Below are 72,089 nucleotides of genomic sequence, written 5' to 3'. Positions count from 1 at the left end.
TTTGGCAATTACTTAGTAACAAGGAAAAGAATGGATGCATTTTGATGGCAAGACTTCATCACTGGGTGTCAGTGAAGGGGGCGATGGTTCTGGGGTAGAAGACAGTAGACCCTTAGAGCAGGAAGGAAGCGAGACAGCACCCCTTCCAAACCCTCTCCAGCAAGTGAGGAAACTTAAACCCAGCGGCCAAAGCGGTGCGTTTGGGAAAAGCCGAAAAGCCAAGAATGGCATTCACAGCTTTACTCCCATCCCAGCCTCACCCACAAGCTCACCTTGTTTTCTGTTTTGTTTTGTTTTGTTTTTTGATGGCCATGCCATGCGGCCTGCGGGATCTTAGTTCACCAACCAGGGATCGAACCCACGCCCTCTGCAGTGGAGGTGCAGAATCTTAACCACTAGTCCTCCGGGGAAGTCCCCCCCACCCCCAACTCACTTCAGGAGAGGTGTCAGAAAGCAAAACAATCAGCTTAGTAAAAATGAACAAGCAGGTATCTTTCATCTGTGATGCCCCGTTGTGAGCTGGAATTTGCAGGGAGGAGAGACGCATTTACCACCCAGAGTCTCTCAGTGATCAAGCCTGCTCAGCGTGGACCCTTGCCACAGAGGGACCGTCTCCTTGACGTTGTCAAGTGTCCTTCTCTTTGAACCAAGACCCCAGGCATCAGCACGGGGCCCTGCAGGGCTTTTATCTTGTTTCTCGCCATCGGGGTGATTTGATCCATCGCTGACAGATGCAGCCCGATTTGCCCCTTCACTCTTCCTTCTAAGGTAAAAACACAGGCGCAGGTGGCATCAGGGGAACAGCCTGTACTTTCACTGACTTGTGACATTGTCTTCACTTTCTGCTGCCTAGCAGCCGTTCTGCCTCGGTGAAAGTTAACTAATTGAAACTGCTCTCTCTGCTCTTTTCCATGCATACACCTCTGATCTTTATAACCCTTGGAGGTATCTTTTAGTATCCTTCCCTTTTACAGGTGAGGAAGCAGAAACTCAGAAATTCACTTACCCAAGGTCCTGTTGCCACTAAAAAATCTAAACTAAAATTCAAATCCAGATCAAAGTTCACCCCTTTTCAATTAAAAAAAAAACAAAAAACAAAACAAAAAAAAACACACTTCTTAACAAAAGAAGATCAGCAATTACAAGGAGGAGTTTTCTGGAGATAAACCCAGCTGATTCCACTGCTAAAATCCACAAATGCCAAAGGGAAGTTGGAAAATTGTAACTAGGAATTTCAACTGCATTTTACTTGGCTCTGTGGTGTCACCTACACTGATAAAGACCTTCCACACACATCCTCTAAAAAGCAAATCAAAAGGCCCTTTGTTATATCTGAAAATAACCCAAGATTTTGTCATCCCATCTGCACAGCTGCCCAGAAAGTATCTTTTGGTTATCTCAGTTTAGCAAGTGGCATAAATCTCAGTAAGCTACTGAAAGGGTGATTTAAACAAGCAACCCCAATGAAGTTTTTTTTTTTTTTTTTTTTTTAAAGATAGTTTAGGTAAAGCACCAGATGTTATTATAGCCGCCAATGAAAGCATGTTCCTTGAAACTGCGAGAGGAGGTGGGCTGGATGCCGTGCTACGTCTGAAGACCACGGCCAACCTCAGCCTGGACGATAACGATAAAACATCATGACCCCAACAGCTGTCTGGGGGGGTCCTGATGTTCCCCTCGACGGCTGTCACCTCTGAGCAGTGGATGGACCCAAGCCACGCTCTCCCCAAAGGAGCCAACAGTGAAGACCTCAGCCTCACTCAAGATGCCCACACATCTGAGGTGGTGAAAGAAGTCATTTCCCACATCAAAAAGAAAGGAAATAATAACAACGTGATGCTTCCACGGCTTCATGACAGGACACTCGGCAGGACGTGAATGGCGGGGCTCAACCCCACCAGCCCCAGATGTCAGTCATTCTCTCTTGAGGCCTCTTTCCCACACGTGCTAGCGACCATCCAACACACAGGCCATGTGATCCCAGAGCGGAGACCCGTCTGCGTCCTCCTGCGTAGGGAAAGCTGCCTGCCCCCCGGGCCTTATGCTCTGTGGAAATGTCTCTCAGAGCCAGGCCACCCTCTTCACACCTTCAAATGAAGCCGAATTCTGTCTGTCACCTTCCTCTTCTTGTCTGGCCCGTCAGGAAGGCCTACTGCCTATGGTAACACCGGCCACAAGCTGGCTTTTCAGCTGCATTCAGCCCCTGCCGGTCCCTTCCCTGCTTGTGGAACCCATTCACTGGGGTTAACATCTGTCCTTTCCTCTTCGCGCTCCGAAGGGCAGCTCTAGAAACTTCGTGGTGAAAAGAAGGGGCAGGTGTTTCTGGGAGAAAGGGAAGAGTAAACCTGTTCTTCAAATGCACACAATGGGAAGAATATGGGCTTTGACATCAGACTGACCTGGGTACAACTTCCGTAACGATTATTACATATTTTAAGAGCCATCAGGTCACAGAGGGGAGGCCTGTTTTGAGCAGCGCAAAATGACAATTAACATTCCCTGTGTGCTTTTCACGGGCCTGGTGTTGATCTTATTTCATTTCATTTGCTCAACAATCCTCTGGTGGAAATGTTGTCATTATCCCCGTTTTCCAGAAGAGGATGCTAAGGTCCTCCTCGGGGAAGCCGGCTGAGATATGCGCGCCCCGAGTCCAGGGGAGCCGAGGCCTCCCCTGCGGGTGGGGACAGAGGAGCTGGGATTCAGGGCCCGGCACGTCCACACTCGCGGGAGCCCCTGGGGGAAGGATGAGGTCCAGGGAGGCGCTGTGGGAGGGAAAGCGAGCGGAGATGAGGCAGCAGGGGCGGCGGGGCCCAGGAGGGGGGCTGCTCTCCCTCGATTGCCCTGTGCTGGCGCTGAGCCTCATGGGCTCTGAATTCCAAACGTGAAGCTGGTCATCGAAGGCAGGAGGGGAGAAACTATTTCAGTCAACAATTTGTAGGCTAAACGCATTATCTTAAATATGAAGATCTTTCGTACATGAGCCCTCGTTTTCACTTTTGCCCTGGGTGCCTGCAAATGTGTTCAGGGCCATGTTCTCCTTTTATTCAACCTCTTTCCAGCACCTTCCACCGCCTTCTGCTGCAGCAGACCCTCCTCTGTAGCCTCATTGATCAGTGGAGGCAGGAAAAATGGTCAGGCGGGCGGCAGAGGGTCGGCAGCTACCAAATTCTCCCAGCCCTCGGGCACTTCCTTTTCCTCCACTCCGCATCTGTCCGAAAGCATACGCCTGGCTTTACTGATGGAAAGAACGCCCTTCAGGAGGGCTGAGTTCCCAAAGAGACCCTGGTGTTCATTCACTTATTCGCCCATTCATTCATTTCTTCAACAAGAATTTGCTGAGTGTCTGCTCTGTGTTGGCACCATGCTCTGGAGATACAGCAGTGAACAGTGCACGAGGCCCTGGGCTCCTGGACCTACATTCTAGAGGCAGATGACACACAACAAAGCAGTCAACTGTGTCAGGAAGAGCGGTGGCCAAGTACCCTCGTGCCCTAGTGTACCCACTGCTCCCTTCAAATGAAGCCCATGAGGCTCGGCGAGGTCAGCCCGGTGCTCTGCCTGTGGCCACCCCCCTCCCAAGTGACCAAGCAGGGCGGATGCCAGGCCCGTGTGCCTTCCATTCCCAGATCCTCCTGTGTCAGGAATTAGCATCAGTCCTAAGAATCACATTCGTTCGCTAACCTTGGCTTGAAGATAGGATGACTACTTCCTTTGGTACAGTATTAGGAGCACACAGCAGATGAAAGAGAAAATGAATCCAGCACCACCCACAGAGATAAACTGGAGCCTTGATTGACAACAGTGGAATTTTTTTTTCTAGGCTGATAAACAGGAAAGGAGTTTGGGTTTCGAAAATCAACTGATTTCCTTGCTGTTGCCGTATCTAGGTTGCGTATCGAAGAAAACAAAAATAATTCTGGGTGCAGAAGGGAGATGGAATATTTCTGCACTCAACACTGGGCCAGGTTGGCTCGGTCCCAGACATAAAGAATTCTGGTGTCCCTTTTTAAATAAAAATAAATAAAATAAAGTGGCTCAACCCCGATGGTGAGTGCCAGCACATGTTACAGAGCGGTGGGGAGTGGGTGGCTGGGTGGTGTGAAAACGTTTCGCAATTGCTAACAGCAGCCTTGTTGTGAAGCCAACAGCTGGGAGGAAAACACAGGTGTGTGTTAACACAGCCTGGCTGTTCTCACCGCCCTTCCCACTGGCCCAGGGTGCCGGCTGGACCTCAGAGCCACAGCTGACCACAGAGAGACTCCGTGCGAGGAGGCAGGCGTCGGGGACAGCTGCGGCCAAGCAAACGTCCCTGCAAGCATCACAGCCCTGCTCCCACCTGCAAGACCCCAGGTCCCCCAGCCTGGCAACTCCTGCTCCACCCACAGGCCAGCGCCCAGACCAGAGTCGGGGTCAGAGGCTCTACTGCCTGCCTGCTTCTTGTTGCTGAAAGACTAATGATCAGGGATGAACGTGGCCTGGCTCTGTGGCTCTGTGAGTGAGTCTGCGTCTCTGAGCCCCAGCCCTTATCCTAGCTGGGAAGAATCCAGATGATGGACTTAAACCTCTTTGAAGAGCAGTTCTGTCCTGGGATCATCTCAGCAGGGGTCCCAGGCAGGTTTCCGGGAGACCTTGAGGAAATTTAGTGAGTACAGGTGGCTCTTCCATGACCCTAAAAGGGATGTGAGTGGGGACGTGGCTGCCTCCTCCCACCAGAGAGACCTTTCATGGGTTTTAGGTTCAGGGGTGTTGAATTTTTTTCCAAGTAAACTTGAGTTTGGTCAAAGAGATAAAAACAAGTTGGTAGAAAGTACTGGTATTCTCGTGATCATTTTTCCATGCTGAAGACCATAGTTTCATTAAGTGATACAAATTTTTAAAAAATGACAACCTGACAGCCTTGGCTGTGTCGCTGCTGCTCTTTCACCCGGCCTCTGGTGAAGCCCCGCCTTCTCCCCTTTAATGCAAAGTTTCTAAAGCCAGACAGGTCCAGGAGTGTAAAATGGCATGTGCTGCCTCTCCTTCTCCTGGAGGGAGAGCTGCCACGGCCTCACCAGCAGCTCAAACAGGCTAAAAGCTACCATGACGGGTCACCTCTCCCACACCCAAGGCAACGAAACACCTGTTTGTTGAAGGCGGACCAGACATCACCACCTTCTCTTTCAGGGACGGACCCGTGAGGACTGAGCACTCTCCCATATCCCCATTCCCAGCTCTCTCTCTCTCTGCCCGCCCTCTGCATCATTTCCTCAAGGGCTCCTTTTTCTGAAACTGGATTCCTGGACTGAACACAGGGCACAGGGGCAGGTGAGTGAGGTGACAGGGAACCGGAAGCAGCAGAGTGGCCCAGGTGACTGGAGGCCGTGTCCTCCCTGGCCGTCCTCCCTGCCAGGGGCCCCTCCCGGCCACCTCCATGCTGCCCAGGACTTTCCTTGGGCCCGGGAGGGAAGCTAGCAGCAGCCAGTTTCCCTCATCATTAACTCATCTGTCGAAGAGGTGTTTCCTGAGCAGCTACTACAGGCCTGGAACGAGTGGCTGGCGGTCCCTGCTCTTCCCACACCGGCAGCCAAGGATTCAGACGCAGAGGTACGAGAAAACCCCAGAACGGCCAGTTGGATAAATGAAGTTCCGCCCACATTCCAGCTCCGCTTCACTTCCGAACAGCCACTTGCACGTGTCCTGTTCTCCTATGGCTGCAGCAGCCCCCCAGGGTGCTGAGGGAAGCCAAGAGGGTGCTGGTCCTTGTCTGGCCTCCAACCACACGGGGCAGCCCCGGGAGCACCCGCAAGAGGACCCGGATGGTGCCCTGCGCCACGCCAGGTGTGGGCTCACGTGACTCCTCGCTCTGCCACTTAAGTACCAGCTGTGTGACCGGATCTTAGGGACTTAGCCTCTCGACCTTGATTTCTTCGTGTGTACAAAACAAGGGCAGTACTGTATTCCTCACAGGGTTGTTCTGAGGATTAAATGAGATAATTAGGCAAAGCGCATGACACAGGTATTCAACACCCAGCATGGTTTCAGTGGCCTCCTCGTCCTAGCAACCCAGCGTCTCGACACACAGCAGCCCGGCGTGGCCATTCTGCACCTGACCACAGATCCCTGGTCCAAAAGACGTGAGTGGAGGCACTGAAGTAAACAAAGAGGGAGTAAGGGTGACAGTGTAAAGCCGGCTTGGCTGTGGCAACACAGGTGTCCTAGGTGCCCCTGGCAGCTGGGACTCGCAGTGAGCAGACAGGCAGCCGTCGTGTGCCCTGGAAGCAGGGTGGTCCCTAGATGATGCGGCAAGGGCAGAGCGGGCCGCAAACCACGCGCCTCAGACCAGGACCCCACGTGCAGACAGAAGGACCTCACCGGAGAGGGTGGCCCCGGTTGTGCAGGTGCCCCACCACCGGAGCCCTCGACAGTGCACCCCAAACAGGTCTGCTCCAAGGCCACAGCTCTGGTTTGCACAGCAAAAGACATCCATTGCAACCTTTAAATACATAATGTTTTACAAAATTAAAAAGTCAGAATAAAAAAGCGTTCCCCAGTGGCAGTGCTCTCTTTATACTACTATTAGGGGATGTGAGAAAGGAAAGGAAAATCCCACCTCTGGTCCCTAACACTGAGCCCTTCCGCACAGTTAAGGTGGGTCCCCCGTGCCCAGCTCAGGGCCTGGCACCTGGGGTCCTCGCTGAGCTCTCCGGGGCCGGTGTTCGTCCAGAATCAGTGATCAGCAGAGTCTGTGTACTCTGCGTTCTGAGGACACCGTGTGGGGAAGGGAGACCGGAACCCAGCGTTCTTTCCCTAGGGACCTATCCTCTTCTTGTCTCCACCCAACTCGTCAAGGGGGATCCCTCATCGTTCCAGCAATTTTAGTCTCATAAATGAGGAGGGGAGGAGCCCAGTACATGTGAGGGGGGAAAGATCTTAAAAAATAAGTAAATATCCTGACCCGTATGCTGTCGGCTCCCAAGAAACATTTAACCCTCCGCCTCCAGACCCTGCCTGAGGGATGCTCTGTAGGTGCTCCGTGATCCACGAGGTGAACCCTAATCCACTAAGTGATCCATGATCTCCTAGGTGATCCACAAGGTGCTAGGTGCTCAGTGATCCACTAGGTGATCCTTCAAAGAGCTTTCTGGTTATGCTCATGGGCTTGGGGTGTAGACAGAGGAATGAAATCTTCCTCCACGGCTGTACCAGCCATGTGACCTGGGCAAGTCACTTAACCTCACATGCCTCAGTTTTCTCATCTGTAAAATGGGGGGGAATAAACTCTACTTCTCAGTGTTTCAATGAGGAGTGAATTGAATTAATATCAGCAAAGTGCTTTAAGCAAGCCTGGCATGGAGAAGGCATCATGTGATTTGCTATATTTTTGGTTCTGGTTTCGAAGTAAAATGAAACTCAAAGTTTTGAAGACCTATGTGCAAACTGCTAAACCCTTAATGCAAATTAATCTAATTCTTATTCTTGAGAATGGGAAGGGATGTGTAACTTACTATCAGAAAGTAATATATTTATCAGATAAGACTTCACCCTGAGAAAGGGCACTGTGATAGTAAAGGAGGTAAGAACTGGTTCCAAGAACATGTCTGTTTCTGTGCACAGTTATTTTGGGTAAAATGATGTCACTTAGTGAATAAGGAAGAAAATATTAAAGCCCTGGAAGTTATTTGGAAAATCCAGGGTAAACCAACAGAAGATGAAATTCCCCATGGGCTAAACCAACAGGAAGTTTCAATCAGTCTTGAATTTTCTCATAAAATGATTGAAAATACCCTTTCTTCCTATTCCCCTTTGCTACCAATTTAAAGGAAAGAAAACTGGGTCGTGCGTTCCACGTGAGAATGAAAGAGGTTACAAAACAAGCCAGTGGTAAAAAGAGAAGTTTTCCGACAGCACAAACAGCCTCTCGAACCCTAAGCGGTTTGTAAAAGGAGCACAGCTCGGTCTCGGGAGGCAATTATTCTGAAGGTCCAACATGGTTAGACTCTGTTTCAAAAAGGAGCAGAGTGTAGAAAAGCAGTTACCAAGCTAAGACCGCAGAACCCAAATGTGTTCAGAGCTCGCACTTTTAGTTCCAGGCAGGGGGGGCTGGAGATGGTTATCTGCTGGGAGTGTGGTCAGTGGTCAGTGTCGCAGGGCTGCACACCCGTGGGTGTTCTGTGCAAGGCTCTGCCCACCCAGGGCCACCGCGAAGGAGCCCCACAAGTAGAAAAGCAGAAACAGCAGTTACTCTCTTGTGTGTCGCCCGTGTCGCTGCCACCTCAACTGCCACACCCGCTCCCTGGAAAGACGGAGGGGTGGTCGACCTGCTTTGTGAGCCAGGCATCATCCTGCAAAGTCATCCCTCAGTCTCCTAACAAGCAGACGGCGTCCGCATGGACTCACATCAGCCTCCCGAAGACGTCGTTCTGTCCCCAAAATATAGCTAAATAATGTGCACAAAATAGATTTCCAGTTCGCTTTGCTAAACAACAGAATAAATAAAGGAGAGGAAAGAATCCATGGTCCAGATAACCAATGAAGCTTAAACCCAATCTAATAGAGCAACAGTTCGAACTTCGTGGTCTCAGGACCTCTTTGCACTCTTAAAAAATGGAATTCCAAAGGATTTTTGTGTACAAGCGTTATCAATACTTAACCACAGTGGAAATTAAAACTGTGTCGACAATAAGTCAGCAGGACTTGAAAATAGAAGGTTCGATGGTAAACCAAGCATCGAAGAGGTAAAGTGATCACCAAGTTTCAAACGAAGGGCACTCGCAGGGCTGCAGGGGAGAGGCTGGAACAGGACGTAGTGTACAGACATGCCTCCGAAGGTGAAAGGTGTATACGCACGCTTGGAAACATGCCCCCCGGAAAGTAACTGTGGTCACTTGTGATTGTTCGCAGCTCTAGCGAAGGGTATGGCATTCTGTGGGCCATTTGACACGTGTTACCTTCAGTAATCCTCTCGGGAGTACAAGGATGGTGTGGCCTCCGGTTTACAGAAGCCCTAAATGAGGGTCAGTGAGATTAACTTAACGAAGGTTAAATGAAAAGCTGGTAGCGGTTGGAAAGGGATTCCCACGTGGCCCTGTGTAACTCTGAGAGCCAGGCTCTTTCACCTGTCTCAGGCTCAGTTCCCCAAACCTACCATTTCTTTCCCCAGGCTCCCAGTGGGTTGGTGGCTCCTGCCCTGATATCTCGGAGACTGTCAACATTCTACTCTAACCTATGACTTTGGTGGTTTTTCTTTTCACAAAAATTTTTACAAGGTGTGGAGCAAGCACACTGTGCTTGCTCAGTGTTCTGAAGTCAGAAAGTATATTTTTAAAATTTCAGAAATGTAATGAAGTGAGTTACTTCCTGACAAATGTATGTTCTTGACCAGAGGGGACCTTCTCTGGGGCTGAGTCACCGCCATCATCTTCACATGTCCTGGCACACAGAGACAGTCAATTCGTGTGTGTCAAATTGCCTGTTTAGTACATGCATTGCATATATGATTAGATAGATGGTAGATATAGATAGGTGATAGATAGATAGATACAAGATTGTCTTTGACATAAATTTATTTTTTCTAAATTCCATTAGAGCCTTACTAAAGGAAAATGAGAATTATCAGTCAATCTTGTAGATCAATGAGAAGGTACAAAGTGCTATGAGAAGTTTTCTTTCTCCTTTAGTTGTTTTATTTATACTCACTATTACCAGATACCACAGTGAGCCTTTCAATATGTCAGGCCCATTTTTGAACACGGTGATGCCCACAGCTGAGGCTGGCTGGTTCAGACTTTCCTGATAAATTAGCAACAAATGCATGGCTTCAGGGTGCATAGGGGAGAGTCATTTAGAAAGAGAAGGGAAAAAAGGCACTCACACAATCCTAAAATATGGGGGGAAAGTGATCATTCCACCCAGACTTCTAAAACAGAAGTTTTCCTGAAAAACGTCCCTCCAGGACAACAGCAAGTTTCCACAAAACAATCAAATCCGTTACACATTGTCAGATAATTTCCTAGGTACCAGACGCGGCCAGGTCAGAAAGTGAGATGGAGCAGAGGTGATGGAGAAGGCTAGAGTGACTTAGACACCAGAGAAGAGAGAGGGGACAGGGCAGAAGAGCACAATGTGGTCACGTTGTAAAGCAGCCATTTATTCACAGTTGGGGATGAACGGGAATCCACGCTAGCTGTGAGGCGTAGGAAGAAAGGGAACATTGGAATTCCCAAATAAGCATTAGGTGAACGCTTCCACACCTAGAAAGAAAAAAAAAAAAAAAATCAAGCCTTTAAAAAAAAAAGAGAGAGAGAGAGAGACTCAGATAAAAAAATAAAATTAAAAAAAACATCAAACAAGCAGCAGCCTGCATCTCTTAACACTGATACTCAGGCCCCTCTGTGCTATCAGCCGTTTCTTTTCAATGTCATCGCTCTTTTCTCTTTCGCTTTGATTCAGAGATTAGCCAAGTGTATTAATATGCGTGTTTCCCACTTCCTGCCCACACACTTTTATCTAAATTTCTTCAAGGTCCCACCGTGAGACAAGGGCAACCTCTTTGAAACCCGATTCGATTTTCCTCGCCAGCTGTCAGGTTGTCGTTTCCTGTTGTCATTTATGGATGGCACAAATGTCCTCCTTCAGGCCACAGAGGTGGACCGAGCATCATGACGGCTGCCGGGAATCCAGATCTGAACAAGGCGGAAAGGACCCGGCTGTCATGGAGCTTGTGTAGTTGAAAGAGGCAGATGCTAAAGAAGGAAACAAAAGTAAAGTTCCCATGGAGCCTGATGTGTCTCCAAATGGATAACACAGGGTCATGGGCTAGACTAGAATCATTTCGGATAGGACCATTCAAACCAGAATGGTGAGAAGGAATGGGCTGTGAGATGATTTGGGGAAAGAACATTCTAAAAGGAATCGAAAATACAAAATCCTTGGGACAAACTTGACATGCTCAAAAAAAGAAAAAAAAACAGTTAAAATGACTGAAGTACAAACAACAACAACAAAAATGAGATGAGGGAGAAAATATGGGTAAAGGCCAGATCGCGTAGAGCTTTCTAGGTCACAGCAAGGAGACTGAAATTTACACGAGGGGTAATGGTCGATCACAGGGATATCTTAAGCAAAGTAGTGATAAAGTGTGATTTACCTTTTAGAAAGTTTTCACTCATCCTCTTAAGAAACACACAACCTTGTCCCAAACTCTGGCATAAATGGAGTTATTGCCGTGCAGGTTACCTGGAGGTGGAGAGCCTGGTAGGACATCGTTCAGAAATCCCATTGTTAATACATTTCTGATTCTGTCCCCAACAAAATAGCTCTAGGCTCATACTTGACTTGGCATACATTAAAAATCTGTTTGGAAGCAAACTGTTTTTAAAGTACCTTTGGTTTTAATTAGCATCTTAATTTTAAGAAAGGATGAGAAAACTTCATAAGGTGCACTTTCCATTTGGGGGTTTAAATCTGTACCATAATGTTACATTCAAATTGTTCCTGATGTGTTAATTAATAATTATCTTAGGAATATTGCAAATGTGAAAGGCCATTGTGACTCACCAGCCTCACATAAGCTCACTCCATTTAAAAATTCTATTAATTCTTGTTACCAATGACAAGATCGTTTCATTTCTTAAATGACATTTTATTACACATAGGGCCTTTCATCTAAGTGAATTTATTGGCTGTGACAGGCCTTAAAACTCTTTATTTTTCAAAATGCATTTTGTTGACTATTTTGCCTATCTTTAATTTGATCCATGTTTAGACTACAAATAACTCTGACTGTCCTCTCCATGTCTCCACTCGGGGATGCGAAGAACTGAGCTCCAGGCAAGGGCAGGAATGAGGAGAGTCAAGTCTGGGGTGGCTACCTGAGCTTGCAATTGGGACCAAAGCTGGAAATGCACTTCTGTGCACAGAAATGGCCTTTACTCTTTACACTTAGATGGCAGCAGTGGGATGGACAGGGTAAAATCACCTGACATGTTAAAAAGATAAATGTGTCAATATTTATAGCAATTTACAGGACTTTAAGGAACTTGAGTGAGGTTAAAGAAAACCCATGTCCTCCCAGCCTGATCTTCAAATACTAAAATCTTTACAATATAATTCTTGACGGGATGCCTTGGTGAAAAGCACTAAGAGCTGCATTCAGGTTTGCGTTGAATCCACTCAGAGACTAGGCCTTTTCTGTATTAAAAGGAACAAAACTTCATAGAAGTGAAATCTCAAGAGCAAAGCCAAGTAAGTCGTCACGCAGTTGGCCCAACTCACAGGTGTCATGACCACTAAAGTTCCACCGTCCCGTTTCGTGTCTCTTCGACTTGCTACGATAATGATAAGAGCAGGAGCAGTTCCCAGGGATGGAGAGAACACGTTCTCTTTTCTGGTGCTTTGTTTTATGTCCATCCATTACCTTGTTTAGTCCTCACTGCAACTCGTCGCATTATGATGACAGCCATGTGACCCATGGGGGAAACTGAGGCTCAGAGAGATGAAGGCCCTTGCCTCTGGCACACGGCATTCTCACCCAGGTCTATCTGATCCTTCCTCCATGTGCCCTGCTGCCTGCTGGACCAAGGGTGTTGGGATTTGAGGCAGATGGTGTCACCAAGCACCTCGGCCCATTTAGGAAGAGCACAGAGAGCATCATACAGGCAGATCCTAGGTCCCAAAGAGTGAGCAAAGCCCAGGAGGACTGCAGTGTTGGAGGTGGTGGAGGAAGGACACATCCTCACTGCCACTTTTCTCATGGACAGATGGGTCCTCTCTGCCACCTACCCTGGGTCTGGGCTGGCCCCTGACTGCTTTGACAAATAGAGGAGAGTGAAAGTGATTCCAAGCCATAGTTGTCAGAAAAAATGCAAAACCCCCAGTTCAGTGCGAATTTCAGATAAATAACAGTTGTCTTTGGATGCGTATGTTCCGTGCAACACCTGAGACCTACCTACATTAATAACCATTATTATTCACATGACATTCAAGTGGAACTGGGCATCCCATCATTTTATTTGCTAAATCTGGCAACCCCACACAAATTTTAGGGCTAGACTTTGAGAAAACTGGGAGCTTCTGCCTTGATCCCTTGTTGCCCTGAGCAGCCAGATAACAAGGCTGAACTGCTCCGCCAGAGGGACCGCGTGGAGGACATGGAGGGGGTCTGGCTGAGCCCAGCCATGCAGCCCACCCTGCCCAGGCTCCAAGGATGTGAGTGAAGCCATCTGGAATTGTCCAGACCAGACCAGCCCCCAGATGAAGACCACTGAGCCATCCCAGTCTATACCAAGGGAAGCAGAGAATCGTGACCACACCGTCATAAACCATAATAAGAGGGGTATTATCTTTCGCCACTGCATGGTGGGGTAGCTGGCCATGCAGCAACAGATAAGCAGGCAGAAATGAGAAAGAAAGAAGGGAGAAAACAGAAGACAAAGCTAAGGCCCACAGTCCCTGAAGAACAAGGAAAACCTCAAACGTCCCTGAGACAGTGGAAACTATGCAACTGTTTATTCCACATCAATTTTTAAATTAAAGTGTTTGACTTATTGTAGCTCGACCTTTGCTGGAGCTTATTAAGTGAAACTTGATGACTCACCAATATCATTTTTAGTATATGTGCTGCCGAAGCGAGCACTCACCAATATCATTTTTAAAATATGCCCTGAAACATAAAAATAATTCTAAGGTGTATTTCTCAGTTTTCACCTCTATAGGTCTTCCCTTGTACTGCATGGTGCTTGTTAAAACATAAATTAGAATAGCTTGTTTATGAGCTGTCAGCAGCTGTTGATTCATTTGCTAATTAATGATTCAGACAAAATCAGTGTGTAATACCCAGTGATAACCAGTTTATAATTATGAGTTCTTTCCTTGTCATAAACCTTACAAATTACAGACAATTGTAGAATTTTTACCCATCATTGGTTACTGAATAGACTCTTTGAATGATTCCAGCCATTATTTCATCAATTATATCCAAGCAAGAAACCTGGACGTCTCTTGTGCTCTCTTCATTTTCTCCCAGGGCCAGTCACCACCTGTACATCCTGCCCCCAAACGGCCTTCACATCCAGGCAGCCCATGGCAACTACCTTCGTTTAGGACCGAGACATCAGTCTTTCTACTGGTTGTCTTCTCATCATCCTTTGAATAATGGTCCCCCCAAGATGTCCACGTCCTAAGCCTGGGACCTGGGACTGTGTTACCTTACGTGACGAAAGGCATTTGGCAGCTGTGATGAAGTGAAGGCTTTTGAGATGGGAGGTTACCCGGGATAACCTGAGTGAAGCAGTGTGATCACAAGGGTTCATGTAAGAGGGAGGAAGGAGAATGACAGTCAGAGAGAAGGGGATGTGATGATGGAGCCAGAGGTTAAGAAGATGCACCTTGAAGATGAGGGAGCAGCCCCGAGCTGGGGAATGTAGGCGGCCTCTGAGACTGGAAAGTCTGGGAAACAGACTCTCCCTGGAAGGCCCTCCTGGAGGAAAACACAGCCGTGCTGACACTTAGATTCTGACTCCAGACTGTAGCAGAACAACGTGTGCTGGTTTAAGCCGCTAAGTTGGTGGTAACTTGTAACAACAGCAATAGGAACCCAATACACACCCTCAATTCTTTCCCTCATCAACAGGGTCTCCTTAGGTTATACATTTGCTCAAGTCCCTTCCTAGCATCAAACTCTCTACAAAGGCTTCCATTTGAGATTAAAATAAAATGCAGACTCCTAAACACAGCCCACCGGCACTGTTCCAGCGGACTCTCTGCCCTGGGGGTCTTTCCATTCTCCCCTCCCCTACACTAAACCAGCTGACGGAGCCTGGAGACTTCTTCCCCTTCCTCAAACAGTCCAAGTCCTTCCTGCCTTCAGGCCTGGGTCAGAGATCAGACTGTGTCTTCAGGTCCTGTCTTTGTTCTCCCTAGTCCCAAGGAGAGGCTCCATTTGGAAATTCCCTTGCAGTCGACTCAGAGCGTGGTGTCTGTCCCTCCAGGCCCTCCCCCCACAACCCTCACGGCTCTCACCCTGCTCGCAGCAGACAGCAGATGCGTAAGCTCCTGAGCGCCAGCCCCTACCCCCCACCACCCCCACGGAGACTGCCGGGACCTCATCCGCGTGGCCGGTGGAGCGATGCTCCCCACCTACATTGGGTTCTGAAGTGAGAAATAAACGCACTAACTGTGTTAAGCAGCTGAGATTTGGGGGTTGTTTGTCACAACCGCTGAATTTCTGCAAAACCTGCGGAGGAGCCGTCCCCCCTGCCTGGAACATTCTCACTCCAGGTACTCCCATAGCGGCCTCCCTAGGTCTCAGGTCGAAGGCCTTTACCCACAGGGGCTTCTCAAGCATCCCACATAAAGGAACCCACCCCCACCCACGTAAGCCTGTGGCACTTCTTCAGAATAGCTGTCATTAGCCCCATGTTTTTTTAGCTTTTTCTTTATGTGTTCATCATTTTATTCTCAATGCACTGGCACGGAGTAGGCACTCAATAAATATTTGTTGGACTGGCAGACGGGCGGGTGGGCCGATGGGCGGGCGGTCAGGCAGGTGGATGGGTGGGTGGGTAGGTGAGTGGATGAGTGGATGGATGGGTGGAAGGAGGGGGAGCATGAGCACACAGGTTGACAAATGCAGGACTTTTAAGGAACTGGGAATAGGCGAGCATGGCTAGAGGGAACAAGCCAGAAAGAAAAAAACAAATACTGTATATTAGTGCATATATGCAGAGTCTAGAAAAAGGATGCAGATGAACCTATCTGCAGGGCAGGAACAGAGATGTAGATGTAGAGAACGGACAAGCGGACACAGAGGGGGAAGGGGAGGGTGGGACAGACTGGGAGACTGGGATCGACGTATATGGACTGCCATGCATAGAACAGATAGCTAGCAGGAACCTGCTGTAAAGCACAGGAAGCTCCTCTCAGTGCTCTGTGAAGATCTAGATGGATGGGATGGGGGGTAGGGGGAGGTTCAAGTGGCGGGTGGGGGGGATGTATGTATACATATAGCTGATTCACTTCATTGTACAGCAGAAACTAACACAACATTGTAAAGCAATTATACTCCAAAAATAAATAGATAAATAAATAGATAAATAAATAAATAAATTTTAAAAATTAAAAACAAAGGTAAAAAAAAACAGGTAATGGATGTTTTCAATATTATTCTAAAAATCCTGATCTTTATTTCATGGGAATTAGGAAGCCTCTGAGGATTTTGCAATCAGTCTAGGTCTTCCAGAATTTTACTTTGGCAGCAGTGTAAACAGTATTCGGGACAGAAAGACTGGAGGTAAGTTGACCAATTAGGAAAACACTTTAATAATAATAATAAGGAATATGCATTATTAACATTTATTGTATCGTAAGTATACAGCAAGTGCTGCATTAATAACAGAATTGCATTAGAATTCATTTAATCTTCACAGCAACCACAGGGGTGAGGTCGTATTATTATGTCTATTTAATGGACATGAAAACTGAAGCACAGAGAGGTCAAGTAACTTGCCAACATCACACAGCCAACAAGCAGTGGGGTTATAGTTTGAACCCAGGCAGTCTGATGCCAGGCCCCAAGCTCCTAGCTACCATTTTATGCTGTGATTACTGTTACACTCGAAGACAATGGCAGCAGAGAAGGAAAGAAGGGGGTCCCAGCGTGAGGGGAAAGACATCAGATATGGCTCCAAAGTGTGTAACCACAGCAAAAACAAAGCGGGGGTAGGATCTGGCTCTTCTAAGCGTTTAACTTCATCTCACGCAGAATCTCCTGGATCTCGGATTCCTGTTGTGGTTGTTGTTGTTGTTAGAAACAGAGCCCTGTGGTATTTTTTTCTCCAAGTGACACACCCACACCGCAGTGTCCTCACACACACATGCCTTGCTGCTCCTGCCAGTTCACCCAAATTGTCTCACAGGAAACAAGGGGGCCCAAAAGAGAATTACGGAGAAATGGGCAGAGACCAGCCAACGGTAACAATGATTCTTCGGAAGCCTGAGTTAAGTACTTGGGATTGCTCTCAAGCCATGTTCATTTCCCCAGGTGTGCCTCACCTTGGCCTTTCAGCTCTGATCTTGGGATGGGTTTTCACAAACACTGCCCAAGGCTCGGTGCTGCAGACGAGGGCTGACGTCAGCAGAAGGTCCTGGGCTCATGGAGACGTGTCTGCTTTCGGCCCTCTGTGGATCGGATCGCAAGGCCCTTTTTTATTTCAAACTGCACAGCTCGGCATGTGTGCCGCCTCGCTCCAGTTCGGGGCCGGCACTGTGGCAATCGTGATGTTTTCCTTTGGCATGCATGCGCATTCCTATGGGAACATAATTTAGCTGGACATATTAAATCATGTCATCGGCAGTCACAAGCCAAATGAATTATTGATCAATGGCTGTGAAATCAAAGTGCATCTGCAGAATTACGTTTGGAAGCAGGGATTCATTTACAGTCAACTTTATTCTGGAAGGTCTCCATCCGACTGAGCACTGCCCAGAATGATCTTTTCAGGGCTCTGCTTCTCAGTCTCTTAAGTATCTGCATTATGTCTTTGAAAGGGCCTTGCAAACTCTCAAGTAAACATAAGTGCTGTGTGATGACCATTGCAGGTGACTGTCTTCTATTTAGGAGCTGAAATACACAAAAGGATTTTCCAGCCTGTATATGACCTAAGCCTACCACCTCCACTCCTTCCTAAAATGACACCACCACCACCACCACCACCACCTCCACCAGGATTCCTCTGCCTCTGTTGAGTGATGCTGTGGGTGGCACCGGCCCCAGGCACTGGCTTCTTGGCTTTTCTTCCTGGTTTGAGTTCCTCTTCCCAAATACATCCACATACTTGGTTCCCTCACTTCTTATACATCATGTGACTTAATCATCTCAATCTTCTTAGGCGGCACCGTTACCCTCCCCACTGGACAAGCAAGGGCAGGGGTCCCCAACCCCCAGGGGTCCCCAACCCCCAGGCCAAGGACCAGTACCGGTCCTTAGCCTGTTGGGAACTGGGCCGCATAACAGGAGGTGGGCGGCGGGCGGGCAGGTGAGCAAGTGAAGCTTCATCTGCCACTGCTCATCTCTCCCCATCACTCGCGTTATTGCCTGAATCATCACTCACATCACCACCTGAACCATCCCCACCCCACCCCCATCAGTGGAAAAATTGTCCTCCGTGAAACCGGTCCCTGGTGCCAAAAAGGTTGGGGACCCCTGAGCAAGGGAACAGAGAGGGGTAGAGGCTCTCCCTGAGTTGCACAGCTAGTGAGGAGGAGAAGCAAGATTGGAACCCAGGCAGCCTGAATCCAGAGCAGGTGAGCATCCCCGACTCTGCTTGTAAGAGGCAGAGGGCAGGTGTGTGGGCGATGTTTCAGGAACCTGCCTCGCTAGTTTACAAACGCACCACGGAGTGTGGGATGGGGCGTGGTCCCATGGTCACACTCCGCCTCCCCCTTCTCCAGTCGGTGATGTGCAGACCATCCAGGCCGTCTCACAGTCCAGATTCTGACCCCAGGGGGAGGCCCGATTCTGCATTTCTAACTGCATCCTGGCAGCGAGATTCCACGGCTGGCTCAGGATGAAGCACGGTGGGTGAGGAGGCCGGTGCACCAGTCACGTCCGGCAAGAAAGAGACCACAGGTTCAAGGGGCCGTGGACGAGCTTAATGAAGAGCCCGTTCACAGCGTGGTGGGCGGGGCAAGGCGGGGCAGTCGGCGGGCGAGTGAAGGCCAGGATGTGGCCCTGGCAGGAAGCCCCGCCCGGGTCTCAGGGACATCAGGAGGGAGCTCCAGCCGTGGGAGAGGGCACCTCTGGTGGGTGCTAGTGACCTCACCCACTGCCATGCACAGCCCAGCAGGGGTGGGACCGGGGAAGAGTGACCCCAGCTCTCTCTCCTCCAAGTTTCCTGCAGGTGCCTCTCCCAGTCAAACCCAGCCCTGACAGCCAAGCCCGAGGCACGGGTCAGGCCCTAGAAGGAGGGATGATGGTTCTGGGAGGGAAAAAGCTGAACGAATCCTGCTGGGGACTGTCCACGAACCCGTCTCTCTAGTTTACAAACGCACCACGGAGCGTGGGGTGCACCTGACTGCCTGACGGTGGAGGAAGGCTCAGTCTGGCTCATTCATTCACTCATCTGAGAGATGCCTGAGCACCGGGCACGTGCGGTGCCTCTTCTAGACCACGGAGAGTGTGTCGGCCGGAACAAAGCCCAGCTCCTCTGGACCTTACACGCCCCGGGTCGGGGGGAGGAGAGATACCAGGGGAAAGATGAATGTGTAGTGCAATGTCAGGCACTGGTGTCGAAAGATAAAGTAGGGCAGGAAATGCAGAGGGACAAGAGATGCTCCTGCAGATGAAGCGGCCAAGGACGGTGTCTACAACAAGGCAAAGCATCAGCAGCCTGAGTGAAGCCAGGGGGCTGGGGGGCCCTGGCACAGCACCTGGATGGGCACAGCACCTGGACGGGCACAGCAGAGAGGAGGCCGCCAACCTGCTGCCCCACCCCCTGCTAAAGGGCCTCTCCCTGTGATTGGCTGGTGTGGTTTTCTCAGGATGCTGTTCAGCTCCACCCTGGGCCCTGAGGAAAGGAAGCCAGGCTTCCTCTGAGTGCCCTGAACCACTGGTCCCGGGGTCCTGCACCTCCAATAACTTCCATGGCCCTCTGTATAGAAGAAGACTGGCATCCTCTCTTCTGTGCCTGCTAATGGCCTTGGAAAGCCGGAAAAGGTGGGGGTCAAACCCATCTTTTTCCGAGGCACATCAGACTCTGGTCCCAGCTGGCCTCCTGCCTTCAGAAATCTCTGCATCCAAAAAGGCAACAGTCTCTATGACAGAGTGCTTCTTCAAATGTCAGAGAACCTGTGTCGACCTCTCTTTAGAACTCTCCCCAATTCCACTTCGACAGTAGCACCACGGTGGACCCAGGGCTGAGATGCAGGGAGGAGATACAGCTCAGCAAGCACCTGCTGCGGGATGAGCTGCAGGCCCCTCACCCCTCTCGCCCGGTTTCTCCTCTCATAGAGTCTGGGGGTGAGGGGACTGAGCCTAGGGATGAGGGTGGCGGGTGGCATTGGTGGGGCCCGTGGAGGTATCCAACCCCAACTTTCTAGCACTCTCTTAGAATGTGGGAGCACGTAACCTGTTTTGCTTTCTCCCTGCGGGCCCTACTTGCACAAGAAAGGCCCCATGCATCATCTTACTACAAATGAAACTAACACACGTCCAAAGATGGACTTGCTAACAACTTCAGTAAAAATGTGGTTTGGGAGAGGCAGCTGCACATGCTCATAGAAATGAGCTTTGGCTCCAGGTTTTATTGTGACTCTCACCTCTACTGCAGCCATAAGCGAGTCTCATTATAAATCCTGTGTATTTTGTATTTAGTCTTCCCAAGGGCCTTAGGCTGAGGGATATGCAGATACTTTTTGATGATTGTAATGCAATCCCGTATTTGGCAGACAGGACATGAGCGTGTGATTAGGAGTTGTGGCTGAGACCCGAGGTCCTTCCTCCTCCATCTGAAGTGGCATTTACTCGGAGAGCCCGTGGAGTTTGGGAAAATGTACTTGAAGGAGCAGGAAGAACAGGATCCCCTGCAGTCAGTTACATCAAATAAACAGAGGTCGCAGAACAGGTGACAGATGTTGCTGTCAAAATACATCATGGTGATCACTGAGCTGACAGTGTGTATATCAATGAGATTGACATATGAGGTTCAAGTCATAAAATTTGGGAGATTTTGTATAAAATGATCAAAATAGACGCAGTTTCTGCCAGGGCCCCATCTCCCCATATATTGTTGGAAAGCATCTAATTCAGGTTATCCTGACAACTCTGAGTGGACTGTGCTTGCAGCAGATTTTATGACCTGCAGACTCCAAGATGCGTCAATGTCTGATTTATAAATCATCCCACAATTGGTTATAGGTGTCCCCAAGCACTGCGTCCTCCTGTTCCGGAGGCAGATGGTGCTATGGAAGGACCAGTTTGACAAAAACGTCATTCTGCTGACCCTCGCCTTGGAGGGGTAGGACCCACCCTGAGTCTGGGCTGCTGATGGAATTATGGTGATGGTTGTAATAGCCCACATCTTCGTGTGCTTACTGCATGCCAGGCGCTCTTCTAAGCACGGAGCGTGTTATTTCACCTAACCTTTCAATAGTCATACAATGTGGATGCAGACTGGGAAACTGAGGCACAGATCCGGGTAGGAGACAGGGGCAGCGTAAAGAGTTGAAAAAATAGAGATGGAGGCCTGCTGTGGCTGTTTTGACTTCTATTCCAAATTTCTGTGATTGATTGCTTATCTTTTCTGCTCTTGAGTAGGAAACAAAGGCCATTGTACTTGCAGCACGAAATTTCTCAGGTGTTCACACGCAGTTCAATTTCACTCCATAGAAATGATAAGACTTCTTTAGGGAACTCCACACCATGGCATTGGCCACATAGTGCTACAAAACAAAAAAGCCACATTTGAAATAGTCACAAGTTGCTCTGCATTGTAAAGTCTGACTTTAATAAGGTTTAAGTGTTGTGCTTGCGTGATTTACAATGGACATTTCCTAATAGTGCCACTCCTCTAGCTAACACCCTGGCAAAAATTTTCCAGCCTAATTTTTGTCAGAGAAATGATTTTCCTTTTTGGGAATGTCCTCTAAATGTAGAAGAGGCATTTGTATCAATTTTTTGACCCTGGAGACATAGTATTGATCTACAAAATGAATTTTAGAAGTAGGAGAGGCAGGAAGAGAGAGGGGGAAAATAAAAGATTTTAAGTGACTTGCAGGCAGTGAGGCCAGAAGAGCTTCTTGGCCACAGAGAGAAGAGAGCTTCCTGTCCTGCCTCCGGGGCAATCACATCTCACGCTTGTTTTCACTGCCCACTTATTCAATTTTACCGAACACCAGGTTCCGTTGTATCTTACTTACCTACTGAGGTAAAGCCTGTAACAGTGGAAATGAACACGGAGGTGTTGCACAGAAAAAGCATCATTTGAACAGCTGCAGACTGTGTGTTATTTATCAGGACATCGAACAAAGCCAAAGGAAAAAGCAGCTGCCTCGCCCAAAGAGTTAGAAGCTGCCCCTGCAGGGCTGTGGCAAGAACGGAGTGACAGAGTGAGGTGCAAAAGAGAACGGAAACGGCCCCCCAGATTCTCTTGGGCAGAAAATGAGAACTCCTCCACCCTCCAGAAGCATCGTTGTGTGCTTTCCAAGCTATCGTTCAGCCCAGTGGAATCCCTGAAATCAAATTCCAAACAGTTTGACTAAAGATACCCCCAGTTTCGAGAACACAGACGTGGTGATTTGCAGGCTGGTTTTGGCCTTTCCAGTGACTTGATTTCACCCGTTCTGCACCACACCGTGCATATTACAGAGCCTACCTGAAAAAACACAGAGATTCCAAGGTCACCCATCAATAAATCAATTCCCGCAGGCAAGACACGGACAAATGAATGTTACAGAACGCTTGAAAGGGCCTTGACCTCCCCCCCACCCACCAGCCACGTGACCTTCAACCTCCCACTGAAGCCCCCTGGGCTTTGTTTCCATATTAAGAAACTAATTCTTTTATTAAAATGTCTGCTCCCTTTGTGTCAGGCTTCTTGCTTTGTCTCCTGCAAGCTGTAAGTACCAAATAAATTCCTGATGCCAAAGCACTCATTGTGCTGTACATCCATCTAAAGAAGCGCGTCTCCCGCCAAGGCTCCTTTTCAGAGTCCCTGAAGGCTAGCTAGGGATACTTGACTATTTGGGCCGATAGAAGGGGTAGAAACGTACTTTGCATGTGAGAAGGATGTTGATATTTAGGGGCCAGAGGAGGGACTGTTTGCGTTGAATTATGTCCCACAAAAAAGTCGTCATTCATGGAAATGGAGACTGAAGGAGCAACAGAGTGAAGGCTGCGGAGATGAAGACAGGATGGAGGAGAAGAGACCAGAGGTCAAGTTCACGGATGCGGCTGAGCACTTAGTTTAAGCAAAGAGCAGGATCAGTGACCTCCGTGCGGAGTAACAGTTGTACCTGCCTGCATTACCCTGGCCTAAGCTCAGGGCTGTTGGAAGACAAACCCTTGCTCCCATGTCATAACAGCGCACTGACAAGGCGTCTTTGGTTTCCTATCAGGGAGCAGGCCCCAGAGGGATGGGGAGAAGGAGGTGGTGGGTCCCAACTGAGGAAGGGAAAGGATTTCAGGGCCTCGGAAACAGGCCCAGGCCTGACAGATAAAACCAACAGATTTAGGGTGGGTTTTTTCTTTATAATAAATAATAATTTCATGTTGTTGAAAAAGGAGGTAACCTATATATATAGAGAGAGAGAGAAAGAGAGAGACAAAGATGTATATATATATATATACTTTTTTTTAGATTCTTTTCCTATATATGTCATTAAATGATACACTTTGCTGTGCACCTGAAACTAATACATTGTAAATCCACTATACTCCAATAAAAATTATTTTTTAAAACTTTTTTTAAAAAAATCAGATAGAAAACACAAAGCAGAAAGTTAATCCCTATTTTCTCCCTAAAAGAAATTGATCATTAACAGCCTGATAATAGAAACGTCTATATTTGGGGCTAGTACAATGGGTATACTCTCAGACTCTTTCATGAGCAGCTTTTTTAAACCCAACAATATGTAATGCATGTTTCCAATGTCAAAAATATATACATCAATATCATTATTTTAAATGATTTGTATAGTATTTATTTTATACATCTACCATAATAATGGGCTTCACAAGACCTCTGTTGGTAGACACTGAAGTTTTCCCACTGTTTTGAATTTATACATGGTGTTTCAGTAAATACCCTTGTATGTTATTTCCCTAAAAAGAGTGAAACCGTTAGATCTAAGCCCATTGTGAGTTATCTGTTGCCAAAGTGAAGTCCATGTAGCAGCTCAAGAATATTTATGTGAGAGGTGCAGTCTCTCAATGGCTCTGGACCTCAGGGGCATCTATCACTTGGAAGTTCATTGGCTGAGACTGTCCATAAGGGGCCTCGGGTCCCCCACCCCCTCAGTAAAACCTCAGAAAGACAGACTTGCACATTGTCAGGGCACAGACCTCAGGAAACATAAAAATAAGATCTTGAGAAAAATGTATGTGTGTTTATTCAGAGAGTCCATTCCCTTCAGAGTCTTACTTCCACATTAAAAGCTTTTCTTGCTGTTTGTTAATACTCCATTTGCGTTGTCCCTCACAATTCACATCAAGGAACCCGCAAAATAAAATCCACTAAAGTACAAAAAGTGGCTTTACAAAAAACATCGATATAACCATCCATATTTGATCAAATCTAAGCAGAATTAAGAGTCCCAGCCTTGGGCAAACACAGGCCCTGGATCACAGTGACGAGATGAGGAGCACGGGGCTGTGTTGTGTGTAGCTGAGGCCCGCTGTGCCCATCACACGTAGGCGTATCCTGTGATCAAGGGTGGGGCCACCCAACACACAAGCACAATCATTGCGGGAGGGGTGTGCATTCTTCTGACAGCAACATCTAACTAATTAGGGTTTTAGAAAAGACAGCCCTTGAGGAAAAAGAAACCCAACACATTTATTTAGACTTTTGAAAAAGATATGTCAGCAAGTCCCAAAGACTGGGTGTTACCAGCAAGAATGTTCTTGCTAGGAATGGAACACTGAGTAAGAACTGGCAAAGACAGGGAAGGAAGAATGCAGGCTGAACAAGGGACCATGGAGTCTGTGAGCTCCCTGGGTCCTGGTGGAGCCCCATCTACAGCAAGATTTCACAAACCCACGGGGATATATCTAGCATCTAACGTTGTACTTTCAGGAGAAAGAATCTAAACCAGGATCTCTCAGGGGCCAGTGATGTCACAACAGGTTAGCATTCTAGGGGGGAGAGGGTCCTTTAGTTAAATAATTAGAGAAACATCTCATTCAATTTCTTCCTCTCGCTTGAATATTCACAATGCACATTGCCATTTTTAAAGACCAGAAGAAACCTTTTGATTTAAAAAAACCATCTTTAATTGTGTTTACCCCATAATTGTTCAAAACCCCTTTGCTGAATGAGCACCTATTATAATCTTACAGAACACTAATGTTTCATGAACCATAAGCTGATCTGAACTGTGCATATGAGCCCATGGGTACCAAATCTATCCATCATTACTAGTGATGTAAAGGTAAACTGGCTCTTCATTTAAAAAAAAAAAAAAAAAGCCATTATTTTCTCTCCCAATTTCCATGGTGTAAATGCTCCCACTGTGGCTGATTTGAAGGAATGCTGTGTTTCACAACCAAGGGAGGCTTCAAGGAGTTGGTCTAGACTATTTCTTGAAAGTTCAAGGTTCTCATGGCCTTCTAAAGAGCAAACCAAACTCTGAAACGTGATCATAAAGTAAACCAAAAAACATCTGTCAACCTTGTCACAGCTGACATAGCTCTTGGGAAAAAAACAAGATCAGATTAAATCTTAGTGAAATGGTAAATGAATTAATTTCCCCTGAAATACCCAGTACTGTTCTGATGAATATCTCTACAAAAAGAAATTAGAAAAGTAGCAGAAAGGCCACAAGAGCTTTGATGTGAATGAAATATAGAAATGCGAAGTTTAGAAATATGAAGACTGAGAAGTGAGCTGACTGAGACCTGCAAAGCCATTAAAGTGTGAATAGAAAGGGAGAACATTAAAAACTACCATGGTTGGTCTCCGCCACGTGCTGGTAGGAGACACGCACATATACACACAGGCAGCAGTAGCTGGCTCAAATCTGGCTGGGAGAATATTCTTAGAAATGAGTAAGGCTCATTCCTAAAAAGGGTGGGCACTGAGAGAAAAGCGGGCATGAGAGGAGAAGGTTAATTTACCGTTGGCCAAATCGGAAACAAGGAGGCATCCATCAGTTTCGCAGGAAGAGATGCTACAGTTCTACAGAAATCATTGCCCTATTCAGCTCTGAGGCTGAATCAGCATCGCAGGATATCGTTGCCCAGCCCCGTCCTTTCTCTCCCTTTACCGTCAAGGCCAGGTAGGGTGACGGTGAGCAGACGGAAGCCAAGCTTTCCATTGAGAAGGTGAAAGTTTGGAAGAAAACCCGCTTTGGATGTTCCCAAGAAGACCTAGTGGTGAGGATCATCTACGTCCTGTCAACTTGCTGGGCCCAAGAAACTTCTACTCCTGGTCCTGGGGAATTTAAAAGTGAACACTCCTTCTTTCATCCTTCACTGGCCAGATTCAAACTTTGGGGTCCAGGACTCAGGAAAACTGCTTCTAAAAGCACATTACATAGGGATTTTTTTCCCTAACATATGTGTACGCAATTTGGGAGCAGTTAAACAATATGGCCTGCTTCCTAAGAGGACAGGAAAATTCTGGACCCGCGCTCTGTTTAATGAGGACGGGCGATCCACGTTATGGGGACCTGCCTGACGAGAGTCTCACGTCGACAGGGTGTCGCGGGTCACACAGTGCTCAGCTTCACAGAGCCTCCAGGGACACGGCCACTTACTGCACGAGATGTTCATGCACCAGAATTAGAATTAAATGAGCATATGGCAGGAAAAATCTGCTCGCAGGAAAAAAAAAAAAATGAAAACTAATATCACAGGGAAATGGTGCAGATGAGGCAGAATCATCCGAGAGGCTGTGGACACGGCGATGCCAGCCTGAGGATGAAGGGCTGGGAGCCGCCCGCACAGTGGGCCACCCCGAGGAGGAGGCTGTGGGCCGCAAGTTCAGACCACACATGGCTTCTGCCTGCAACCCAAAATCCAGCTGTCCTGTCCCTGCTGGCTGCCCTGTCTCTTGCAAGGATTTAGCAAACAAGGCTGCTTGCTTTGAAGAATTAGTCCTTTTAACTAGGATTGGAAGATGCTTCACGGAAAGGCAATTAGCAGCCAGTTTACTTTTTACCTTGACGTGTATTTTAGTTGCTTTGGCTTCAAAGAGGATTTCCTTGGATGCCTCCCCATCACGACACGTGGGTCACAGAATCAGGGAGCGCCCAGGCACTCCCTATAATGGGCAAGAACAGCCACGGGGATAGGCCCGCATTCAGTGAAAGAGAGCTTCACGGCTTTACGAAAGATGCCCTTCACACCTCCAGTCACCTTGTAGCTATCAAACCAGCAGGAAATGTGTTTCTGATACTTGCCAACTTTGGCTCTGCCTTGAGGGTCCAACGGAGCTCCAGACTGTGACGTCTGCATGCAGCCATCCTGGCTCTAGCAAAGAGGACCTAGCTACTAAATCCGATACTCCTTCGGCCCAGTTTTCTCAAGTAAATAGAATCTATTTTGTGGTGCTGATTGCTAATTTAATTTCCTGACAAGGATCCCACAGATTCCCCTCACTAACCACAAGGTAGGTGGAACTCAACACCCACCAATCACAGGCCCGGGAAAATGCTTGTGGTAGCTACTCTCTGGTTAGCTGCACCTCTAATATGCAGGCCCCCCCTGCAACCCCTCTCACTTTGAATCTTGGCCTGGCTGGAATAGCCAGTAGAATTGTGACAGAAGCACTGCTGTATGACTTTCAAGCCTGGGGTGCAAGTTTCTGCCTTTGCCTCTTGAAAGGCTGGTTCTGGAGAAAGCCAGGCCCTAGGCAAGAAGCCTGGACACCTGGTACCGCCTTGCTGTGAGGAAGCCCTCGCTGGCACGGAAAGATGCAGGCAACCGCAGCTGTCCCAGCCATCCATCCGAGCTGGGTGCCAGGCATGAGTGAGGAAGCCGTCTGGGACCCCCACAAGGTCAAGCTTTCAGATGAGCTCCAGTTCCAGTCACGCTCTAACAGCAGCACTTGAGAGACCCCAAGAGAACTGCCCAGCTGAACTCAGCCAAGCCACAGAGCTGTGATTTACAACGTTATTACTTTAAACCACTAGCTTATGCAGCAAGAGATAACAGGGTCCATGTTCCTCTCATATTTCAACTCCAAGGTTTGAAACACTACCTTGGATTCCAAAGAATGTCTGTCAGAATGAAGGACGGTGCAGAGGCAAGAAGTGATGTCATGTCCTGAAGGAAGAGGGATGAGGGGAAAAGTACCACATGGACCAGCATCCTTACCCGAGTGACCAAACAAAACTCACCTGTGACCACAGGTCTCCTGCACCCTCCTAAGTTTACACAAGCTTTCCCGTTTGCCCAGAATACTTTCTTTCAAACATCTGCTGGAAAACTCCTTAGTCATCATTTAAGGGGCAATATTCATGCCCCCTCCTCCAAGAAGCCTTCCTGGCCTGCTCAGATGGACTTTCCTCCAAACTCTGGCTTCCTCTGTCTTTCCACCATGCTTCCTTAGAGCACCTGTCACCATCTTGCGACTGCCTTTTGCATCTTTGTCTCCCTTCCAGTGTGACCCTCGAGAGCAGAGATGGTCTCTGTATTAGTTTCCTAGGGCTGCTGTAACAAAACACCACAGGCTTGGGGCAGAACAACAGAACTGTATTGTCTCTCAGTTCTGGAGGCTGGAAGGCAGAGGGTAAGGTGTCAGCAGGACTGGTTCCTTCTGAGGGCTGAGAGGGAAGGCTCTGTCATTCCTGCCTCTCTCCTTGGCTTGTAGAGGGCCATCGTCTCCCCACATCTTCATGGGGTCACCTTCCCTCCAGGAGAGTCTTTGATAAGGACCGTAGGCAGGCTGGATCAGGGCCTCCCCAGTGACCTCACGTTAACTTGATTCCCTCATGAAATACCCCCCTCCTAGATGGTCACTTTCAGAAGTGCTGGGGGTTAGGGCTTCGGCACATGGATGGGTGGGGGACAATTCTACCCATAACAGCATCTTACTCTTCATTGTGTTTCCAGCTCTCAGCGAGTAGGTCCTCTTGGAAGGGAGAGAGGAGCCAGCAAGGCTAGAGAGGGAGAGACAGGAGAGGAAGAAAAGGGGGAGAAGAGGATGCACCCTTGTATAGACAGAGAAGGAGAAAGTTCAAGAAGAAGGGTGTGGGCACGTGACAAAAGGCTGTGGGGATAATGCTGGTGAAAACGTGAAAAAACTGCCCTGTCAGAGCTTCCCACTGCCCTGGAAACGTGACTCCTAGGATGCCCGTCACCTGGAGGAATAAGAAGGCAGTAAGATCATAAACAGTGTAGAGAAGACCAGTGGTCAGTGGTAGGGGGGCAGCGTGGAGGAAACACGTCAGCAGGATCTGAAGAGTGGTTTAAAGGCTGGAGTGTGAGGAAGAGAAGAGAAGAAGAGCAGAGGAGGGATGCTGAGAATGTGACCAAGAGATGGAGTTTCCAGGAACACTTACTACATGTAGTAAATCTACTACTTTGATTACTGGACTAGACTGTGGTTAGAAGAAGAAATAGACAATAGAAAATAGAGAGAAACTAAGTGGACAAGCATCTAATTCAACATAACAGAACTTGCAGGGGCTTCCCTGGTGGTCCAGTGGCTAAGACTCCATGCTTCCGCTGCAGGGAGCGAGGGTTCAATTCCTGGTTGGGGAACTAAGATCCCACCTGCTGCATGGTGCAGCCAAAAAAAATTTTTTTTTAAATTTAACTTAAAAAAAGAATTTTCTATGAGCACAAAATGCAATCATATCTGCACAAGCAGGCTTGATTCTAGGCACGTGGTTGCATGTAATTGCAACACAAATGCATTGGGATACAGGTTGGCCGCAATTAATTGAAAATAATATCAAGGAATAGTCTTAAATCACTTTGCCTAACACATCATAAAGAATTCAAATATTCTATAATGTGATGAACAGGAGGGGAAAACCCCACTTCACCTCTGAATGTAATTCTATGAAAGGAAAAAACATCAGTTCACATCTAACAATCACTACATAAATAGAAAGATATTTTATAAACATAGCACCAAATAAACATCTTGATGTCTAAATTTTCTTTCTAAAAATACTTAGGCTGTAAAAAAATTGTTACGAAAATATTCCTACACAAAGACACAATTTGTTACCACCTTGTAAAGGGCATTAGATCGCCATAGATGTTTCACAGTACCGAGGCAGTTTTTTCTAAGTCAGTCTGGGACGTGTCACGGTTTCTTTGTAAACAGTATGTTTTTTAATGGAACCCTACATTCCACTTAGGGAAAACAATTCTATACCCAGCAGTAGCATATGTAAAGAGCATTTGAAAGTTTTTAACACTAAAAAAATAGACTCCTCCAGGTATCCCAGTGCTGAAGTAACAGGCACTTCATAGAATGCTACGAGTGGATAGAATATTCTTCCAGCTAAGTAGGGGCCAGAAGTCACGGGGGGCAGAGAGCAGGGAGAAGACAGTCGATGTGTTTACAAATTCCTGGCTTCTCATTACTAAAGTGCTGTCTGTTCGCCTGCTACTTCCAAATCAGAGCGCCGGGCTTGGCCCTTGCGCTGTGAACAGGGATTGTCTGAGCGGTGGGCAGCTGGACGGCTCTGAGCATCTTCTCTAGGCAGGGATGAATCAATCATCTCCAAAGATGTCAGCATCTGCCCAAACCATTTTCTATTAGAATAAATGGCAGATGGTGGTGTTTTTATATTTAATCAGCTCCACCAAATGCAGTTTCATCTCTTATAAAACGAGACCATCTGCAACGTGTAGGTGTACAGATCTCACTAAATGCCCACTACTGAAACTTTTCTCTGAGAGGTAAAGCCATACATGCTAACGTTTGTTGACATGAAGTACAATAAGCCTGGAAATCCTTTAAAACAAAGCCCCATGTTTTTAATAAATACTTGCATTTAATAATGCTAAATATTTATGGTTGGCATGCCCTTCATAGGAGGTTTGCAAGGAAGGTTTACGTTTCCTGCCCAGCGTAGCTTTCAATCATGTCTGGAAGCCTCTGATTCTAAACCGTCTGAAAATACTCTCACGACAAAAGCGATCCTTTTCTTTGCCTGAGAATCAGTTTGACAAGCATTTTATCTTGACTTTGACGTGAGTTCTTTTGGGGCAGCTCAGCTATGGCCGCCAGAGTAGTCACCTTGAGACACACACACACAAATACACTTATACACACTCACGCATACCCACAACACGGATATAAAATATCCTCAACACATACTTTGGTGTATCCCCACCTGGCTGGAGTCTGACCAGATGTGAAAAATGGAATACTTTTTTCAAAATGCTGGCAGATGGAACCCTCACTTTGTTGGCCACAGAAAGCAGTGAGCAATCTTACCACCAACGGTAGGTTTTACATTTTATTCCCACTAGAATTTGAAGTGAGGGTCAGCGTAACAGGGTTCCAGGGAGCGATTTCTGTTCCCATGGTGAGTAACGCCTGGGCCCCAGGTCCCCAGGATGGAGGATTATACAGGTGCAGAAGTTTCTGGAATTTTTTGGTCTCACAGAACACAGGAGGAGAGTAGGAAATTTCTCCCCAGACACAGGGTTACCGCGGAATCAGCAGGTAAGACATCGTTCAAACTAATGGTGTCATTAGGTTATTATTTTAAACTTGGACCAGCTCCAGCCTCTCAAAGTCCAAATTCCTTAGCCTGGCACCCAGGACTCTTCCAGCCTGGCCCCCGCTATCCCCTTTCCCCTCTGCCTCATGGACTCCCCTTCTTCAAAGAGCACCTCAAAGGTACCTCCGCTGTGCAGCTTTCCGGGCCCCTCTATAGCCGCCCCCCCCCCCCCCACATGGTGCCCTCTGCTCTTTATGTTTATTTGCAACTGAATGTGCCAGTTACTTGTTTACCGTTCTGCCCCCCTCACATCACTCTGCATTCTGGGCTCTTCTTCTCTGTATTTACCCCTTTCAACTTCCCCCGCTAGCCTAGTGCAGCGCCAGGAGTAAAGGTCTGTTGAAGGAAGGCATTGCAGGCATTTGCTGTATAGAAATACCATATCTGAGGAGAACAGAGAAGGACAGGGCTTATTATTTTTCTTCCAAACCACCAGGAAGGACACAAAGTAAATAGAAAGTAAAGGATGGGAGGAACAGGAGGAGGAATGAGGTGGTATGTGAAGCAGCATTCGGTTGGTGAGAAGTCAAACAAAATGAAGACTTTCATAACAGAAGTGGAATACAGTGTCTTCCAAGATCTTCAGAAAAATGCACTTGCATTAAGCAGCTTCCCATTAGTTATAACTGGCTAGGTCACCCAACAGGCACCTCAAATGTAATGTGGTCCCAAAAACCTGTTAAGTGACCCTCCCACCCACCCCCTTCCCTGCAAGTCCATCACCATAATCAGACCTCCTCTTGCTTTTTCTCTCTCAGGAAACAGCCCCACCACCAACCAGCTGCTTATGCAGGAACTTGGGAGCAGTGGGTCCTGTGAGTGGGGACCCCAGTACCACACGGCCGTCCAGCCGCCGCTCACCCCTCTAATCATAGCCGCCTGTGGTCGGCACTCAACAAATACCATCAGCCGACTTGTGGATCCTTCCAATATAACCAGTATTTCAATTTTCTGTAGATGAGTAGCTTAAATAAAAGTATAGGGACTTCCCTGGTGGCACAGTGATTAAGAATCCGCCTGCCAATGCAGGGGACGTGGGTTCGAGCCCTGGCCCGGGAAGATCCCATGTGCCGCAGGAGCTACTAAGCCCATGCGCCACAACTACTGAGCCTGTGCTCTAGAGCACACAAGCCACAACTACTGAAGCCCATGCGCCTAGATCCCGTGCTCCACAGCAAGAGAAGCCACCGCAATGAGAAGCCCATGCACAGCAACCAAGACCCAACTCAGCCAATTAATTAATTAATTAATTAATTTTTAAAAAAGTATATTGAGGGACTTCCCTGGTGGCCCAGTGGTTAAGATTCCTAGCTTCCACTGCAGGGGGCACAGGTTCAATCCCTGGTCGGGGGTGTCAGATCCTGCATGACAGGGCCAAAAAAATAAAAAATAAAATAGCTGAAAAAAATCCAGTATATTGAGCCTTTCAGAAAGTCCCTACCTCTAATTCCTTGGCAGGTACACTTCTACCCTTCTCATCCCACAAACATTAAAATGGTACCTGATTCAAGGTCATCTGGTGGCTCCCCTGAAATTTGACTCAGTAGTGTCTCTTTTTCTATTTTCTAAAGATCATGGGCGTTAGCTTCTGTCCATCCCGTAGACAAATACTTGCAAAGAAGCTGCCAGGCCCCACTGGAGGTGTGTGCAGACGGCTGGGCCCTGGGAGGGCTGAGTGGGGGATAGCCAGCCGTGGGGAAGGAGAAGCCGCCAGCCTGGGGAGAGCTCAGAAGGCTTCCCAGAAGAGGCACTTGAAGGACATCAAGGGCATCAGGGCATTTCAGGAAGGGGGCGAGGCCCGAGGCCACAGGGGGAGATGGGAAGTCGCTGTGGGTCCACGGGCCTGAAACGTGGCAGTCACAGCCGTGAGTAATCACAGTCTAGTTTCTAAAGCAAGTGCCCCTCAAATCACCCTGTGTGAGCTCCATGTCCAGACCCATAAGGACCGGCCAGAAGTCCTCAATGTCATGACCCGTGTTTCCTTGGCAAAGGGAGTCACAGGAACCTGTCACATGCAGTCTGTTTCCACAGGTAAGGAAATAGGCTCTTGTGTCTTTCATAGATGTTTAAGTAGAAATCCAGACATGAACTCTCTTTGAGAATACAGAGCTAGAAAAGATGGGGATAATAATGCCTGGCTCAAGGAGAGGGGTGTTTATCGCCCCCTATAACCTGGGATGTTCTCCAAGGTTACGGGATGTCTCTGTCTTGTCCTGGAGGCCAAGAACCTGGGACAGACGTGATGTTAAACCCAGGGACCGTTATCACCCTTGTGTTTAGTGGTCACCCACCTGCTCTCTTCTTTCTTCCCTCAAACGTCCATTTCTACTTGATCTTTGTTAAACTTACTGAGTTGATGCTGTTGTTGTTTTGGTTGGTTGGTTGGTCGCTTTGCTGTGTGTGTGTATGTGTGTGTAAGTGAGTATTTAGGGATAAGTAGACACAAATTCTTTTGGAAATGGCATTATATAATAAAACTTAATGTTTTAAAGTTGATCTCTTTTCACCTGGGTATGTTTTAACAAGATGGAGACAGGAGTAAATTCACTGTTTTGATAGTGGCAGTGAAAGGGGTCCCTTTAGGCACTGAGAGTCTGTCTGTCCTGATTACAGATGCCCAGGACTTATGGGGGGAGGGGTCTTCTGCACCCACTTTGAAGGGAAGAGAGGCCAGTCAGTGATCAAACGAATTCTAAGCAGAAAAAGTGCTGACCGGGGAGCTAAAACGCCTACTCTAGCAACAATTTTGGTCACGCTAAAGAAGGAAGAAAATAGGAAAGCAGAAAGTTTTTTTTGGGAGAAATCAGTAAATATTTAATTGATAAAATAGGCAAATATATTTTGGCTTATTTTGGAATCCACGATGATTATTCTTTCTCTTTGGAAGACATCAGCTGCTATTGCCGGCCCAGCAGCTCTGCCCCTGACCTTCTTCTGATAAAAATCAGCCTCACAATTCCATCCTCTTGGTCACAGGTGCATGAGTAGAGCGGAGACCCAGGACAGACCATCCAGACCCTTCCTTGCAATTTTAGGTCTGGATCAGGTCCTCATCTGGGCTGGGTAAGCCTGCAGCTGCTGACCTTCTCACCACATAAAGGAAGCTCATCTGCAAGCCAAGAAAAAGAGAGACGTTTCAGCAATTATTACTTGAGTTTCTGTCACCTGCAGCTGAAAGAACCCCGACTAGCACAGTCTCATCTTACAAGGCAGGGGAAAGAGGACCAGGTGGGAGAAAGTAACGTCCTACGGTCATGGCAAGGAAATCCCAGGACTCCCAGGGCCGGGCCAGGGCCCTCCTACTGCACTAAGCCACCTCCAGCTCCCCTGCACAGACCAAGAGGTGACCAAGGGCCTGTGCTCAGAATGGACCCCTAGGAAAATGACTGACCGACATCTTTCCCGTGTCCCCTGGCAGCCCCTCAAGCCCTTCTCCTGACCACTCTTGCCCTAGAGTCGCAGGGACAGAAAGACTATGTCTCTCCTGAAAATCTCTTTCAATTTCCCCACCCAAACTGAGAATCCAGCCATTCTCTGAGCCCTGCTTCTGGTTCGTACTAGTTAACACACTTCTATTCCTTTAATAAAGAACCTAAGTGGTAAGATCCCACATTTATTTATTTATAAATTTATTTATTTATTGGCTGCATTGGGTCTTCATTGCTGCACACGGGCTTTCTCTAGTTGTGGCGCGCGGGGGCTACTCTTCATTGCGGTGCGCGGGCTTCTCATTGCGGTGGCTTCTCTTGTTGCAGAGCACGGGCTCTAGGTGCATGGGCTCAGTAGTTGTGGCGCACGGGCTTAGTTGCTCTGTAGCATGTGGAATCTTCCCAGACCAGGGCTCAAACCTGTGTCCCCTGCATTGGAAGGCGGATTCTTAACCACTGCACCAGGGAAGTCCCCGAATTTATTTAAACAGTGCTTCATGTTAGCCTCGGCCTCTCTCTTACTAAAATCTCCCCAACTGCTTTGCAAAAATCAAAGCAGAGTCCAGCCACTCCCCTCACCCAGAAGGTGAAAATGGAGTGATCTTTTTCCAGGTCGTCTTAGCCAGACACAGAAGTGGCATCTTGACCCACAGGTGCCTTGGGCTCAACCCCTGGCTTAAGCACTAACTACTGTGACGTGGAGTCAGTCCCTCCCTGCCCCGAGCTTCTGTTTCCCTCCCTCTTAAAATGGAGAGAACAGTAATGGATATTTCAGGACACGATAGTGAGGGTTCTGTGAAATTGTGTGTTCACAGCACCTAACACAGGTCTTGGTGCATCTCGGGTCCTTGGTCGATGTTAATTTCCTCCTCCTTCCTGTCTCAGCTGATTAGGGAAAGAATGTTGCACATGATCCAGGCGCCTACCTGCTCCCAGAGTAAGTTACATAGAATTATCATATCTTCTCATACATAAATACACATAAGATTAATGGTGTAACATTATTAGCATAATGAATATTCTAATTATGGCTCTAATGTTAAAGCTGGCACCAAACATTAATCCCTAGGGAATACCAATTGCCAAGGAGGTAATTACCAGCCTGTTTCGGGGAGTGCTGAGAGGATTGAACTTGTGAAATCAAGGAGCCGTCACACTTTCCAAAACACAGGAGAAAATCTGCTACAACAGAGCACTAACACACACACACACACACACACACGCTGTCCCTTTCCTACCAAGCCACTGCCATATCATTTCTCTTCTGTTATTACTACAGGGACAGATGACATCAGGGCTGTGAATTTAAGCAGCGCCACTGATAGAAGATTTACGTGGGCTGGAGGCTGGCTTGGACATTTCCCCACGTTTCTCGAACAGCCCGATGAGGGTTGTCAGTAGTCTACTCCCATTTTGTGCATGGGGATCTGAGGTGTAGAGGAGTTAAGTGATGGTAATTGTAACCAAAACAAGAGCTAACACTTCTGAGTGTCTCCTCTGGGCTACGTTTCCAGAGCCATTTGCACGGGTTATTCTCACTGTTACGACCCCGGCATGCACAAGGGCGCAAATACTCAGCAAGCCTCATACAAGAAAACAGCAGTGTCGCCAGGACCTACCTCCAGGTCACTGTTCCCGCAGGGCAGACGGAAAGGCCGAGAAACACTGTCCACTGCTCCAGGCTCACGTGAGTCTGTGTCAGGAACTGTGGCTCAAAGCCCACTCCATCAGTTACCAGCCTATGCCTTGCACATGGTGTTTCTGGAGATCAGCAGTTAATTTGACCTCATCTCTTGTGGTTTCCTTGAAAAGAAAAGAAGCATAGGAATAGTTGGCTTCAAAATTGCACCTGTGGACTTCCCTAGTGGTGCAGTGGTTAAGAATCTGCCTGCCAATGCAGGGGACATGGGTTCGAGCCCTGGTTCGGGAAGATCCCACATGCTTCAAAGCAACTAAGCCCGTGTGCCACAACTACTGAGCCCACATGCTGCAACTACTGAAGCCCTCATGCCTAGCACCCATGCTCCACAACAAGAGAAGCCACTGCAATGAGAGCGTGCACATTGCAACGAAGAGTAGCCTCCAATCTCCATAACTAGAGAAAACCCTCATGCAGCAGTGAAGACCCAACGCAGCCAATAAATAAAATAAATAAAATTAAAAAAAGAAAACTGAACCTGTGAGTGCCGATTAAAGGATTTCTGTTAAGCCAGAGAGAAGTCTTCTTTGAGGCACAAGAGGTCTGTCCCCAGGAGAACAGGCTTCCAGATCTTGGTCAATAACTCAGACGGGCATAGAAACGGTCACAGCTTAAGTTTCTGGAGGACATTAAGATGGGCAGGAGAATGTATAACAGATCGGGAAGTTGGGCTGAACGGAAACTGGCCTTGACATTGACTCCACCTCTGCCAGGGACTGTGCCACCTGTGTTGCCTTGTTTAAGTCGATGGGATAAAACCGAGGGCGCCGATGTAAGAGCCAAACGCAGAGCTCTGCCGGTGTGTGAAAGAAATCAGGGTGAGGAGAGAGGCACAAGGCCTCATCGTGGCTCCTGGGGAGAAGTCCAGGAGATAGGTTCACTGCAAATGTAGGCTGTTAGGAGCAAAGTTTCTCCTGCCCGTCCAGCCAGGAAGCCGTAGATGTCAGATAGCCTCTGGTCCTGAGGTAGCCCGAACTCGGGGTCTATCAAAGGAAGAAATCCAGGAGATCCAAAGATCAGGGTCTTCCTGGTGACCTTCTGCCAGAAAGCCACCCCTTTTCTTCTCAGCGGACCCAGTGCCAGCAGCAGGTGAGAGCTAGGGCTGCGGAGGGAGGCAGAGGCCAGTCCCGGTGGCTGCAGGTGGCCCCTAAGGTAAGGGGAGGCCAGCGAAGGAGGTAGACGGGTGGGGTTTCACGTTGCCCAAGTGTGGGAAATGCACAGGAGGTAAGCAGAATTGAAGGCAGAGAGACAATGAGGTGATCCGAATAAGAAATCCAAACAAGAAGCAACTCAAGAGGCCAGAAGGATGTGAAATTGATTAGACGTGGTGATTGGTGGGAGCATGAGGGGAAGACAGACTTCAGGGCAACTCCCGGGGATGGACTTGGGAAGCTGACTAATGATAAAAACTTGCTTCAGCTCAACCTGAAAAGCTGACAGATAATTACAGGGGTCTCCTTATAAGACATTATTCTGTGCCACTGATGATAGTGTAACGTGTGGGGTGCCCACACTTGAAACAACGTTCCTCGGAGAATTCCTGTATATCACAGAGTATTTTCATTCAGAATACTTCCGGAAGAAAGGAAAGTGAAGGCGGGAGATGGAGAAAAGGGGGTATCTATGGGATCAGCACCCCCAACTGGGGAGCTGTGCAAGTTCACTGCGTGTCAGACCAGCTGCTGGCCCAGAGCTGATCCCGGCCGCCTCAGCAGGAAGCCGCCTGCAGGACCGGGCAGGGTCACGCCGCCTGCAGAGCACGGCTTACGTTCTGAGCCCCGGATGTCAAGAGCTAGATCTTAATGTTAAGGGCCGGGTGTTACGGGTGACGCGCTATACACCAGGGACCAGAGAACCCATCAGTGAAGGGCCTACCAGCCGTTCAAAGCAACACACATGTTTGAAGTCTGCATGGACCCTCATCGTCCCAACCTCAGAGCCTGGATTCTAACACTTGGAAGGGCAAGCCCATCCCAACCACGGAGGCAGGGGCATGGACCAGGCTTCGTCTCCCCTCAGGGCTTAAACATCCTCACTTGTCCCTTCCAATGAACCGAGCTCTTGGCCTCAGGCATCCAGGGGCAAGAAAGGTCTGGTAGTTTCAGCCTTAAATGGATGCTGCACTTGCTGAGTAAAAAAAAAAAAAAAACTGGCTGTGTCTCTATCATAAGCCAACCAGACTGTGCACATGGGTACCACATGGGCAGCACGTCTCTGAGCCCATATCTGGGCCGCCTTTGGGGCCACAAGTGAGAGGGTTTCACAGCCACAGAAGCCAGAGGCACTTTCCTCTCTATGCTGTATCCTTGACCTTCCCAAATCCATAACTGATCCTGCCATGGAGGCCCTCATTCCCTCACTTATGTGTGTATTGTTATTTACCTAATGCACTTCCCTGACAGGTGGGATTTCTGATCCACTCCAGCTCCAGGAGCGAGCATGTGGTCCAGGCTCAGACACAGCGCCCTGGTGCAGAGAGGATCAAAATTAAGCCTGGACATTTGCTGGAGCCATCTGAAAAGAGGGCCCGACCTTAAGCCAGACCCGCATGGATGTAAATGTGGAGGTATGTGCTGATGGCCTGAAGCAAAGGTCCAGAGGAAACCAGAGCAGGACACAGAGCAAAGGGGTCCCTGACGACACCTTGCCAGCCCCGGGTTCACCAGGCGTGGACTCCCGGGTCATTTCCATTAATTGAGCTAATAAAGCCCTCCCCTCTCCCATCCTTTCTTTTATTCCAAGCCTGCTTTGATTAGGTGTCCTGTCATTTCCCTAGAAGAATCCTGACTAATAGACCCCACCTTCAAGGCTCAGTTCACTGTCCCCATTTCCACAGAACCTCTCCCCTTGAAAGCACAGAGAGAACCCACCAGCATCAGTTCTGTGGGTGGAGGACATGCTACTTTGAATTTTTCTTTAATACTTTCTTGAACATATCCCAAGCGCCTCAGCCAGATGAGTGTCTGATTCTGTAATACGTTCTCCTGTGACCCCCACAGCCTGACTTGATGCTGAGTAATAAATGCTCAATAAGTAGAACTCTCTGTATTTACAGTCTAGCATAACCTTAGATGCTCTGCCTTCTTTCTCACCAGAATTTTTCCCAAAACAACCCTTATCCATCCTTGCCTTTGAGAGGTAATATTCCTCAAAACAGCCCCACTCATTCTTTCAGTTGCTACATGTTTTCTTGAGCACTTATTATGTGCTGGGTATCGGTGCTGTGTGCAGGTGACCCTGGCATCGGTGTGACAGGGCTCTTGCCTAGCTGGAGAGCTGACCAGATAACAGACACGTGCCTGGTGGCGTGAGAAAGATCAGGGCAGAGGACGGGGTGGGAGCCCCAAAGAGGAAGCACCAACTCTGCAACTTTAGACCATCTGCCTCTAGGCTTCCCATGCAGCGCTCGAGGGTAAAGACGTGTGTACAGACAGGGACATGTCAGGATTGCTTGTATCAGAGAAGAGATACTGAAATCCATCTGTCGTGGCCTCCAAGGAAACACTGCAACGTGAAATAAGCCTAAAGATACAAGAAAAGGTAAGCACTCGCATCACATCATAAATGAATAGGTTTGACAAATATTCATAGAATTGACAGTTTGTTACCAGAGGCCACAAACTCATGGCTCCAACTCACATTTTCATTGGAAAACTTATAAATGCAGGAGAAAATGGCCGCATTTTATTTTCAGAAGAATATAGCCCTGACCCCAAAAGTTTATCATCTCAGCCTCCCAGTTAACCAAGTTAAAGCAATCAGTCTTGAGATGCTCTCTCCCCTTCTGGAAATCCTAGAGCGAAGTCACTCAACATGTGCTTAAGAAACACCTGCACCTGCTAAGCAGTCTGCTTGGTGATAAGGATACAGAGGTGTTTGTGGCCAGAACTCTGACCTGGTGGCAGATCAAACCAGGAAGCATTTGCTGATCACCTGCTAAGAACTGTGACCAAATTTACCATTTATGTAGAAAGCTGCAATGCCAGCAATAGAGTTCTAATACAGTTAAATGCTGCGTTGTTTTCTTGTGTGTTCACAATATTTGCCTACTTAACGCCCACAGCCTCCGCTTTGGGGAAGGAGCAGGCTTACTCTTAGGGGTCCCCCCAGCCACTCTCGGGCCAGTTGTGAGGGCTGGACTGGCAGCCAGCCCTACTCCCAGGGTGGATGGAGTGCTCAGGCCTGGGCCATCAGACCACTCTGTCAGTCTGACACGGCAACTGGGTCGAGGGACAACGTGACCCAATACAGGCCAGTTAGAACTGGGAACGTCAGCCTCCAGAATGCAGGAGGAAACTAGGACACTGAACTTTTCTCTTCTCTGACTCATCAGATCTGGGGACAGAAAGCTGAAGTTGCCTGGACCCACCATGAGAATAAGCAGCAGAGCACAAAGCCGCAGGCTGGGAGACACAAGGTCCCGGTGGTTCTGTAACGCATTTCCCAGCTCTACTCCCAGCTCTGAGCCAAGTGGCCCAGCCCTAAACTGTTCAATTGCATGAATCAATACACGCCCTTCTTTGGCTTAAACTACAGAAGAGAATTTTTGTCTTGCAATCCAAGCATCTGCGTTAACAATGTGTTGAATTTGCTTGATTCTTGGGTAATTGATTAGGGCAAGAGCCCTGTATCTTCCCCTGTATCCTCCACTGGACCCAGCATGGTGCGACCCAGAGGACCTGCTCGGTCAGTGCTCATGGAGAGGACAGACAGCACAGGTCATGACACTGAGGGGTAATTCAGACACTCTTCACCAGGCAGGATCCACACCTCTGCTCAAGGTGTTCCAGCAAACGGCGGGGCCAGAGGAGCCCTGGTCAGAGTTGGTCCTCAGCCTGAGCTCTCCCCAGCATGAGCAGGCGCTAGGGAGCTAAGCTCAGATAAAACTCACAGGAGAAGGGTTAAAGCAGATGGTAATTTACTAATAACCATAATAGCTGCCAGTCATTGAGCAGTTACCATGAGATAGAAACTCCGCTACACATTTACACATCTCATAGCTGTTCCATATTATGAGCTCAGGAAAGAAAAAAAAACCCACATCCGTCTTCACGTTCAGGGAGGGTCATGACAGCCAAGGATGCTCTCCAGGCAGATGCCATCTGCTTATGCAGCCCAAGCTTCAGGGTCCATTACTTACAAGCGCCCTTCCAAGGCCCCCACACCCTCCTCCCAGATGTGGGGAGAAAGCAGCACCTCCAGACCCTCCCTGGAAGCACACAGCTCAGCCCCAGCCTGCAGGCCTCCCTCTCTGCCTTGAGGATGGTTGTGTGGATGTACTGAGGCTTCAGGCTGCAGCCCTGTGGCCACACTGGCCAGCACACCAGAGCAAGCTGGCCCCAACTGTGCATCCAGGCCCCAGGTCTGACCATCAGGAAGGATCTGAACAGCATCTGTTTGTTCTGCTGGCCTTGCTCCGTGCTTGGGTCTATCACAGCCCCATATTAAGGGCCAGCTGACCACCAACAATGCTTGAGCTTGGGGACCAAGGGTGCAAGGACCTGGCAGAGCTGGACCAGATGCTAAGGTAGTCTCGTGCACTAGCCCACGCCCAGAGACGTGAGGCTGCCGTTCTCCCAGGCCATCCCAAGAAGCAGCTGGGCAGAAGGTGTCACCACCAGCACAAAGTCCCGCAGCTGAAAGAAAGAGAGCTCCCTAAACCACCAATAATCTGAAACAAGTATCCATCATTTACACCAGGAGAAGGACTGGATTCTCTTTCTACTCACACAACAGAAAATAATTTTATAAATGTTTTGTCCTGTGAAGAGGTAAGCAAGGGATACACAGACAAAAACTCTAGGGGAGAAAAGGTATCGTGGAGGTGGGTCAGGAAACTAACTAATAATAGTAGCTGTTCTTGGGGGTTTTTGTCATGATCATAATAATCACGATAATAAGGGTACCTGGGGAGTGCCAGGGAGAGGATGTGAAATCCTAGATGAGTCTCATCCCATCCTTTCTGTGTGTGAGCCACCTGTGTGTAAGAGGCAGGACCAACCTCCCCGTTCTTCTGACCTCTGGCCCCTAAGCTGGTTCTTACCTGGCTCAGGTAACCACATCACTGCACCTGTGCTTTCCACATCCAGCTCTCTGCTGCTGAGCCTCATGATGGTTAAACAGAGGAGCTATGAAAGCTTTTAATGATTTAAAAGACACTTACTAAATATGAGATAATGGAGAATGGCCAAATATTTGCATTCATGGCGATACTGTAGTTTTGAAATACAGGAAGTGAATATTTATTTTTAAACAAAAAGCTATTTTAAAAAGCATACAGCATTGAATAACGGCAAGCGCTCCCCAGGGATTTGGAAATCAGTAACATATGACCTCTCTCTCTTTTTATCCCTTGCTAAAGAAATTTAGTAATTATGTTGCTGCTAAATGCAAACTATTCAGTATACTGTCTGGCCTCTGAAATTCAATCAAGAGCCACTAAAAGTCACCTGCTCCCCTCTGCTCCCCTCTATTATATTTCTACGTCCATAATGAGCAGAAGTGTAAATGTAAGAGAAAGAATGTGTTGAGGTCACGGTTATGTGGACTTCCTCCTCCAGGTTCTGCAGTTAAGCAAATTATAGAAACGATTTTTCATCCCAGGGTCGAGATTAATGCAATAAACCCCAATCAAATATGACGTGGAGAAATCAGATATGCTGATGTTAGACAAATAAACTAAGCAAACTTTCACTTACCAAAGAACAAAGAGGTGAAATGACATTGAAGGAAGGTTACATAACTTTTCTGTTAAAAATGGATAAGATATGCCCAAGCCATTCCTTCCAAAAGGCCACAGATTCACTCTCACGTGATGCTAGTCACATTGAAATGTTAACAATGCTGTAATACTTAAAATGCCGTTGATACTATATTAATTATATTAATCTGTTGTTTTTTCTAATCACACTATTTTTAATTTTGATGTAATAATCATGTCAATCTACCCAAAGATCCTAACTTCATTAACTATACATAGAGAATATTCTTGAAAAATTTTATCATTAGAAGATGACACATTTAGCACCACCTGATGGTACAAAAGAGAGATGAGACTGGGCCTTAATATTTGAATCTTGCAAAGGGAAATTATGATTTTTTTATATAAATGTATATGTTATAACAGCAGACAGCATTTTGAGGATTTTAGCATGTGGCATCAGTTTTCTTAGAAAATGAAAATTTTCAAGAGATTTTCATGCAAAATCTACTAAGATTGCATTTATATAGAATATAAACTACAATTACCTGAGTATAAGAATCCATAAATCACATCATTATTTCTTCATATCAAAACACTTTATTTGATAATCTAAGTTAAATTTATAAGCCATATAAAATTGTGTATTTAACAAAAATTCTTGAATTGTTAGGAAACATCTGCCAAGAGAGAATCTGAAAATATTACGCATGTTGCAGTACAAAACTCTTTCCAAAATTTGAATTTCTCTGTATTTAAAACACAAATATTTTTAAAACATGGTGGAGACTTCCAGCTTTAATACAGAAGAGTAAAGAAGATATTTTTACCTTCTTGCAAAATCAACTTGCAAGTTTTAACAAAATTCAGAGGCATAGGTAACCCCAAACCATGCTATATAAGGAATGGAAGTGAAACTCAGTGATGGTCAAACAGGAGAGGGGATTCCATGGCTGCAGACTGTAGACAAGGCTGAGAGGGTAAAGGTCCCAAAGAAAGTGGCAAGTCTAAGGGTCAAACTGACCTCCTTTCTTGGGGACAGCAGGCACAGGTGGGAAGTAGGAAGTTCCCATGGACTGAGTTTGGTACAAAACTCAAAAGGAAAGCAGGATGTGGTGGGCTGGATGGGAAATCAGTCAGGCCCACCATATCTGCAGGAAGCCATCTGTTGATGAGGCAGGAAGCAGAAGAGAAACTCAGCATTATTCAGGGCAGAGTTGCTTCTGAACATGTCAGGTGATTTTGAAAGTAAAGTCTAGAAAGACGGCTCTTAAACACAAGGCCCTGTGTCCTCTGAAGAACTCCTTCTACGTGTCCATGGTCTTGCTCTCCGTTGTGCCACTTTGAAATTAGCTGGACCAGAAAGAATTTGCCTCTTTCAAATATAACTATTGACAAAAAAGTATCCAGCACCCAGATCAATTTTTCAAAATACTGCATGAAAAGGAAATAAAGATCCAGTAAAACAAATAAAAGACAAACACTCACCAGAAAAATGCCACTAAGGGGAAGCTTTAAATTGTGATCTACAGCACATCAACTTGTATTTTAAAAAACTAAAAAGCAACCACCTTGACAAAATGTGATGTAAAAGCAGATACAGGAGCTCAGGGAATCCATGGTTTTCTAACAACAGGAGATAAAACAAGTTAATAGGGCTCAGAAAAGATGTGGAAGAGAAAAATGAAGCCATCACAGAAATGAAGGCCATGTTGACAGCAGCTCTGAAAAGTAAGAAACTACTGAAAACCTAGCAAAAGACACAGCAATCAGAGATGGAGAAGCACAATCTAAATAAATTAAAACAAACAAAAAATTAGGAAGGGCTAGGAAGAAAATGAAAGAAAAATATGACTAATCAAAGGATCCAACATATGCCTAATTGGTGTCCCCAGAATGGAACAGGGTTAAATTATCAGAAATTATTAAAAGAAATACGTATACACACACCAAGATAATGAGGCCACCCAAAAAAAAAAAAAAAAATTACACCATCAAGTAATTCCCAAAAGTAGAAATAATGAAACTAAACACCCTGACCACAATGAACGAACGAGAAATTAACAGTGAAACTAAAACACACAAAGAAACAAGTCCTTACCATTTGGAAACAAACACTTTCAATTTATAGTCAAAGAAGAAATCAAAGCTGGAATTTTACTACAACTAGAAGACAGCAATAATTTTAAAAGCTACAGAGCGAAACCTATGATTTACGTCTACAGCAGGTCTCAGGAAAAAAAAGCATAGAATTGCTTACATACATTAATAAACAGAAAAAAACAAAAATGCATAAATAGATCATACAATAAAAGGTGAAAGAACATGGATAAAGCCAAGAATAAAAGAGGGAAGGAATTAGTAAGCATAAAATGTGAAATTGATTAGTTAGAAAGCTGAAAAATGACAGTCAAGATAAATCCAGGAGCTTAAATAACTAAATAAATGTCAACTATTGATTAGCTTAATTTTAACAAATAAGAAACCACACACTGTAAGAAATGATAAGGGAAGACATTTTAGGAATTATAAAAGACCATTTTTCTACGTGGCTCTAATTAAGAATCTGAGTTAAAATATTGTCTGGAAAATATAAATCACTAAAATTCTTATCAAAAAAATTAAGAATTCAAAGTAGGTCAGTTACTCTAGAGGAAATAGAAAAAATTGCTAAAGTGCTAACATCCCCCAAAAGCAGTGAGCTTAGATAATTTGATAATAGACGTCTACCAAACCCTTAAGAAACAGACTCATTCAGTGTTCTTTCAAACTATTCTAGATCGTGGAAAAATAAGGGGGGTTGGCAATCCTTTTTTCCTTAAGTTAGCATAACATTAAGAATAACAACAATAACAACAAAAAGGACATGGAAAAAAATCTCATTTCTGAATATCAATTCAAAATCCTAAACCAAATATTAAAAGAAAAATATACAACAACCAAGTAACATTAATCTCAAAATGCAAGAATGGTTAAAATTTATTGTTGCTTTTTACAAACCATCATATGACTATATCAAAAGAAAAAAATTAAATAATCCTCTCCACATAAGATAAAAAAAGCCTTTTATATATGTTAATATCCATTTTTAATAAATATTCTTAAATACCTGAAAAGGTGGATGATTCCTCAGTACAGTATAAAGATCTAACATCTAGCAAAAGAATGCCAGTTAAGTATGTGTGTATGTATATTCAGTTTGTGTGTGTGTCAACCCAAAGATTAGCAATATGTTTAATGGAGAAAAGCTGGTATTGGGTTGGCCAAAAATTTCTTTGGGATTTTCCTTAAGATGTTATGGAAATACGCAAACAAACTTTTTGGCCAACCTAATAGCTTCCAATTCAGTCAAAAGAAAGAAAAGAATGCCCATTACCACTACTAAGGCTGTTTTAGCAGTAGTAGTCCATTCAACTTGATAAAAGAAATAAAAATGAAGTATAAACATTAGAAAGAGGAATTTTGATTTCCTGACCTCTAATTCGGAAAATAAAAAAGGATCTTTGAGAAACTATCACAAACAATAAGATAATTTTGTAAGATGCAAATATTATGTAGAGAAATCATTGTTCTTATAAATAGTGACTAGTTTGATGAGATTCAACATACTACTTTGGACCAAGTTCATATTGAATTCCAGCTTATGGTCCTAAGTAAAAATAGCAAAGTCTACAGTCTTAAGTAAAAATAGCAAAGTCCTGAACTATTTATACAGAGTAAGTTATGACTTGTGTCTGATTCCCTCCCAAAAATATGCTATATAGATACATAGGCTTATATACACAGAGACTATGTCTAGAAGGTTACACCAGACCTAATTGTGGTTGCCTCTGAGGAAGGGAATTTGGTGAATGAGAAGCAGAAATGGAAGAGAGACTCACTTTTCACGGTATTCTATTCATAGTTTTCAATGTCGTGTCACATGCAGATAAGAACTATCCAAAATATAAATAAAACCTATTTTAATCAACATGAAAGGAGTATATTCTTACTGACAGTGTTTCTCATGTCAGGGTTAATTCTTAAGGATTTTATCCTTGAAGCCTTAAAACGCTCATAAAAACTCTGGGTATCAAAACTCACATCTCAATAACTGTTGAAAAAAAAAAGCAATAACTGTTCTGTTATTTTCTTATAACAGCATTTAAAGTTGTTTTAAACCAAAACACAAAGTGCCATCTCTTTCTAAGTTGTTTTTGACCACAAAACACATTAGCATCACTATCGTGCGATGGTCTCACCCATTTTCCAGTATCTTGCCTTGCTCAGAACATCGCCCGGCAGCCAGGCTGCCAGAACTCAGAGCCCAGCCCTGGCATTCACCCGTCTGTGACCCTGAGCAAGTATGTAAACTCCTCATGCCTCAGCCTCCCCATCTGGAAAACGATCACAATTTCCCCATCACAAATCTGTTGTGAGAATTACACAAGTTCATTGTAGAACACAAAGAGTGACTAGCCAGGGGCAAGTGGTCTAGAAGTGACCAGTGATTATTTTTCAGATTTGGGGTCTCAGTTCAGTTCTTTTGAGGAGCAAGTGCCTTCTTAGGCCGCCGACAGAGAAAGGGTTGGCCCAGGTGTGCGTGTGCTGCCGGACCATTTTGGTCCTGATTCCCTGTTTGTGGTTTCTTCGTGTGAGAAGGTAAGGAGAATGAAAAACCAGAAACCTGTGCTCTCCTTCTGAGTGTGGCACAAAGGGAACCCACAACTTACAAACTTCTCTTATTTTAAAATTCTCACTCTCAGACAGAAAAACCACACTGCTTTCTTCCACTGGGTTCAGGAGGCAGTAGATCACTTACCAAAATCATTCATTACCTTAGAAGAACCATCCTGATTTAGGTAGAGAAAAGGCAGTTACTACAAGCAGAGTAAACTTTGTCAGCGATTAAAAATCTCATCCTTGTCTCCAAGATACCACTGAATTACCAACTACAGTGGCATTTTATTCTACTACTCATGGCTCAGTGTTAAAAGAAGATGAAGGAAATACACGTTTAAGAGGTAAACTGAGGGAGTTTCCTGGCAGTCCAGTGGTTAGGACTTTGTGCTTCTATTGCAGGGGGTGCGGGTTCAATCCCTGGCCAGGGAACTAAGATCCCACAAGCCGCATGACACGGCCAAAAAGAAAAAAGAGGTAGACTGATTCTTGCATAAACACTGAGCCCCTATTCTGTGCCAGGAGGCAGTGCTAATTGTTGAGTACACAGAAAAGATGCCAGAGGGTACGCTTTTGAGAGATTCACAGTCCAGTAACTTCCTCTAATGTGCCAATAACCAATGTTTTAGGATTAAAAGATTTGATTTTGTATCATAGTTGTGTTTTGGAAAATGCCTTACCCGGATATTTTCTTTACAAACCTTGGCACCCATCTGCACAACTGAAACACCCTTCCCCACTTTGCCTAAAGAGCATGTCTCTCAAAAGTAGGTCAAGTGTCCTGCCTGGCAGGCCCCCTTCCTCCAGCCCCTATCTCCTTTATGTGGCCCTGGACAGGTCCATTACCACAGCCCCTCTCCCCCAAGCCCTCATCACTGTGTTCTCAGCCCATGCAGGGGACTCTAAATGGTTGCTGAAGAAACAAACGAGAAGTTCCAGAAACTTCCTGGATTCCCCTTCACCCAATTCAACCTCAATTCCCCTCTGGGATCTGACCCACACGGTCTCTGTCTTAGCCGGAATCCACTGAGGCTACTACTCTCTGGTAATATGGCCTGGTTCTCCCTCTAGCTATCACGACAATCTAGAAAATACTGATAACCAGTAGGTCACCTCTAACAGATGCCTATGATGTTCCAAAATTTTATTAAAAACAGAGGATTTGTATCCAGTAAAAAGATTTTCTTTTAGAGCAAAAAGGATGACAATTTCCAAGAACATCCAAATCTACAGCCCTGGTATGTAGATGAAGTGCTTTGTCATAAATTTTACTGTCAGTGAACTCTTAGGAATTCCCTCGCTTCTGTCCTTGAAAGAATGAACTTCAAAGTCAACCTGAAACCCTAACATGAAAACATATACAAATGTGTAAGAATAAGTTTGCCCCCCACCGGGACCTCTGTTATTTGTGGACTCTGAGACCCGACAGTTTCGAAAGAAATAAGCAGGTGTTTAGAAGGTGCCAGTCTGGGCAACACCAGCCTCCTCTCTGTGGTTCGCTAAGTCCTTTGCATCTCTTTCCTTCTACCTGTTTTTGGCCACTTTGCTACTCTCTTGATCATTTCAATACCAGCAGGAGGCTAGGAGAAGCAAAAAGAGGTGATACCATAATCTCCCTTTTTCTTGTAGTGGTATTTATGATAAAAGGCTGCAGGGGAAAGAGAGCGAAATTTCAGAGCTGAAATGAGGGCTTTGAATCTCCCCAGGGTTTTGATGACTCATGCAATGGCTCTTCCGTTGCCATAGATATTTGTATATTCAAGCCAACAAGGACAGCCCAGAATCTCCTATTTCCCAAACAAAGCGTTAGACATTTTGAGAAACGCAAGAGGACCAAAGTCTGAGCCCTCCTATGGGGAATTCATCCCTCAAAGGAAACAAGAAGTGAAATCATTATGAACCATTAAGATAGTAAACAGTATCCAAGGTCCCAATCAGCAGAACAAACTTCTTATAGAAACTCCAAGAGCTGGTTGTGAGTTCTCGAGCCAGACCTTCTTTCTCATCCCCAGATAGGTGGAGCTGATGCGAATCAGCATGGAGCCTCATCTTCTCTCCTTCCCGATGCAGTGAACATCAGAGCAGCCACACGGCAAGGGGCAAACATGGCAGTGAGCTTAATGACAGCCCGAGGTCTGTCCCTGACGAGGATGCTCTGAGAGCCCTGGGCGTCAGCTCCGCGCCACAGGGAACGAACCCCTCCGCTCCCAGCTCTGAAGCCCCTCACCACCCCCTGGGACCTGGAGGCCCCCTGGAACGGTGGCTCTCTGGTCTCCGCCCCCCAAAGAATTCCATGGAGGGCACTTGGTAAGAGAGTGGAAACTGTTCAAGTTTGAAATTGAACTCTATGATCTTCATAGGTTATAATATGGTGCGATTTTTTTCTCATTCTCTCTTGCATGTAAATTGATCGGCTGCACTGAAACTTCTACTTAAAGCAAAGGGGTTTGATTTATAGCCAGTCTCTTCCTGCAGCGTGGCGCTCGGGGCCCCCGGGGAAGGCGGCACTTGCCTTTTATAAATGACTAGGGGGGACCTCGGATCGTGAGGTCGCCCCACGCGCTCCCAGCCTCCCCTCCCCACCTTCCCTCTGCCTTTGCTTGCGATTCCCACGGGGACGCAAGACCCAGTTTTTGCAAGCCTGCCGGGTGTGTTCCCTTTCGTTTTTACTTTTTAAATTAAGGAACGTCGACATTCAAATCTGTGGCTCTACCCCCCTGGACTTTGCTGGCTACAGATACACAGCCCTGCCACATGTGCCCCACTTGCAAGGACAGCTCCTTTACCAGGGAGCCTCTTACCTGGGAAGTGGATGGAGGCAGAAGCCTGGCCTCTGCAGGAACTGGGGTGCTGAGGGCAGGCAGCTTTCTCATTTGGTAGAGGAAGCTGGCTGATACCCACAAAAGTTTCCCACGGAGTGTCCTGTTGGGACTTGGGTGAGAGACGCCCGGGCAGTCATTTCCTGTGCCTCCTGCTTCTGTCCGGCACCTGCGGGGTCTCCGGGAAGCCAGGCGGAAGCGTGTCAAGGAAGTGAGGACACGAGGCCACATCTGCAATGCCGGGGAGAGCAGTTCAGATGCAGGGCAGACCCTCCTGCTAGAGGACACTGTGTTGGGAGAGAAAAAAAGAGACCGTGTACTCTCATCGCCCAGGGTAGTGACAGATCTGAAAACCTATTTATCTCTCTGGAAGGCCTGAGATGGGACCTGCCTTGGTGTAAAGCACACAGCAAGTTGCAGGTCTGCGTTCCCAGTGCACACCCCCGCTTGCACTGCCCTATTGCTGATGCTCTGGTGGGAGGGGTGTCGCACCCCACGGGAGTGGGCTATGGACCCTTCTTCCTGGTGAAGGACATGGGGACCTCCCCTCCTACCACCACGGAGCCGTGTCACCTTGGGCAAGAGCTCTAACCTCACTTTATGAGACATTCAGGTTATGTTTTAACTCCCTTCTAACGCTAAAGTTGCAGTATTCTAAGATTTATGCAATCGAGGAAGATGGGTAATTTTAGAGCAGTACTGCCCAGAGAATGTTCCAGACAACCAGCTAAGGGTGGCATAGCCAGAAACGTTTGGGAAGTTCTAGTTTTCCTTATGACAGGACTTCTCAGAAACTTTTCCAGTTCTCCTCCTTTGATTATTTTTATTTATTTTGTAAGATTTTTTTTACTTACAAGAAAATGACATGGTCCTTGTAAACAAATAATACAGAGGTTTGTAAAATTAATACTGACAATCTCATCTTCTGCCCTCTACCCCCAACCCCAGCTAACGACACTAGGGTCTTGTAGGTCTGTGCATCTGCTCACTCCTTTATAGGTCATGACTCTCTAGGAGGGGACAGAGCAAGAAAATTGTCCCCAAATTGTTGGACCACAGCATCCTTTTCTATAGAGCACTGCACAGGTAGGGGACTTCTGAGTATATTGCTCTGCTCTACATATGAAGGGAGATCTTGCATGAGTGAACAGGTCTGCTTTGGATGGAATAGTATTCTTTCACCTAATTTACAAATTGGCTAAGAAATATAACACCATTTGGCTTCCAGACTGCAGGATACTTTCATTCTTAAGATTTTGGAAAATCTCTTAAATCACCTACACGTCTTCTCTGGAGGAGGTTCTCAGAGCCAGCATTAGGGGGTCCTGCCCCCCTGGGCTGTCACCTCACCTGTGTCCTTGGGGTCTCCCTGCATTGGCGACAGTGAAGATGGTGTGACACCAAACCATCTCTGCTCCCCACACCAAAAGGCTGACAAAGGATGACACTAATCTTTATATCCCCAGCACCTAGAGCAGCCCTGGTTTATAGCACAGCCTTGGACTTGTGGATGAAAACATATAAAAGGGAACATTGGAGCACTGGAGGGCTGTACCACCCCACACTAGGTCAGGTCATGGTGGGATCCAGCTTATGTGTGCCACACATGCTTTCACATACATTATTTTATGTAATCCACTGAAAACCACTCTATGAATTCAGTGCTATTCTCCCCATTTTGTTACACAAGTGTTCCAATTTGCATGACTGGGAGTATGAAACCTTGGTTCTGGAACCCTCTGCAAACCAAGTGATGTTTTCACGACATCACCGGTGTCTCTGTACTTCATTTCTTCCAGTTCCACATTCTAGTCCTTAGGGATTGAGGGATTGAGCTTGACGGAGGGCAAAGATGGCTGGATGCAGGCGGCCCACCTGAGATCTGGTCCAGATTCAAGGGTAACTGCAGGGTGTGGGGTCTGAATGCTTTCTAACTGTTTCACTCTTCCAGTTCTATTCTTGACATCACCACTGCATCCCACCTTCTGTCCCGCCTTTGGTCTATTCTCAGATGGCAGTGCCTTCATGCTAGTGATCTTGGACATTTTCCAAACATAAATAGCAACTTTAATATGTTATAAACAAACACGGGGAAAGAGAGTGACTGCTGTATGTCTTCTCAGGTCACAGATTGAACTAGATGTGATACTGAAATACAAAACTCCCCTTTGGACGCTAAGTCATCCATCACTAAGATGCACTACCACTTACTTACTAAACATTCACCAAGAGTTGTGTCCATCCCTGATCCTGAGCAGGGCCGCAAATTGTTCACCTGTGAACAAGCCAGACACCCTTTGCTCCACGAGTCCACAGCCTGGTGCAGAGGCCAAACCTGCATTCAAGCATCACAGTGCAGTGAGCAGGTCCTAACAGAACAACAGGCAGCTGGAGATAAAAACAAAACCCAGAATAAAACCCAAGCAATAATAACAACAATCCTTTCAATGAAATTCAGGAAGAAAATATTTGCAAAGTGATCCCCAGAACCGCATGTTAAGTCAAACTATAAAACACCTGCCTTGGTTCACCCGTCTTAGACTCTCGAGTGTGTGTCATCCACACACAGATCTGCAGAGAGGGGACACATGATGTGTAAGTTTCAAGTGCCTTTCAAAAGGCACTCAACACTTCATAGTTACACAAAGGCTGTTCTTCTGAAGTGTGTATGGAGAAAATTCCCCAAATCCAAGACTAAAGTAACAGATAAAATGCTTGGTGTCAGGGCTGCCTTCCAGATAGAACACAAACTCTGAATAGTTTAGTGGCCAGTCAAAGCAAACCAGGCTAATATATACAGCAAGATCATTTATAAACTTCAACTAATTAAAGCCATGTTCACACTTTATAAGATGATGCTGGATGGTCCCTAAAGGAAGGACTTACATATCATTCCATCCCACAAGTGGCAGCCTATAGAAAACTCAGGCAAGAGTATATCTTATCAACTTCATCAACTCCTCTCAAGGATGTGTTTGTTCACACAGGAGCAATATGTTCATCTTTCTTTACTGTCCGTTTTTGTGTTTAGTTGTTTGCTTTGATTCAGCCAATATTTTTAAGGTTAAAGAGAAATATTTTAATTATAAAGGTCTTCTAAAGTCAAACCATTCCACAAATTTATTAATGACTTCTAAATTTATCTCACTTGTCTTCAAATTACTTTAAGAGTTCTATAATTAACGTGCATCAAAGGAAGATTTTTTATCTTCCTGAGGGAGAAAAATAATAATAATTGCATAAAAAACCACCTGTCAGTGCAACAATTAGAAAGGAAAATAGGCAGAGTTCAAGAACGCATGAACTTAAGTGGCAGCCTGTTTTCATAGAACTCTTGTCATTGCATTTTTTCACCAGTAACAGAAAGTGACTGTTCTAGAATTTTCTCCTTGAAGGAAAAGCCTATGTCTAGAAGAGCTTTGCTGTTGTCCTGATTTTTTTTTCATTAAGAGCCATTGACTTACAGAAACATACATTAAGAGCTTTAAACATGTTAAAGTGACTGTGTTTCAATTGGGTGTGCAAAGAGCGTCTCAGAGAAAAAAGCATGAAGAATATGACTCATTGCCCCTAAAGTGAGGCACCAACAACAGACAAGTGTGTGTACACTGTGTCTGCTAGAGGTGAAGCGGGAAGCAAGGGGAGAAAATGAATGAAAAAGCAATGCAAGAAGGAGAGGAGTCGGGAAGGAGTCAGGCAAAGAGGGAGAAAACACGAAGGCAGAGGCCAGACCAAAACAGCAATAAACCCTACAAGGATGGGGAAAGAAGGCCCCTTTGAGAAGGCGGCATGTGCCCTGAGGCTGAATCTGGAGAAGGAATGTTCTCAGCAGAGATCACAGCAAACCAGAGGTCCTCACGGAAGTGAGCTTGGCCTACAGCAGGAAAATCAGTGTGGCTGGGACATAAAGATAAAAAGTCAGAGAGTCAGATGACAAGCAGATCACGTAGACCTTCTGAGATGTGGGGAGGCAATGGTAGAGGAGGATGACTTTAGATTTTCATTATAAATGCAAGAAAAATCCATCAGAAGGTTTTAAGCAGAGGGGTAATATGCTCTGCTGTACGATTTTCTCAAAGGTCATCTGGCTGCTTTGGTGGGAGGAATTTAGATGGAAAAGACTGGGTGTAGAAAGGTCAACCTAAGATTAAGGCACAAGAACCGTAACCCAGGAAAGAGCTGATGTTGCTCTGATCCAGGGTGGCAACACTGAAATTTCAGGGAGTGGTTAGGCTGGAAAGATACTTTGGAAGTAAAGCTAACAAGAGTTGTTGTTAGGTTTGATGTGAGGGGTAAAGGAATCAGATAATCCAAGAGTGATCCTGAGTTTTTGGACCATGCAGCTGGGTGGATGGTGGTACCACTGACAAAATAAGTAAGACAAGGGGATGGGTTTGAGAAGAGGAACAGGAGCTTAGGTTTTGGTCTTATTAACTTTGAGATGATAATTAGACATCCAAGTGAAGCTACAGCATCATCGGATGTGTGAATCTGAAACTTCTTGCCATCTGATCTGAAAAGAGGTACACTTTTGTACTTCATCACCACACACCATCTCATTTAATCTGCTAAGGATGAGGTACACAGAGGAAATGTTATCCCCACTTTCCACGGGGAACACTGAGCCTCAGAGAGACTGAGTTAGTGCTACTAAAGCTACAGCAGCAGGTAAAGCACTAAGAATAAAAGCACCTCCTCCAAATCTGGTACCCTTTCCACCATGCTCGCTACACAAAAACTAAGGAACACACAGAGTATAAGAAAAGAGTAAAAATTATCCAAAATTAGCATATCAGAAATTTGCTCTTTTGATTTCACAGGTATTGATTTAAAGTTCAGGTACCAAAGCCAATTACCACCACCGTTAAGATATCCTACCAGCTATCCATCATCCCTTTTCTGACCTTAGAACCAATCTAGTGTCTATAAAAATTGCGTAAGACTTTGAAATGGACCCCCCAAAAAGATTATTGTGTGTCTTCTCTAGTTCATCTTTCAGGTTCTCACCACCTTTTATTGTCTTTGAGTTATTTTACAATAGTTGCAGAAATAGAAAAAATGTAGGGAACTGGTGGAACTTCAAATGATTCTTTTCCATAGAAATTCAAATTGTGTCTAGTGTGATGCAATTGGTTACTGCTCTGTAGATTTTGATGAATTTTGCATCTATTTGTAAATTCACTTCACTGTTCCTGATTTTCTCTGCGTTTGCATTTTGAAGTCTCTTGTGAACTGGCTGTAATATCTTATTGTTTCCTTCATTAATTAATGAGTTAAATGTCTGATAGGCTTTCATTTGTGTTTGCCTAAGGGTCAGGATTTTAATCCTTTTTAAAAATTATCCTTTAGCATAGGTATACTTTCTAATATTAAGATTTCCTAAAGTTATTTTTAAAGAAATATTCCCCCCAATTTTGAAGGCTTTGTTCTTGTGAAAAGAAATTACTTAAATTTTAGAAACCAGTTTTGAAACTTTAGAAATATTGGGTCAATTTACCAGCAAATAGCTAGTGAGACTTTCTGATTTGAACAGAGTTTGTAGAGAGATTAAGCCTTCTGCAGCCCGCAGATTGTAAGTGCTGTATTCACACCATTATCTGTGTATTTTGGCTCTTTTGTAACTGAATGTCAGAGACTATTTGCTATCCATCCCACCCACCACCCTTTTCCATGGACACACATCTTTCTTCGTCCAGGTGAAAATATCAATCCGCTTCAGAACACCTCCTCTTTGCTCAGCAGTGAGTCTCTGGAGGGTTTCCTTTAGGGTCTAAAGAACATTTTGCATTCAAACATCCCCTCCCCCTTGGCGTGATGAACTGACCACTGAAGATGGGGGTAGAGATATCTGTAAAAGAAGCCCAAAGCCTCTCGAGAAAATGAAATACAGAGCCAGACATTCAAAAATAAGGACCTGTCAGGAAGAACTGTGGTAGCCCTGACCCAGGGTCTGTAAGAAAAGACACGGAGGGTCCCAAAGAGCAACTCAGCAGAGAGTCATTGGGGGTCTCTTGGTTGCTTTAAGCTTAATACATGACTTGAAGGCTTGTCGGGGGTGCTGGGGCTGGTCTGGCACAGCTTGTGCTGGTAACCCCTCAGAGCATGGCACCCAGCCACTGTGCCCTGCTCCAGGGAAAGCCTGGCTAAGCCTGTGTGTGGGGGAGGGCACCCTTGGACCACCACCCCAGGCTATGCAGGGATGGAGAACACTGGGCAACAAGTAGTGGGCGAGCATCCGCAGGGCTGCACAGGGCTGTCTGCAACAGTGACACCATGTGGTAGGAAGGGACAATTGCAATAGTAGAGATGAGCAACTTCCCACTCCCTCCGGAGCCGTCATTTAGAAGCAGAATTGACTGAACCTCTTTGAACTAAGCAATCCTCCCCAAGTTTACATACATTTGGGGGGATACCCTGAAAAGGCAGGTATACAGGGGCATATGTACTTGTAATAAATTAATCAGAAATATAAAAGTGATATCTTTGAAGTGGTAGAAGGAGGTTATACAAGTGACACTAGTTTTTCTCTGATCAAATTCCACACTGCGTTCTAAGTGGACCTCAGAATGGATCATCAAAAAACCAGAATGGGAAGAAACAGAAGTCAGATACTCTTTACAGATGTTTAGGTGCTTTAAATTCAGCTTCTGTCCCTTTTCAAGGATAAGGGAATGAGAAGGGCAGTAATGATTTTCTGTGTATCAATGTACCTCTCTGGCAACACAAGTAAGATGTGAGCCAGTGGTCCACTTCCACCATATCAGTCATTCCTGGTCCCAGGTCTTCAGACCCAGGCTACAATCTGGCAATAAAATCAGTATCAGTTCCACCAATGGCCACAGAGCTTGGGACAAAATGTAAGTTATGGAAAACTGTAGTTGAAGGTGTCTTTGCTTCTGATGACAAGAGGTCTTATGAGGACAAATGAGATGAGGTGACAAACAAAAGCTTCTTTGTTTGTTTGTTTGTTTGTTTTGTAATTTATTATTTTTGGGGGGATACACCAAGTCAATCATCTGTTTTTTTTTTTTTTTTGGGGGGGTACACCAGGTTCAATCATCTGTTTTTATACACGTATCCCCATATTCCCTCCCTCCCTCGACTCCCCCTCCACCCTCCCTCAAGTCCCCCCACCCTCCCCGTCCCAGTCCTCTAAGGCATCTTCCATCCTCAAGTTGAACTCCCTTTGTTATATAACAACTTCCCACTGGCTATCTATTTTACAGTTGGTAGTATATATATGTCTGTGCTACTCTCTTGCTTCGTATCTTTGAGTTCTATAAAGAAAGGTCCTGAGTCCACCAGAAGCCAGCCCTTCAGATAGGTGAGTATCCCAAGTCAGAAGCCCCAAAATAGACCCTGGGGTTGGGGGCTCCCACTGCAGTTTTCACTTCCACGAGCCCTCGAGTTGCACTTCCCCATAGACCTGGTGGTTACTGAAAGGGCCCCAAGGTGGGAGGGCTGTTGGTCAAGGCCCTCCATCAGCTCTGCCCACCTGCAAACATACGTTAGGAGAGGAACTTCAAGTACAGACTTCCTCAGAAGGAAATTGGCCTAAAGCAAGAAATTCTTCTCAGCGCCATCACCCATTTCATACAGAGTCAGGGTCCAGGTCAAGATCAAAGCTCCCTTTGTTTCCTATGGGTCTTCCCAGTGGCCAAACAAAAAGGATTAGGTGGAACTGGGTAGTTTGCTCAAGCTTCTCATGTTTTCTTCAATACCAAAAAGATCTAGACTTTTAGAGGAAAATAGAACTCAAAGCTTTATAACTCTGTACTAATTGAAACAAGTCAAACGCCACAATCTTCCTTGGGTTCCTATCTAGAGTAAAGAGAATCCAGGCTATTTTAAGCATTTGTATCCGTCCTAAATATATCTAAACAGATATGATGGGGAGCAGCAGATACAAGCACTTAATTTTGAGAAACGTCCATGACAAAGAAGGATCATAATAGGAGCTGAACAGAAGAAGAGAGGGCAGGGATAGGATGGCAGGAAGAAATGAATTACTTCCTCGTTGGTCAATCATTTAAATTCCACCCTGCCTGGTAGTGAAGGAAAGTCATTGCAGCACTATAAATAGAAACTGAGTGGTCAGAAAATACATAGTTCGATCCCTTTACACTCTCAAATTCCAACCAGGGTCCATCTCCCGCAGCTTCCTCCCGACATTCATAGAAAAAAGCAATATGAAATATATTCTTCTAACTATTGCTGAGACAACTCCCTTTGTAAGATTGTTCAGACTGAAAGAAATAAATTGTTGCCCAATAGAGAGTTACCAACTCTAACCAGAAAAGGAGAGGACAGCTGGGCATATTAATCACTTTGAAAATCTTGGGTCACGTATCGCAGGCACGGAATTATTCATTTGTTCCCTCCTTCCTTCCTTTATTCTGCTCTGAGGAGCTGATGAATGGCTGGGTGACAATGTGGACAGTGACAACAGCCACAGAGCCAGGGATAAGCATCGTCCACCCCCAGCTCCTTCAAAAGGGCCAGAAGCAGTTGAAGCAGCTGAGAAGCTATAAATAGTATTTAACTCCCTATTTTTTCGTAGTTCAATTTTTTTTCAGTTATCTCTCCTGAGGCCCAGGTAGAACACAAAATTGGATCTAGATGAGGGTATGAGAAAAGGCTCAGGGACATGGCCTGGACCTCAATCATTGGGCTGGAGTCACACTTGGTGGAGAAGCCAGTTCTGCCTTGCTCGTGGACACGGCCACAAGCCGAAGAGCCGTTGCTGTAATTTACTAGACGCCTGGCACTTCCTCCTCTGCAAAAGGGGGATCACTTGTAAATTCCTCTTGTGCAGGTGGGAAAACTGAGGCTGTGAGAGGTGCAATAGCAGCCCAGGGACACAGAGCTTAGCAGTGGTGGGTGCGGACAGTGGAGCCAGGCCTGCACGGAAGATGTTTAATAAATGCAGGGGAGCTGAGGGCAGAGCGGGCTCAACCAGAAGGAATTCAGGGAAAGGGATAGGGTGAGCTGAGTGCACACCTGGCTCAGGAGACAGGAGCTGCAGGGACGTCTGGACACAGACGGTGAGGACAGGGTGAGGGGCCTGTGATGCTCTGTATCTTGCGTGCACCTGTCATCAAGTCTCTCCTCCAGGTACCTGGAAGAGGTGAAGTACTGGAAAATGTTGGATTTTCTTTCCAGAGGATGCAGCATGGGTTTGGTTTTGTCTTTGAGGCTTGCAAAGAGCAGGATGAGATTCCAGTTCCCTTACAGGGTCCAAGGTGGAGGTGGCTCAGGGTACCTGCTTGCAGGACCTGTGAGCAAGTCCCCTGGCACCTGCCATCAGTGAAGTTCATGGGGTATGGGAGTTGGGAGAGCTAGGAAGAGGCAGTCTGGACCTAAATACAGCAGCCACTCTTGTTGAGAGGTCAGCCTCTCAACAAGGAGCCCTCGGTCCCATCCCAAAGGGCCAAGAAATGGTCAACCCACTGTGGGTCCTCAAACTTTAAAAGGTGTCACATCTGGCCAAAACTACGCAACAGCCAGACTGTCCAGGGAGAGGGTCCTCCTGGGCTTCCCCTCTGAAGGTCCTTTGCCTCTTTTAGGAGGGACAAGTGTCCAGGCCAAACACGACTCCAAATCTCCTTACACCTCCTTAAACATCAGCTCATGCTCCTTAGACCTGTGGCTTTCACTCCTGGGACAGGCCCTCAGCTCCTTCTCAGAAATGGTGCCAGTATTCCCAGGTAATACTGGGAGGCCAGCTTCTGGGAGAAGATGGAACCCAGAAGCCGTGTGGACCCTATGTGGGGAGAGGCATCTGAGGAGCTTAAGAATCGGCCTCCACCCTAAGCAGAGCTAACCTGGGGGCCTACACAGTCACCATCTGCACAGGAAACTACTTTGGGATATTTTAAAGCCCTAGACCCCCAGAATTCACTTACGTAAGGCAAACTCCTTAAAAGGAAAGCCCTTTTCAGAATCAAGGAATCACAGGGTTTTAGAGCTGAAAGCACTCAGCGTTGGTCCTCTTTAGTCTCCATCTCAAACCAAGCTCAGAAGAATCAATACTCCCGAAAAATCCTACCCAGCAGGGGACTCAGCAAATGCTCTTGACGAAAGGATTCTCCAAATAATGTCTACTGGTCAAGCCAAGGCTCGCTCCATCGGAATACTCGACACATCTCCAGAGGGATTAGCCAGCCTCCAGCATCTCCCTGGGGCCCAAGAAGGGTCTGCGTGCAGCCCCCTCCCAAGCAACTTCTCAGAGTCCAGGCGAACGCTCCTGCGGATCCTGGACAAGGGCTAAATGGCCTGTGCAGACCTGGACTTCCAGACCCGAGTGTACTCCCTGCTAGTGGGAATGCGGGTCCCCGGAAATCACTTAGATTCAGCCTAATTCTTTCAGGCCCACCTGGGGCCCGAGCTCCAGTGCCGGGTCTGGGAGACAACACCTGTCCAGGAGGGCCTGAGATCCCAGCTCACAGGCACCACCAGGCCCCACGAGCAGGCATGCTCTGAGACAGAGTGGGGTCTCTGGGCCAAGCCCACCCCACCTGGCTCCCCTCAGGGTCCCCAGCCCCACAGCCCCCACTTGGCTCTTCACTTGCCTTTGCTGTATCCTGGGGGTCCCCCTGCCAGCCTCATCCTCGTCCACTTTACCCCTGCCTTGGGGAGGGCTCAGGCCTGGGGCTAGCATTGGCAGGAGGGGGTGGGGGGAGGGTCCTGCAGGGAAACTCTGAGCCCTCCCGCCCATCCCCTCTCCTCGGCCAGCCCACTAAAGGGCCAGAGGAGGTACCCCGGGGCAATGGTTCTGGGGAGAGAAGGCACAAGAGGTTGGAGGGGTGAGGGTTCAGCAGCTGCTTGGAATGGAGAGAGAACAGGGAGAAGGAGGTGTCACCCAAAGCTCCTGGGTCTCCAGTCTGAGTCCTGGGAACACACGGTGGCCCTTGAGAAGGATGGGCAGAGGCCCAGGTGGAGGAGACATTTATGCAAAGAGGTAAACGTTAGCACGGTGGTGCCAGAAATGGGTTAGGTTTATTTACTGCTCAAATTATTTGATAAGTTCACCTTACATAATGTCTCAATCACAGTAATTCTGTTGACTGATTGATACTCAGCTTTTTTTTTTTAACTAATTTTTATCAGAGTGTAGTTGATTTACAATGTTGTGTTAGTTTCAAGTGTCTGCAAAGTGAATCAGTTATACATACACATGTACCCACTCTCTTTAGATGCTTTTCCTATATAGGTCATTACAGAGCATTGAGTGGAGTCCCCTGTGCTGCACAGTAGCTGTTTCTCACTTTTGAGGAAAGCAGAGCCTTCCTGAACAACCACCCTGTCCTTGTCACACCACTCTTATCCTCTGCGGGTGACTGCTTCGGAATGCTTCTGCAGCAAGGACATCGAAATCGGTTATGAGGTATATTTGGGGAAGAAAAAAAAGGTTGATTTTTTTTCTCTTTTTTTTAAGTATTTACAGGAAAAAGCACTATCTTGATCTGAGTGAGGGGAAATAAAAGAAGAAAGAAATGTTCGCGATAAAATTGGATGCAGCCTTAAAAGCCCCGACAGCTTCTTTATCTTTTCATACTGACTTCGTGGTCAGTCCTAAAATGGGGCATTTTATAACCTGAAAAGCAATGTGACCATGTTATCACTACTCGCATCCTCCAAGACAGACACAGGTTCAGGCTGGTGGTGGCCGCACGATACCCGTGACAGGATGGGCAGTCTTGGGCGACACTGTGGTAGAGGTCCCTATCTCGCAGGGTCCTCGTGAGGCTGACAAAGGCGGTGATGATCATGACCGAGACTCCACTTGACCTTGCCACGTGGCAGGTGCCACCCCAGCAGCTTCTGTCCTGCACGCCGTGACCTCAGTGGTCAGCTTTGTCCAAGTCTCCACTCCACGGAGCCTAGGTTTCTGTAACCTCCTGAGAAGGAAGAGAATGCCCAATCTCCTTCTAGAAAGCTCTTGCACAAGACTGTTTTGAGGATAAAATAGCTTGAAATTCTAAGATAGAAACCAATATTGAGCAAATTTTTAAAAATAAGAAGCACATTCCTGCCACCGTAGATGCGACTGCAGACGACCTTTCTGCTCCTCGCCCACTAAACAGGCAACTTAGACCTGGAGTCCCAGGCAGACACCACTCATCTCAAAACCACAGCACTTTAGACCTCAGGCTCTTTGACTGCTCTGGGAAATCATCACTATTTAAATCGTGGCTATTTTTTTGGCCGTTGACGTATCCTGGCTTCAGCTTCTCTTTCCTTCTAGATTAGAAGCCCCATGAAGGCAAGACTGTGTCACACCTTCCTTTTGAATCTCCACCATAGGTAGCCTGTATTCCATGCTCAATGAATATTTGCTGGTTTTTTTAAAACATACTTAAAAATACCAAAGAGCCCCAGAATAAAGGAAACTAACAAATAGGAAACTTCTCTGCAAGACATTCACATTTGCAAAGCAAAGAGGATCTCCCTTTAAATACGTTAAAAGTTCTAAACATAGAAACGCAGAACTATTGCTCTCTTTGAAAAATCATTGTACAGACAGACCTCGGAGGTACCTATCACTGGTTTAGCTCCAGACCACTGCAATAAAACAGATATTGCAATAAAGTGAGTCACACGAATTTTTCGGATTCCCAGTGCACATAAATATTATGTTCCTTCTCAGAACCTTATCCAGTGAGAGAAAGGTGCTCAGAAACATTAACATGAGTGATGGTGAAAGAGAGCTGCGCATGTTGTAAACACAGTTATTGAAAAAGGAAACACTTTGCTCACAAAAATAGTCATGTTTACACTCTACTGTAGTCTATTAAGTACTGCAATAGCATTATGTCTTAAAAAAACAATGTACGTACCTTAATTAAAAAATACTTTCTTGCTAAAAAAAAAATGCTAACCATCATCTCAGCCTTCAGCGAGTCATAGTCGTAACATCAGAGATCACTGATCTCAGATCACCCTAACAAATATAACAACAGTCAAAAAAAAGTTTGAAACATTGTGAGAATTAACCAAATGTGACACAGAGAGTGAGCAAATGCTGTTGGAAAAAATGGCGCCAATAGACTTGCTCAAGGCATTGTTGCCACAAATCTTCAATTTGTAAAAAATAAAATAAAATAAAATAAAATAAAATAAAAAGAATGCAGTATCTGTGAAGCTCAGTAAAAGGAGAGAAGCCTGCTGAGGTGGCCAGAAGCCTCTGTGCTTTTGCTCCAGCTGCCCAGCTAAGGCAAAAGCAGCACGGAGACCTCCTGTTTCTGGAAGACACGCCCCAGGCCCATGGACCCACGCAAGGTGCTAGTGTGATGAGTACACTGCTAGGGTCCCAAAGACCGAGGTCCTGGCCCCGCTCTGCCTCACTTAGTGTGAGACTCGGGGCAATTCACGTCATCGCTCTGAGCCCCACTCTGAGCCTCGGCTTCCCTCCTGTCCCATGAACTAATTGCGGCTGAAGCCCTATGAGGTTCCCTTCAGCAGCAATACCCTCACTCTGTGATAGAAACCCCGGCATCTCTAGATTGAGAACAGCTTCCCCCAAAGACCCGCTGTGATGGTTCATTTTCTCTGTCAACTTGACTAGATCATGGGGCGCCCAGATGTTTGGCAGAAGATTCTTTCTGAGTGTGTCTGTGAGGTGTTTCAGCATTTGAACTGGTGGACTCTGTAAAGCAGTTTGCCCTCCCCAGTGTGGGGTAGGAGGAGCCTCATTCAATCCACCGAGGGTCTGGAGGAGCGGAGACTTGGGCCCTTTCCACCTGACGGCAGAGCTGGGACCGTGACCCCCTCCTGTCCTTGGTGCTCCTGTCCTCAGGCTTTCAGACTCAGACTGAATTACTCCACCAGCTTCCCCGGGGGTGTCCAGCCTGCAGACAGCAGACCCTGGCACTCCATAATTGCACAAGCCAATTCCTCCTAATCGATGAATCAGTCATCAAGCAATATTCTTTAAACTAATTCAGAGAAGAAGAAAGACGAGGCAAAGGCTGGGATTCCTCGCCCACAGGCTCGGGAGCCTTGTTCTGTGAGCTGCAACCTCAACAGCCTAAAGCACCGGTTCCAGGAGGAACAGCTTCTGCAGAAAAACAAAATCCACCCCACCCTACTGGGATGGCACAGCATCATCAGAGCCTTAGTACAATTTCTGTTATGGTTCATTTAGGGTAAAAAATCATTAAACACATGTGCTGCAATGCTACAGTATAGCAGGAAATTGAAATGCCTTTTGTTCTGTCACCAAAGAGTGACCAGCAAGAGGAGCCCTGGATTCCAGAAGCCAGCTGTCCGGGCTGCCTTGAGGTCTTTGCGACGCGCCCGTGTTCTGCAGTGATATATAGTATACGAGCAACCACAGGGCTTTTATTGTCTGCCTGTCTAAATCTGCCCTGCTAGAACTTAAAAAAGAAGTTACAGCATCTCTGTAAAACTATTTGGTTTTAACTAGGTTGTTAAATGTGTTTGCTGAAGTCAGCTCGAAGGCATTAAGAACTTCAATAGCAGAGGGTTCAGAGATAAATCCTCAAGTCCGTGTGTGGCACGGGAAGAGATGTATTTTGCAAACTTTGCCAACCCCCCAAAAAAGAAGATTATATGTTTTGGGAGATAGGGCACCATCCTATGAGCGATGTTCATTTAGATGTTTTTTAACACCAAAGGGCATTAAGTCTCTTCATAAATATTAACAAAAGTTTGTTGCAAAGCGTAAGCCCCAAAGTGGGGGGGTCAGCTGGAGGACCCCCCAGGTGTGGACTGTGCCTTCCCCAGGGAGAGCTGGCTTGTCTCTCCTATAGGACATAAACTGTCTGCTTTCATGATTCCTAAAGAATTAGAAAACATTTAGAGTCAGCCCATCCATATTCTTAATTTTATCTCTCACAGTAGCTGCATATTTGGTGGCAACTACGACATTCAAATACTAAATCAATGATTTTTTTCCCTTCTTGTCACTTATGTTTGTGACATCATAGCCATTTCAAGGATGCCAAACACTTACAGCTCTTTAGTTCTAAAAATAAGAAGAAATATGAGCCTATCAAATTCATTTCTAAAATTTATTTTATTTAAACTAGGGGCAACTTTGCTCTTTGTCCCCAGGAGATATTTGATAATGTCACTTTTTGTTGTCACTCCTGCAGAGGGGAGGATATACCAGCACCTGGTAGAAGCCAGGGATGCTTCTACACATCCTACAATGCAGAGGACAGCCCCATAACCAGGATTCATCCCACCCAGGATGTCAACAGTCCCAAGGGCAACAACATCTGATACATCAACAGGAACTCTCCTTCTTACAGAAAATGAGACATAGTTCCCCGGACTTGAGTGCTTCGAATGTACCAGTGCTTTGCTGAGATGATCTTGTTTAATCCTGCTTCTGTCTGAAACAATCTTGTCTGATGTGACCTGAAAGTCTGTGTTCTACAAAATCAAGTGTGATCAAAAATTGCCAATGACCTCACCATGCCAAAATCCAACCATAAATATTCCTCCTCCATCTCGTTTGACCTCTGGGCAGCATTCAGCCCGGCCCACCATGTTCCCAGCTCAGAAACCTTCTCTGACTGTCTGACTGCTACCTCGGCAGCCTCACCTTCTCTGCCACCTTTGAAGCCAGTTGCCGCTGGAGCCCCTCAACGCTCAAGTCCAGATCCTCCCTTCCTTTCCCGGTGGGCTTTCTGCCAGGGAAAGCTCAACCGTACCTCAACCTCAACCACCTCCCAGCACGGACAACTCGGAATGCACGATTCCAGCCCCAGACTCTACATTCCACAGCCATCTACTGCCTGCCTGGCTGTCCTCTCCCTAGCACGTCGCTAAGGCAGCTCAGACAAACGCCTGAGACATAACCTGAAATCCTGACCTCCCCTCCTCACCCCGTCTCCCTCCAGCACTCCCTGGCTGGCTGGGGGATGCGGATGGCTTCCATTTACCCAGTTGTGGGGTTGGAGCCCAGGGTCATTCCTTCCCCTCATTCTTCCCAAGGGCCCATAACCAGATCATCACCACCCCCTGCAGTGACTTCCAAATTACTGCCAAATGCGTCCACTTCTCTCCAATCTTGGTGCCCCATCCTTGCACACATTCCCGTCAGCTCTAACCTGGACCCCAGCGGTACCCCCGCCACCAGGCTTCCTTCATCCACGCGGCTGTCTCAGCTGGAGCCACGGATCCTTCCAGATTACACCCCCACCCCAGCCTGCCTGCAACTCCCGAACCTGCAGGAGCATATTCCTGGCTTTCCGGGGCTCTTAAGAAATGCAACTTCTGACCTTGACCTATGAGACCCTATACGTCTTGGTCTCTGCCCTCCCTGCCTCCTTCCCTCCCAACACACTGGCCTTCCCGTCCCCACCCTCGCCTCCGTCCCCTGGGCCGCAGGGCCTTTGCCCACACTCTTCCTCTGCCGACAGCACCATTGTCTCCCCTCCCACCTCGTCTGCTCTCACCCGTCCTTCAGGTCGGCTCGACCTCATTTCCTCCAGACGCTTTCTCCATCTCCCCAAGCTCTTAGAGCATCTTGATCCAGCCTCCTAAACACCTCCTCAATCAAGAATTCACATGTGATGTGTGTCCTTGTTTGGCTCTTCTTTGTATTGCCTTTGAGTATAAACAACTTGAGGGCAGGGAAACTGAGGCCTTCGAGATGTTAAATAACCAACGAGTCAATTCAGGTGCTGTCTGAGCCCACAGGCCACTGTGGTCTTAAGGACTGACTGTTCTACGCGTGGAATTGCAGCTAATGGTGTGTGGCTATCTAAACTCTGGTGTTATAGCGCCTCAATAACAGACAAACCTTTTAAATAGAACAAATGAATTGATGAGGGACTTACGTTCTCTATTTGCCCCCCTCAGATGCTTGCTCTATGTTTACAACGTTCAAAATGTAAGAACTGGCCACCTAGAGAGAAACACACTCACTCTGACAATTTCCCTTCTGACGAGGGCTCGGGTCCCCACTTGCAGCGACCATCACTCGCTAGCTGGGAGCCCGAGGGCCGTTGTGCATCCCTGCCCCTTTGCAGGGTTCGGCGCTGCTTTGGAAAGAAGGAAGCCACTCAGCCTTCAGAGCAGGCACGTCTTTTGTTTCAGCCTGACCATCACGGAGGCCTTTTCCTTGTGTCAGTTTTATGAGGAGAAATGCTTTTAAAATAAGCCTTAGAGTATCCCGTAATCAAAGAGTGATTGGCCACCAATAATTAAGGTAAACCTGAAAACACAGAAAGAACCACGGAGAAATCAAGTCGTTTCCGTAAAGGAAAAGTGCAAAACCCTAGAAATATATATTTAGTAAAGAAATAGGATGAAAAGGAAACATAGCTCTTAAAATAGAGCATAGAGGAAAGTTCATCGAAGGCAACACGCTCCAGAAAATGTAAATTTTATGGTTTCCAACAGGAAGGTGATGCCTGTCCACTATGCAGAGACCAAACCAAAATGCAACAAGGGTTCACCGCCAAGAGGTGAGTTAATAATCGGCAGCTTTGTTCTAATTTTCCATCTCTAAACTTAGCTTCCTTACAGCTCAGTGTCTTAAAACGTGTGTCAGAGTAGCTTTATTAAATTCTAAGCTGACTTAGCTGAAACTAACATAGCATTGTATGTCAAATATAACTTAAAAGAATCTGATGAAAAAATAAATAAATAAAATGTAACAAAAATTCTAAGCTGACTTGATTCATTTGGTTCTATGCTTTAAGATGTGCGAGAGACTGTGTGTAGCCCATGAAGTACGTTACCTATTTGGTGGGTAATTGGTCTTAAGTTATTTGTTTCTGGGACCACAATTGGATCATGTTTAACTGTGTTTGAAAAGAATGCAGAAAGCCGTGCTGGGCAGGGTGGGGCTTCCGATAACCAAACGGCCGACCCCAGGAGGCGGTGGCGGACGGGTCTGCACCAGCGCGGGCGTGAGACGGCGCTGCAGAGTGGGCATCAGCAGACCCTCCGAAAACAGACCAGCTGGCTCAACCCTTTGCCGTACTCACTGCTCCCACATCTTTCTGCCCTACTCCTCTCCTCCCCCTCCCCCCTTGCTTGGCACCCAGGAGGAAGCTGGCTACAGAGTCCTTTCAAACAGACTCAACCAGACCCAGGGGGAGGCTCAGCTCTGCCCCTTAGCTGCAGAGTGATGGGCTGGCCCTCCCCAAGTGCCATTTCTTCATCAACAAGATAGCATCCTAGCGCCAGCCTCACAAGGAGGCTGTGAGGATGGAAAGAGATGACCTAGATGTTTGTCCTAGCACAGTGCCTGTCACCATCACGGTCCAGCAGCCACTGCCTGCAGTCTCTCCCTTGTCCTGACAATGTTTGCTGAGCCATTGCCTCCGCAGAGGAAAGCTCTTCTCATCTCTCCCTCCCCATGTTCCCCAGCAATGACTAGGGATGCCTCTTGCTCTTATACTTTGGGATCTGACTTGGCTTTTAATGCCACAGGACCAGAATCACAGCTAGATTACCACTACTAGATCATAAAGAGGGAGAAGTCATCAGAATCAGCCCCTCACGTGTCAGGAAGCAGCTCTGCTCCCTGAGAAAATAAGGCTCATCACAAAATAATAACCAAGGAGTGCTCCCCAAATGCCACTTGAGTGCACAATCTCATGCAAGGCTCTGCACCCAAAGTATAATTTCTGAAAAAGGCAGTGTTTCTGCTACTAAATAATACACCATCTCAGACAATCAAAGGAAAGATCTAGGCAAATGCGTCATTTGATACAACTTCTGAGGATGGAGGCAGGGAGGAAGGGGGAGGCAGAGCCACAGTCCCCACAAACCCACTTGTATTAAGACCCCTCCTCTCACACAGGCTGCATCCCCAGGTGCACAAACGAAGATGAGAAGCTGGAGTAGGAAGAAGGGGAGAGAGAATCACGAGCTCGGGTTTGCTGTGCACGAGGAGAGAAAAGATGGGAGGAAACTCACCACACTTGGGAGCACACTCCCAGCTCCCAAGTTGCTTGTAGGACTGCACTTTCAGCAGGTGATGGCTACCACTGCTGGTAGCCTAATTAGGTGTGAAGACACGCCTAGACACCCTGATTTTTCCACTTCCTGTGACTTGACACAACTTTTCCATTCCCTTTTTAGAACTCTGAATGATGCTATTAATGAAACTTCCATTGATAGGCACTTCCCAGGTCTCCCCCAGACAGTGTCCCAGGGACCTGAGTGACTCACCCCTTCTCACAGGAGCAAATTGCTCACTTGCCGTCTTTGCTGGGTGGCAAGGGGGCACAGCCACACAGAATGGGCCTAGAATCCAAAGGAGAAAGCAATATGCAAAATCCAATCAGCACCAAGTTTGCAGCGATGTGAAATAGTGACGCCTGGGGACAAAACGGGCTGAGAAGCAGAAGCGGAGATGTCTTAGGAGGGCGGGCCTGCACCTTGCTCCTTTCCCAGCTTCTGTAACGCAGTTCTGTTACTTCTACAGGCCAAAATTAATTTTTAAAAATTGTGAGTGATCAAGAAAAAAAAAAAAAAAACCTGTTCTAAAACTGCATTTGTTGTAAAAAGGAACAAAATTGGGACATTTGCAGAGACATGGATGGACCTAGAGACTGTCATACAGAGTGAAGTGAGTCAGAAGAGAAAAACAAGTATCGTACGTTAACACATATATGCAGAATCTAGAAAAAATGGTACAAATCAACCGGTTTGCAAGGCAGAAAGAGAGACACAGATGTAGAGAACAAACATCTGGACACCAAGCAGGGAAGGGGGCGGGGGGTGAATTGGGAGATTGGGATGGCCATATATACATTACTAATAAGAAAAAAAAATCAAATTGTACACTTTAAATATAAAAAAAAGTTTTTTAAAAAAAGTACATTTGTTAGTCGATATTTTTTATTTCAGGCCGTGGTGTCCCTTAGAAAAAATACGTCCAGGGCAGCTGACAAACACCCATTTGCTCTGATGACAGTGACTTGCCCCTCCTGTGGGCCCCTGGCGGGGGTTTTCACCCCGTTTCTGGGGAAAATCATTCTCCAGTTGGGAGCCTCTCACTCCTCCTCCCCCAGCTGCAGACAGGACAGACAGATGGAGCTTGAGGGAAGCCCCGCGGGCAGTTTCCTGAAGCCCTGCCTGGAAAAGGGGGTGTTCTAGCCCACAGGTTGCAGAGCTGGAAGGCAGGGACACGAGAGGTCCTGTCTCCCAGAGAGAACGTATTTTGGCGGGGAAAGCGCCCTGAGACCAGAGCACAAAGCCAGAGGCCTCACACAAGCCTGGGCGGAAAGGGTTCAAGCAGAGCTGGGATGGGGGGAGGGTCAAGCCCCCTCACCTGCGCTCCTAGCAAAAACCCCAGCACGTGCCTCTGTGCTTCTGGGTCCCAAGGATGCTGGAGGACCCCCACCCTGTATCTGGGCCCCCTTCTCCCTGCTGTGGGGCCTGGGGCCGGGCAGCCGCATTCCTGACCTGGGCCCCCAGCGCAGCAGCCCCAGCTGCCCCCGAGCGAGAATCCAGGCCCACACTGCCACCGGGGTCCTCAGCACACCTCGGGCACGGCTGCCCACAGAGGGGACTCGGGGACTCCGGGCCTCACCCCACCCATCACGGAATTCAATGATTCTTGAAGAAAAGAGCCAGCCAGGTGTGCATAGCAGGAGGAGGAACTGTCTTTCTCATCCATGTTGTCACCACTCTCAGCGCCAGGACCCCTGCAGCCAGCGGGCCAGGCAGGCAGCACCCCTGGAGCCCCAGGGCTGGAGAAGGGAGAAGTGACCTCGGCCCCACCAGGGTGCCCAGTCTCCCTTTAATGAATGTGGACGCGCTCTAACCACAGGCTTCTCCTTCGTCTGTGACTCTCACAAGCCTGTTTCAGTAGGTCTTTCAGACACCACTTAGTGAAAGCTTCAATTCCTCAAAGCAAATCTCCTCGCACCTGTTTGCTCCACCCAAGCATCCAGTTACATGCCAACAAGCAACCGTAAATCCTCATTTTACCCGGTGCCTTTCGTCCTACGAGGTCCCCGCATCTTTCATCACTTGCGCTGAAGGTCAGTCGCATTGCTGCCACTGTAGGTCCCTTGATAATCAGCATCTTCTGAAATGGATCACCTCTCTTCCTGAGTCAGCTAATAACAGAAACCCAGAATAACAAAGTCCCAGAACTCACCCTCCCTTTCTTTCTTTTTTTTTTAAACTTTTTCTTTTTAAGATCCTCATTGGAGTATAGTTGCTTTACAGTATTGTGTTAGTTTCTGCTGTACAACAAAGCAAATCAGCCACAGGTATACACATATCCCCATGTCCCCTCCCTCTTGAGCCTCCCTCCCACCCCCCATCCCACCCCTCTAGGTCATCACAGAGCACCAAGCTGATCTCCCTGTGCTCTGCAGCAGCTTCCCACTAGCCGTCTATTTTACATTTCTCCCTCCCTTTCTAATGTAGCTCCTGCTCTGCCTTTTGGTTCAGAC

At 46.8% G+C, this 72,089-nt stretch overlaps 1 long non-coding RNA gene across 1 annotated transcript; it reads right to left on the bottom strand.

Moving 5' to 3' along the window:
• Nucleotides 1-34,231: 34,231 nt before the first annotated feature.
• On the bottom strand, nucleotides 34,232-50,843 carry LOC130857739 (uncharacterized). The gene is made up of 3 exons (XR_009054851.1): nucleotides 50,671-50,843; nucleotides 36,431-36,614; nucleotides 34,232-34,492 (listed from the first exon to the last, which is right to left on the bottom strand). It is a non-coding gene; the product is annotated as an uncharacterized LOC130857739 (long non-coding RNA).
• Between the last annotated feature and the right edge of the window lie 21,246 nt (nucleotides 50,844-72,089).

The sequence above is a fragment of the Hippopotamus amphibius genome, chromosome 7 (genome assembly GCF_030028045.1).
Source record: "Hippopotamus amphibius kiboko isolate mHipAmp2 chromosome 7, mHipAmp2.hap2, whole genome shotgun sequence".
Lineage (NCBI taxonomy): Eukaryota > Metazoa > Chordata > Mammalia > Artiodactyla > Hippopotamidae > Hippopotamus > Hippopotamus amphibius.
Note: the sequence above shows the minus strand (reverse complement) of the source record. Positions and strands in the feature narration are given on the sequence as shown.